The following is a 72,089-nucleotide window of genomic DNA, read 5'->3' as shown; positions in this document are numbered from 1 at the left end:
GAATGTCATTTATAAGGGGGAATAACATTGTCATAGGAGGCTGAGGGAAAAGGAGAACATGATGGGAGAGGGTTGGTGATGGGAATGAGGTGATAAGGATCAAGTGTGAGTATAGAAATAAGAGTGAGACAAGGTTTAGGCACCCATCATACTCTGGGGGTTTCCTTAGTGGAGATGCATAGATGTGGGTATATGGAAACTGAAGGGGCCACCTCCTGTAGACAGTCAGGGCCCCAGTGGAAGAACAAGGACAGCAACACATTCACAAATGTATCAACCCAAAATTTCTCTGTCTAAAAGAAATGTAGGGAAAAAGATGGAGCAGAGACTGAATGAATTACCAAACAATAACCCACCCAACTTATGACTCATTGCATTGGGAGGCATCAATCCATGACACCATCAATGATACTCTGATACATTTGCAGACAGGAGCCAAAGATAAATATCTTTGAGAGGCTCTATGCAGCACCTGACTGAAACAGATGCTAATAAGCCAGAGCCAAACATAGGAAGCAAGTAGGGGGGACTCTCATGGAGCAGTTGAGAAAATGCCAGAAGAAAATGAAAGGTCTAGAAACTCCAGAGGAAGACCAACAGTGTGAACTAACATGACTCGCTGAGAGCTCTCAGGGACTGAGTCACCAACCAAAGAACATACATAAGCTTGACTGAGGGCCTAGGCACATTTGTAGCAGATGCACAGCTCACTCTCCATGTGGTTCCCCAAACAACTGAACTGTAGGTTGTCCTGAAGCCTGCAGCCTGACTCTGAAGTCTGTTCTCCAACAGGACAGCCTTGTTTGGTATCGCTGAAAGAGAATGCACAGAGACTTGATACCCAGTGGGAGAGGATGAACCTAATCCAACAGAGACTTGATACCCAGGTGTATCCCCACTCTCACATGAGAAAATGTTGGGGAATGAGGGCAGGGACTCTGTGAGGGAAGGGACTCAGAGGGAGGGCAGCATTTGTGATGTAAATACATTTTAGCAGCCTTATTTATAATAGCCAGAAGCTGGAAAGAACCCAGATGCCACTCAACAGAGGAATGGATACAAAAACTGTCACACATTTACAAGATGGGGTACTACTCAGCTATTAAAAAGAATGAATTTATGAAATTCCTAGGCAAATGGTTCGACCTGGAGGGCATTATCCTGAGTGAGGTAACCCAATCACAAAAGAACTCACACAATATGTACTCACTGATAAGTGGATATTAGCCCAGAAACTTAGGTAAAATAAGATATAAGATACAATTTGCTAAACGCATGAAATTCAAAAACAAAGACCCAAGTGGGGACACTTTGCCCCTTCTTAGAATTGGGAACAAAACACCCATGGTGGGAGTTACAGAGACAAAGTTTGGAGCTGAAACAAAAGGATGGACCATCTAGAAATTTCCATATCCAGGGATCCACCCAAAATCAGATTCCAAACGCTGACACCATTGCATACACTAGCAAGATTTTGCTGAAAGGACCCAGATATAGCTGTCTCTTGTGAGACTATGCTGGGGCCTAGCAAACACAAAAGTGGATATTCACAGTCAGCTATTGGATGGATCGCAGGGCCCCAATGGAGGAGCTAGAGAAAATACCCAAGGAGCTAAAGGGATCTGCAACCCTATATGTGGAACAACATTATGAACTAACCAGTACCGCGGAGCTCTTGACTCTAGGTGCATATGTATCAAAAGATGGCCTAGTCGGCCATCACTGGAAAGAGAGGCCCATTGGACTTGCAAACTTTATATGCCCCAGTACAGGAGAATGCCATGGCCAAAAATTGGGGGTGGGTGGGTAGGGGAGTTGGGGGAAGGGTATGGGGGACTTTTGGGATAGCTATGGAAATGTAAATGAGGAAAATACCTAATAAAAAAAAAAGAAAAAATAGACTACCAATTTAAATTTGGTCACTGAATTATTTCCAATGTATTTGGACATATTTTATTCACTATTTATGTTTTCATATGTACTTCCATATATATATATTCTTATGGTGAAGGCATCAGTTTCAGAATGTTAAACACTCTTATAGTTTTTTTTTTTAAATTAAAATAAGGACACAAAAATTACCAGTTGATTCAGCAAAGTGGACCATTCCAGGTCCATGCCTCTGGTACAAAGAATGCAGTCAATGAAGCACACTATAGTGATACTCCTTGAGTTCTAATGTTAGAATGGAGGAGACTAATAAGACAGAGATGGTAAAGAAAGGCAGACATGGATTTCATGGGCGAAGGGTGACACCATCTGCCTAATGTCTTCCTGAAAAAAAATAGACTATAATGTGACCTAAGAAACTGCATTCACCTAGCTATGAATATCTTCATTTATTTTTCCCAGTAATTTAGAGAATGTTTAGTTTCTTCTGAATGCTGATCCTGGATACTTTATATCAGAATACAGAGATCCTGATAGTATCTCGTCACCAGAGGCACACATGTCTTCTCTTTTCCTACCATGTTGCAGGTTACTTTATCCTCAACCACACACTCTTTTCTGTCTCACTTTAGGGTCAAACATGGGTTGTCATACCTGGAAGAGAGTAGTAAGCAACCAAGAGAGAACAAAGTAGAAACCACACAAAACTTATAGACATTTTTGTTCACCCCAAGTTTTATGTCAATTTTACATCCTTTAGCCCATCTCCCAGGAGCCACAAAGAAAGATACCTACTAAAAAGGCCATCCATAGGTTTCTTCATTAATTTTTCTCCCAAATCACCCTCCTTAACAGGTAAGTAAACTGAGGTTATTTCATTGTCCTTTTTCTTTCCAAAAACTTTCTCTACCACAGCTCCATACCAGTGTCCAGCACTAGCAGGATTCTGGAAACTGAGGACAGAGAGGTCGAATCAGAATACAAAGAGACTGACCACCTGGTGACATTTCCACAAGTGTGTGCCCCCTCAAAGCTAAATCTGACTGTTTAAAATCACAATCTTGCTCAACTTACCAGTGACATTTTCTTGTTGTGTAGACAAGAAACACTAGACTGTATCTCACTCTAGAGAACCAGTTCTCCTTTTCAGCTACCCAAATTCTGAAACTCCTGATGTAAGCCACTGAGGCATCTTTGATCCATTTTTTGTTTATATATATATATATATATATATATATATATATATATATATATATATATATTTCTTTGTCTGCAACATGACCCTTGTAGATTAAGATGACTAGAACTCACTAAATAGCCTAGGAAGCCCCCACTCTTTCAAAATGTATGGCTTTAAAAGAGTGAAAACAAACTGTGATATGCTAACAGATTGGAGCTTGATATGGCTATCCTATCATAGGCTCTACAAGCAGCTGATTGACACATATATTGATACTGTCACCCAAACATTGGACTGAAATCACAGACACGTATATTTAAATCCTCTACCATTTACACTGGAAAATAGAGATTACACATATGTGTCAAAACTATCAGTATTTGACTATTCATACTTCATGCAGGTAAGACTAATAGGTTCCCTATCCTCAGTATGATCTTTATTTTGTGTCTAGAGTTTATTTTTCATTTTTAAAAATTGTGTGTGTGTGTGTGTGTGTGTGTGTGTGTGTGTGTGTGTGTGTGTGTCTGTGTCTTCTTTTGGTTTTACTTTTTGTACTTACTGATTTCCCATATTTGGGGGGGGGGTGTAATTAACCTTATTGGATGGAAGTTTTTCTTCTAGTATCTTTTGTAGGGCTGAGTTTGAGGATAGATACTGTATAACTTTGTTTTTTATAGTAATATCTCATGTCCTATATATGGTGATTCAAAGTGTTGCTACATATGGCAGTCTGGGCTGGTGCTTGTGGTCATTTAAGGACTGCAAGACATCTTCAGTCCTTTTTGTCTTTTAGAGTCTCTTTGGAGAATTAAGGAATAATTCTAATAGGTCTGCTGCAAGGATGAACCTTGGCTTTGAAAAGGAGTCTGAAAGAAGGGGTGTCTGGGAGAGGCATAAACAAATGATTTGAAATCAAATCATGAATCCAAGCTGGCTGCCTATGTTTTGTTGAAGTGGCTCTCTAGTGTGTGTATGTGTGTGTGTATGTGTATGTTCTCTGCTCTAGATGGTCATTTCTTATAAAAACTCTGGTTGAGATTGCTTATTTTTTTCCTCAAGACAGCTCTCTGTCCTTCTAAAAATTCTAAAAGCTTTCTTGTTAGCTCATTTGCTTTCTGTCAGAAAAGATGTTAAAAAAAAAATTCTTGGATCTCCCAGCCAAGACAGAAATCCTGTTAGAAAAATTCTAAAAGTAATTCTTGGATTTTCCCAATAAAGTCAGAAATCCAGGAAACATTCTAAAAGAGGTGTGCTTGCTTTTCAGACAGCCTTCTCTGTATAGTAGAAAATGTTCTAGAACAGCTGTGTTGGTTCTCAAATGATTCTTGGTGTTTCTCACCAATATCAGAAATCCTGTTAAAAAATTTAAAAGAACTCTGAACAATTCTAAAAAAGCTGTGTTTGCACTCTGGGGATATTTCAACTAAAATCAGTAATCCTGTTAGAATACATTCTTGGAGAGCTGTGTTTGCTATCCAAAGATCTCTTTTAAATTCCAATCTACGTTTTTTTTCCTTTTTTCTATTAGATAATTTCTTTATTTAAACTTCAAATGCTATAGCCTTTCCTTTTTATCCTCCTATCCCCACAACCTACCCATACAGACAAAAACAACAACAAACAAACAAACAAACAAACACAAAAACTCAATGAAATGATATTCTGCCATACTTATAGATTGGAGCCCAGTCCAATTGTGAGCAGACAGGCTTCACTCAAGTTATGTAATCATATGCAGAGACCCAAGGCTGAACATTAGGCAAAGCTGGGAGAATCCTGTGTAAGAGTGGGAGGAAATATTTTCAGAACCATAAGAGTCAAGAATATCACAAGAAAACCCTCAGATACTGATCTTTTGCACATTTGTTTAGCTTGGTCGTCTCCTGGAAAAACTAACAGTAGAACAGGGGCTGTTTCTAACTCTATTGCTTGCCTTTGGTATCCTTTCCTCCTATTGGATTGCCCTTTCTAGCTGTAATAGGACAGGGGGTGCCTAGTCTTACTGCAACTTGATATAGCATGACTGGTTGATATCAATGGTTGTCCTTGCCCTCTTCTCAAGAGACATTGAGGATGGGAGGAAGAGTGGATGGGGAACTAGAAGGAAGATGGTGAGAGACTGGGATGGGATGAGGAAGAGGAAATGGCAGTCAGGACATAAAAAATAAACAATTAACTTATTTATTATATCATTAATCACACAATACAGTGTACCATATTTTGTTTGTTTGTGAGACAAAATATTACTATGTCAGCAAGGCTAGGTAGAAAGTCACTATGTAGATTAGGCTGACCTCAAAAATAACTGTGACCTGCCTCATAAATGCTCGGGTTAAATGTATATACTATCATGCACTACCTACATTCCAGTTTTACAGTCATTATTTAAATTTATGCTTATTTAATATATTTACTTTCTAGTATGACAATTTCTGACAACATATAAGTGTTTAAACTTCACTACAGAATTGGAAATTATTGATGTGTATATCTTAAACATTTTTTTACAAATCAATTTTCCTGATCTTTCCCAAACTGAACATACCTGTTCATGCAGCTACCTCATGAAATTGCACTTCTGTCACTATCAGTGGTCTTTCTTCATGCCTTCCTTTTCTTATTGGATTTCTTTACTTACATTTCAAATGTGATCCCCTTTCCTTGCTTTCCATCTAAAAAACCCCTCCCCCTATACCCTCCTGCTTCCCCTGATCACTACCCCACCCACTCCCAATTACTGGTGATGGTATTCCCCCACACTGGGGCATAGAGCCTTAACAGGACCAAGGGCCTCTCCTCCCATTGATGACCTACTAGGCCATTCTCTGCTAGATGTGAGGCTGGAGCCGTGGGTCCTACCATGTGTACCCTTTGGTTGGTGGTTTAGTCTTGGGAGCTCTGGGGTATTGTTCATATTTTGTTCCTCCTATGGAGATGCAAACCCCTTCAGCTCCTTAGGTCCTTTCTCTAGCTCCTTCATTGGAGATCCTATTCTCCAATTAAGGGAGGGCTGTGATCATCCACTTCTGTATTTGTCAGGCAGTGGCAGAACCTCTCAGGAGGCAGCTATATCAGGCTCATATCAGCAAGCACTAGTTGGCATCCACTATAGTGTCTACGTTTGGTGATTGTATATGGGAGGGATCCCCAAGTGGGTCATTCTATGGCTGGTCATTTTGTCAGATAGTACTCCATGCTATATCTCTGTAACTACTTCCAGAGTGTTCTGTTCTCCCTTCTAAGAAGGATAGAAGTATCCACAATATGATCTTCCTTTTTCTTGAGTTTCATGTGGCTTGTGAATTGTATCTTGGATATTCTGAGTCTCTGATTAATATCTATTTATCAGTGAGTGCATTATGTGCATTATTTTGTGATTGGGTTACCTCACTCAGGGTGATATTCACTAGGTCCATCCATTTACCTATGAATTTCATAAATTCATTGTTTTTAATAGCTAAGTGGTACTCCATTGTGTAAATTACATTTCCTGTATCCATTCCTCTGTTGAGGAACATCTGAGTTCTTTCCAGCTTCTGGCTATTATAAATAAGGCTGCTGTGAATGTAGTGGATCATATGTCCATATTACATGTTGCCCAGAGAAACAAATAACCCTATTAAAAATGGGGTACAGAGCTATACAAAGAATTCTCAACTGATAAATACCAAAGGGCTGAGAAGCAACTAAACATTTTTCATCATCCTTAGTCATCAGGGAAATGCAAATCAAAACAACCCTGAGAGTCCACCTCACACCACTCAAAATGGCTAAGATGAAAAATTCATGTGATAGCAGATGCTTGCTTGAATGTGGAGAAAGAAGAACATTCCTCCATTGCTGGAGGGTTTGCAAGCTGCTACAACCACTCTGGAAATCAGTTTGGTGGTTCCTCAGAAAATTTGACATTGTATTACCCAAGGACCCAGCAATACCACTCCTGGAAATATACACAGAAGATTCTGCTCATGCCATCTATGACAGTACTAGGATATCCTCTACATGAATGCTCACCTACATTGCACCTTGGTATATGTTATCATCTTAGTCCTAAGTCTGAAAAACATTAAGTTAGATTTCTTCTTCTTTCTCCTCCTTCCTCCCCCTCCCCCTCCCCCTCCCCCTCCCCCTCCCCCTCCCCCTCCCCCTCCCCCTCCCCCTTCTTCTTCGTCGTCTTCTTCTTCTTCTTCTTCTTCTTCTTCTTCTTCTTCTTCTTCTTCTTCTTCTTCTTCTTCTTCTTCTTCTTCTTCTCTTCCTCCTCTTCCTTCTCGTTCTTCTCCTTCTCCTCCTTCTTCCTGCTTCTCCTTCTCTTATTCTTCATCATTACTAGCTCCTCCTCCTCCTCTTCCATCTCCTTCTTCTTCTGTTTATCATTTCTTTTATCATCCTTCTTTTATCCTTCTTTGCCTTTTATTTTGGCAAATATCAAAAATGCATATATACAAAGATATGGCGTTAATGTAGAATAGAGTTGCAATTTCCAATATAATGTAAGCACAACCCTACAAGTTACACCACATATTTTAAATTGTATAGAAATTTATATAATATGATATATATATGAACTTTTAATCACTAGGTTTTATATAAACCCCAGAAAATATTTCCAAATTGCCTTCTAAATAGAAGCAACAAAACATGGCTACTTTTAACCTAATATCAATTGTTCATAAGCTATCTTAATTTTATTTTATGATAATATCCACACTCTGAGAACTCCTACATCTCCTTCTTCAAATTCAACTAGGCCATTCATAGTTTACTCTCTAATTAAGTCAAATATTCATTCAAGAATCAGTTGTCATAAATGCTTGTAGCCATGTAAGATTTTATAGTAAAAATAGAATACTACTTCAATATATAATGTAAAGTTTAAATTGTGTATATTCATTTCAAATTAGAGATGAATATGTAAGGATAGTTTAGTAAACGATATTTATGCAAATGAATGAGTTACCTACAAGCTTCATAATTTTCTCTAAACCCTGTTCTATCACATTAAAGGGTTTGTTTTTTCCTAAGCAGTTTTCTCATCACATCAAGCTATGTGGTTTTGAGACTGTGTATTTGTGTATGTGTGCATGTGAGTGATATTTTATGTAAATGTACTAATTTTACTAAATCTTCATGAGAGGAATCCAATAGTATGTGTCTGTGGATTTATTTTCATAAATATCATTGTCTTCATTTACATTCACTATTTTTCAAATGGTCGCCTCTCTTTATTAATAAGAATAAATTACTAGCTGGGTGTGGTGGCACACACCTTTAATCCCAGCACTCAGGAGACAGAAGCAGGCAGATTTCTGAGTTGAGACCAGCCTGGTCTAAAAAGTGAGTTCTAGGACAGCTAAGGCTATACAGAGAAACCCTGTCTCAAAAAAACAAAACAAACAAAAGAATAAATTACTGTGTTTGTGTGAATCACATAATTTCACTCATTCGTACCTCTTATATATCTAAAAAGGTTTCATTACTTTGCTGTCATAATAAATAGTAAACATGAGTGTATAAGAATTTCAATTATATTGCTTTGGATTATTTTTCATGAAGATCCTAGAATGTTAAGCTGGGTCTCATAGTAGATATTTTGTTTGATTTTTGAGGAGCAGTCATGCTTATTTTCTTTGTGAACTGAATGTTTGACATTATCTCCTCCAGCAATATGTAACATTCACACTTCCTCTCCATATATAGTTCCTGTTTGTCCTCTTAGCTATATGCATTGGAATTTGGGAGGAGATGGAATATAAGTATAGTTAATTTGTACACTCTTGGATTGTAATGTTGAACAGTTTTCTGTATGTCCATTGACTGATGGCATATCATTGATTGAAAGATGGTTTCCTATTTCGTCATCATGTTTATGGTTAGGATTTGTTGATTTCTTAATTATACTAGATATTAATACTTTTAGTTTTGTAACAAAAACTTTCTGATGCTCTATATTCTGTCTCTTTAATTTGTTGCAGATTTTCCTTTAATTGAAATGTTTGCTTATTTATTTTTAAGTTAATAATTTGATTATTTCATATGTGCCCATGTGACATCCTTTTTACTCTCTCAACTTGTTCTATTTCCCTCCCAGCATTGTTAATCCTCATCCTACACATCTTTACTTTTCTCATATTTGTGACTCTTGGATTTGTTCAGTGACATCTTTATATTTACCAGCATAATCAATATAACTAGAATACTGGGACTGTACATTTCATCTAAGTGTAGTTAACAAATTCTAAACAACTGAAGACAGTGACTCACTCTTTTCCAAATCTATCCATAGTAAAGTCTTCAGCACTTAAGTACAGTTCTTATGTGTCCTTGCTTCTTTCTTTCTTTCTTGTATATTGGCCCATTTTTTGTGCAGAACAAGTACAAACATCCATAGGGGTTAATAGTAATACCAAGTATTGCCCAGAAGATGGCATAGTGCAGCTCTTATTCCTCTGTCCTCTTAACTTCTGGAGCTTACATTCTTTCTGGCACCTCCTTAAGAATGTTAAGAAGAATTTTGATGGGGATTGCATTGAATTTGTAGATTGCTTTTGGCAAGATAGCCATTTTTACAATGTTAATCCTGCCAATCCATGAGCATGGGAAATCTTTCCATCTTCTGAGATCTTCTTTAATTTCTTTCTTCAGAGACTTGAAGTTCTTATCATACAGATCTTTCACTTCCTTAGTTAGAGTCACGCCAAGATATTTTATATTATTTGTGACTATTGAGAAGGGTGTTGTTTCCCTAATTTCTTTCTCAGCCTGTTTATTCTTTGTGTAGAGAAAGGCCATTGACTTGTTTGAGTTAATTTTATATCCAGCTACTTCACTGAAGCTGTTTATCAGGTTTAGGAGTTCTCTGGTGGAATTTTTAGGGTCACTTATATATACTATCATATCATCTGCAAAAAGTGATATTTTTGGAATGGAATCGATACAGAAAATGTGATACATTTACACAATGGAGTACTACTCAGCTATTAAAAAGAATGAATTTATGAAATTCCTAGGCAAATGGATGGACCTGGAGGGCATCATCCTGAGTGAGGTAACACAATCACAAAGGCATTCACACAATATGTACTCACTGATAAGTGGATATTAGCCCAAAACTTAGGATACCCAATGTATTAGTCAGGGTTCTCTAGAGTCACAGAAGTTATGGATAGTCTCTATATAGTAAAAGAATTTATTGATGACTTACAGTCGGCAGCCCAATTCCCAACAATGGTTCAGTCGCAGCTGTGAATGGAAGTCCAAGGATCTAGCAGTTACTCAGTCTCACACAGCAAGCAGTCGAAGGAGCAAGAGCTAGACTCCCTTCTTCCAGTGTCCTTATATTGTCTCCAGCAGAAGGTGTAGCCCAGATTAAAGGTGTTTTCCACCACACCTTTAATCCCAGATGAAAGGTGTAGCCCAGATTAAATCTCCTTAAACTCGGAGATTTAATCTTCTGGAATCCATAGCCACTATGGCTCAAGATCTCCATTCCAAGATCCAGATAAGGATCTCCAAGCCTCCAGATAAGGGTCACTGGTGAGCCTTCCAATTCTGGATTGTAGTTCATTCCAAATATAGTCAAGTTGACAACCAAGAATAGCCACTACACCCAAGATATAAGATAAAATTTGCTAAATGCATGAAACTCAAGAAAAATGAAGACCAAAGTGTGGACACTGTGCCCCTTCTTAGAACTGGGAACAAAACACCCATGGAAGGAGTGACAGAGACAGAGTTTGGAGCTGTAACGAAAGGATGGACAATCTAGACACTGCCATATCCAGGGATCCACCCCATAATCAGATTCCAAACGCTGACACCATTGCATACACTAGCAAGATTTTGCTGAAAGGACCCAGATATAGCTGTCTCTTGTGAGACTATGCTGGGGCCTAGCAAACACAGAAGTGGATGCTCACAGTCAGCTAGTGGATGGATCACAGGGCTCCCAATGGAGGAGCTAGAGAAAGTACCCAAGTAGCTAAATGGATCTGCAACCCTATAGGTGGAACAACATTATGAACTAACCAGTACCCTGGAGCTCTTGACTCTAGCTGCATATGTATCAAAAGATGTCCTAGTCAGCCATCACTGGAAAGAGAGGCCCATTGGACTTGCAAACTTTATATGCCCCAGTACAGGGGAACGCCAGGGCCAAAAAAATGGGAATGGTTGGGTAGGGAAGTGGGGGGGAGGGTATGGGGGACTTTTGGGATAGCATTGGAAATGTAATTGAGGAAATTACATAATAAAAATATTAAAAATTAAAAGAAAGAAAGAAAGAAAGAAAGAAAGAAAGGAAGGAAGGAAGGAAGGAAGGAAGGAAGGAAGGAAGGAAGGAAGAAAGAAAGAAAGAAAGAAAGAAAGAAAGAAAGAAAGAAAGAAAGAAAGAAAGAAAGAAAGAAAGAAAGAAAGAAAGAAAGAAAGAAAGAAAGAATGTTAAGAAGAAGGGGAAGGCAAAAGGATGTATCTCAGGGATAAACACTCAGCTCTCATTTATTCTCAGCCCTTTGTGGAGTCATTCTCTTATGGCTTCACTGCAGTTCATCTCTAATTGTCTCTTGCCATTTTAACTATCATTGGAAATGAAGACCTATATGAGAAAGTGGTGCAGTGATGTGCCATTTTACATAAGACACAGTTTTAATTACCCCTTGTGACCTGCAACTTTTGTTGCTAGGTGCTTTGAATTTGTCTACAGTATAAAATATGGATTCCCACCAGGGATGCCTGCCTGGAATCCAATCAAATAGTTTTTGGTTACCCCATATCCCTTTGAAACTTTTGTACAAGTGGAAATATTTTAGCTTTCAGGCTGATATCAGTTATCAATGTCCATAGCTGAGTAAGTCATGTATGCCATTTCACACCCAGCAACCTGCATAAAATCTGACAGCAATATGGCCACTAGCCTGCATTAAGGGAGCTTCTAGTTCAATTCCTACTTTATTTCTCTATTCTGAAATTATGCTGTGCAGTGTCTTTTTTTTTTTCAAATTTTTGTGTTGTTTTGTCTTTAAAATCCATTGATCATCACAAAAACCCAGGAAATACAACTAAAGAGAAAACAAATATCTAACTGAAGTCTAAGAATCCAGAGCTACGGACGAGATGTGGCACTGGAAGTCTAGGTGTGTACGGGGTGGGAGGTAATTCCCATGGGCATGGCCGCAGTCATGGGAGACACATAGGGAGGTGAGGCAGCAGCTGGGCAGTTAAGTTTACCTCTGCAGGATGACAGCGTTGAGAAGGTTAGCTTCCTTCAGGGTTTGGTTCTCATCAGCCAGCTCTTTGTTAGGGAAGGTAGTCATAAGGACAAAACTGGTGGCAGTCATAGCTGGCCGGGCATCCAAAATGAAGAGCCGGATGTCGCTGATCCTGTGGCTGTGATTGCCATCTGCAAGCCGGATTTGGATGTTCATGGTAGGTTCTGCTTCATTGATTAAGATGGACGAGCTAGCTTTGGCTTCATTTTCTGCTTGTTGGCCTGGAGAACTGGTGTTTAATACCTGGGGAGGGGGGGGCGTGCTGCCCAATTTCTGGCCCTCACCAGTAAAGGCTTTGAAAGCTCCTTTGGGCTTCACGAAGTCCTCATCCGGATGATTCTCCATATCCAGGTTCAACTGCCCGCCGTGTTCTAACCTCTGAAGCTCTACGGGAACCTCCCCTCTATGGATAGACTCCAGATACTGGGCATTGGATGGGTCTTGGTAGCTTCTAAGGTAACCATTTTCTAGGCTAAATCCAGTTTTCCAGAGCTTTAGCACTACATGAACATCCTGGCCTGAATGCAGCCTCCTTTCTCCTGCCACATAGGCAGACACTTCCTCTGGTGCTGCTCCAAAGCTGTAGCCCCCTCCTGCAAATGGTCTTGTTTTACTGTTCTCTCCAGGGCTCTTGGTCACTCGTTCCACGGCTACAGCCCCATGCTCTTTGGCACTCTTAAACTGATCATCCACCAGCTCGTTGGGACTTTTCTTCCTGGGAGAACCAACAATCTGCTGTCCACTTCTCTCTGAGCCCCCAGCATAAAACCTCTGTCCCTCCTCTTCCTCCTCCTCTTCATCTTGGTCATGAATGAGGTCTCTGAAAGATGTTACTCTATTATCTCTAGGAGCTGTGCCTCTGGACACTGAACTTGGGGTTGCTTGTGAAATGGTCACAATGTCTTCATCCCCTCCATCCTCATAAAAGCTTGCAAATGAAATCTGCAGGTCCTAGCCAGCCGACTCCAGGAAAAAACGGGCCCTGTCCTCCTCAGTGCCTGTCACCACCACGGACTCCTTCAATGTGTCCTGCTGCTCCTCTGCCATCTTAGCCCTGTGCCGCTGCGCAGTATCTTAAGTATCAGGTATTTATAGTATAATTCTTCTAATTACTCAGGAGCAATATCAACCCTGTATTGATGTGGTACCTAGAGCTTCCCTAATAAACAATGCAGTTGTCCAACTCTTAGAAGTGGGTTTTTAGTAATAATAAATTAATTAATTGTGCTACATATACCCAAAAGTTTTAATTCAGAAAACATGAATAAAACTGTTATGGAATTAGTAGATAGATGAGTGGGACTGAAAAGTTTATATGTAATGTAGTAATACAAGGACATAATTAATAAAAACACACACATTCTCTCATAGAGTAGTCATATCTTCAATTATATAATGTGCTGAGTTGAACTTATAGTTCCCTTCAATGAAAAAATAAAAAAGAGAGCACTGGAGAAAAAGTGCCTTAAAGGAAGGTGAATAGTACCTCATAGGTTATCTGAAACCAAACATAGAGAAAAAATCTATGTGAAAAGAGGTAAAGAACGATAGAAGGGAAAATAGAGAGGACAAGTAGGCAGGAAGAAGAGTCTATTAAAATTAAATATTATATGAGCAGCTAATGAAATTCTAAAATAAAAATTGGAGAAAGAACAATCAGGAATGACTGCAGGAAGATTATATACTCATAAAACCCCACTCATAAATTTTGTAAAATGTTTACCATTCAAATAGAAGCATTAATAAAGTCCTCAGATATCTTTTATACCAACAACCCCATAGGAAGAAAAATAATATCAAGTTATGAAGACTCTTGGCCACACCCAAAGTATAAGCCACCAACCAAAGAGCATACATAAGGTGGTCCATGTCTCCTGGCACATATGTAGCAGAAGAATGCTTTATCAAGCCTCAATGGGAGAGAAGGAGCTTAATCCTGTAGAGATTTGATGCCTATAGAAGGGTATGCTTGGAGGAGTGCTTTGGGAACATGTCAGAGGCAAAGGGGCAGAGAATGAGTTAAGAACTCTGAGAGGGTATACCAGGAAGGGGACAACATTTGGGATGTAAATAAATAAAGTAATAAAAATTTAAAAATTTTTTAAAAACATAATAAAATTCTTGCAAACCAAGTGCAAGAATATATCAAAAACATCATGATCAATTAGGAATCAACTCTAGGATGCAGTGATGGTTCAATATATAAAAATTCATCAATATAACCCACTATATAAACAAACACAATGGAAACAAAATAATCATATGATCATCTGATTAGATACTGAAAAGGACTTTAACAAATTACAAATCCAAGACCCTTTCATGTTAAATGTCTTGGAGAGATTAGAAATGCATGGCACATACCTAAACATAATAAAAGCAAACCAATAACCAACATCAAATCAAATGGTGAGAAACTTAAAGCAAGCTCACTAAAATTAGAGACAATACAATCTCTCCCTATTTACTCAATATAGTGTTTGATGTTCTAGCCATAGCAAATAACAAAAGCATAAGATAAGATAATACAAATAATGCAGATCCAGTGTATTTGGATTGTAAAAGTATTACTATTTACAGATGATATGACAGTACATATAAGCAATTCCAAAAATTCTACCAGACAATTCCTACAACTGGAAAACCATTTCAGCAAAGTGGATGAATGTAAAATTAAAGAAATCAGTAGTTTGCTTTCATAAAATTGATGAAAGGACTGAGAAAGAAAGTATGAAAATGCTGGCATTGGTGGCACACGCCTTTAATCCCAGCACTCAGGAGGAACAGGCAGGAGGATTTCTTACTTTGAGGCCAGCCTGGTCTACAGAGTGAGTTCCAGGACAGCCAGGGCTACACAGAGAAACCCTGTCTCAAAAAAACCAAAATCAAAAACAAAAACAAAAAAAAAACAACAACAAAAACAAAAATCAAAAAACAACAACAACAAAAACAAAAACAAAAACAAAAAAATCATGGAAACAAAACTTTTCACAATAGTCACAAATAACATAAAATATCCTGGTGTAACTCTCACCAAGCAAGTAAAAGATCTAAATAACAAGAACTTCAAGTGTCTGAAGAAAGAAAATGAAAAAGACTTCAGAGAATGGAAAGATCTTCCATGCTCATGAATTGGCAGGATTAACATAGTGAAAATAGTAATCTTGACAAAAGCAGTTTACAGATTCAATGCAAAATTCCAACACAGTTCTTCATAGACATGTAAAAAACGATTTTCAACTTCATATAGGTGAAGAAAAAAAGGATGGCCAAAAGAATACTGAAGAATGGAAGAATTCCTGGGAATCGTCATTCCTGACCTCAAGATGTACTACAGGCAATAGTAATGAAACCTGAATGATGATATTGGTACAGAGACAGACAGATCAATCAATGGAATAGAATTGAAGACCCAGAAATAAACCCACATGCCTGTGGACACTTGATATTTGAAAAAGAAGCCAAAACCATACAGTGGACAAAAGAAAGCATCTTCAACAAATGGTGCAGCTCTAATTGGTGGGCTACAAGTAGAAGAATACTGTTTGACCCACATTAATCACCTATACAAACCTCATGTCCAAAAGGATCAAGGACCTCAAGATAAACCCAGATACACTAAATCTAATAGATATAAAAGTAGGAAATAGCCTTGAATGCACAGACACGGGGAAATTTTTCCTGAACAGAACACCAATGGATTAAGATCTAAGATCAGCAATTGAAAAATGGGACCTCTTGAAACTGAAAAAGTTCTGTAAGGAAAAGGACACTGTCAATAGAACAAAACAGCAACCTACATATTGGGGAAAAGGTTGTCACTAACTGTACATCTGGTAGAGTACTAATATCCAAAAGATATAATGAACTAAAAAAGATAGATTCCTAAAAAACAAATAACTCAAATTAAAAATGGGCTACAAAGATAAACAGTGAATACTCAACAAAAGAATCTCAAATGGCTGAGAAGCACTTAAAAACTGTTCAATATCCGTAGTCATTAGGGAAATGCAAATCAACCTAACTTGAAATTCCATCTTACACCAATCAGAATGGATAAGAACAAAAAGTCAAAGGACAGCACAGAATAGTGAGGATTTGGAGATTGCAGAAGATTCCTCGATTGCTGGTAGGATGGCAAACTGGTACAATAACTCTTGAAATCAATCTGACAGTTCCTCAGAAAATTGGAAATAGTTTTTCCTGAAGACCCAGCTTGATCCCTTCTTTGCATGTAATCCAGCACATAACAAGGGCACTTGCTCCACTGAGTTCACAGCACCCTTATTCATAATAGCTAGAAGCTGGAAGAAATAAGATATCCCTTAACCAGATTGTGGATATGTTGTTCATTTACACAGTGGAATGTTATCAAACTATTTTAAATGAGGACATCATGAATTTTGCAGGAAAATGGATAGAATTAGAAAATTTTATCCTGAGCAAGGTAAACCAGATGCAAAAGGATATGAATGATACATATTCATTGATCAGTGAATGTTACCCAAAAAGAATATAATTAATACTCATGAAACAAACCCAGAAACATTGTGAAGTTAAAGAACAGGAAAGTACCAGTGAAGATACGTGAATTCCAACTTGAAGGGAGGCAAATCCAATGAAACACCTTGGGTGAAGCAAGACTAGGGAATGTTGGGGTGATAAGGCAAGGGGAAAAACACAAGATAGTCCCATAGGGCCAAGAAAGTGAATGGAATTATGCAGTTGCCAGGGGTCAGGGATGGGATATTCCTTAAAAAGTCTCAGAGACTAGGGATGAGAGAACTTCCCAAGAATCAAGGCAGGTGACCTTAGCAGAAGTGCTGACCAGTGGAGATATGAAGCCTAAAGATACAATGTCTATTAGACACAACTCACAATGGAGAGATTGGACACCAACACCCGTACAAAATGTTTGGCCCAAAATTGATCCTGTCTAAAATTAATGCAAGGACCAAATGGAGCCAAAACTGAAAAAATGGCTGAGCAGTTACCAACCTGTTTTAGATCCATCCCATGGGCAGGTACTAATCCCTCACACTATTACTGATGCTAGCATGACTATCCTCTGAGAGGCTCTACTCAGCAGATGACTGAGACAGATGCAGATACTCACAGCCAAGCCTTGGTGGAGGTTAACTACACCTATAGAAGAATTAAGGGGCGAATTGAAGGGGATGCTATCCCATAATGAAGCCAACAGTGTCTACTAACCTGGACCCTGGGGAGCTCCCAGAGCCTGAACCAGGAAGCAAAGAGCATACACAGGCAGTACTGAAGATTGAGGCACATATGTAACACAGGACTGCCTCCTCTGGCCACAGTGGGTAAGGCAATACCTATGGGGGCATGGGAGGGGCACACTCTTAGAGGCAAAGGGTAGGGTCACTGGGGAAGAACTCAGCAAGGGGGAACAGAAATGGGTGGCAACATTTGGGATGTTAATATATAAAATAATTATTTTTTAAAAAGAGATCCAAAATGGCAAGTCATAGATCTCTCTCATTCATTCTACATCCTCAGCCTCCTGATTTATAAATCTGTAGTTAAGAACTTGGCAATCCTGCCTATGGTAGGAGAGCCATTAGACTATTAAAACACTGTGTGTCAAAGATCTAATGACTCTATTTTATTTTATTTCTAAATTTAGTTTTTCAGGTGTTCAAAAACAGACATTTGACCACTGGTACATATTTACCCACATAAACACAGCCATTCTGGTATCCTGTAAGATGTAAATGACCACTACCCATAAAATGGCTTTATACGTAGTTCTAAAGATCTAAATCATTAGAACTCCGATGTAGGTGTAAGCCTGAGAGCTCAGCAGGTAAAGGTGATTGATCCCAAGCCTGATGACTTTAATCCCCAAGACCTGATTTTCTTAGTTTGTCCTCTGATTTCAAGCATCTTATGACTCTTCTTTATGGTGGATGGTAAATCCTTGAACTGGATTTTCTTTTTTTTAATATTTTTTATTATGTATTTTCCTCAATTACATTTCCAATGCTATCCCAAAAGTCCCCCATACCCTCCCCCCACTCCCCTACCCACCCATTCCCACTTTTTGGCCCTGGCGTTCCCCTGTACTGGGGCATATAAAGTTTGCATGTCAAATAGGCCTCTCTTTCCAGTGATAGCTTACTAGGCCATCTTTTGATACATATACAGCTAGAGTCAAGAGCTCTGGGGTACTGGTTAGTTCATAATACTGTTGCACCTACAGGGTTGCAGATCTCTTTAGCTCCTTGGGTACTTTCCCTAGCTCCTCTACTTAGGGCCCTGTGATCCATCCAAAAGCTGAATGTGAGCATCCACTTCTGTGTTTGCTAGGCCCAGGCATAGTCTCACAAGAGACAGCTATATCTGGGTCCTTTCAGCAAAATCTTCCTAGTGTATGCAATGGTGTCATCCTTTGGAGGCTAATTATGGGATGGATCCCTGGATATGGCAGTCTCTACATGATCCATCCTTTTCTCTCAGCTCCAAACTTTGTCTTTGTCACTCCTTCCATGGGTGATTATTTCCAATTCTAAGAAGGGGCAAATTGTCCACACTTGGGTCTTGTCTTCGTTCTTGTTCAGTTTCATGTGTTTTACAAATTGACTCTTATATCTCGGGTATACTAAGTTTCCGGGCTAATATCCACTTATTGTGAGTACATATCATTTGAGTTCTTTTGTGATTGTGTTACCTCATTCAGGATGATGCCCTCCAGGTCCAACCATTTGCCTAGAAATTTCATAAATTTATTTTATTTCATAGTTGAATAGTACTCCATTGTGTAAATGTACCACATTTTTTGTATCCATTTCTCTGTTGAGGGGCATCTGGGTTCTTTCCAGCTTCTAGCTATTATAAATAAGACCTCTAAGAACATAGTGGTGCATGTGTCCTTCTTACTGGTTGGGACATCTTCTGGATATATGCCCAGGAGAGGTATTGCGGGATCCTCCAGTAGTACTACGTCCAATATTCTGAGGAATCACCAGACTGATTTCCAGAGTGGTTGTACAAGCTTGCAATACCACCAACAATGAAGGAGTATTCCTCTTTCTCCACATCATTGCCAGCATCTACTGTCACCTGAATTTTTGATCTTAGCCATTTTTACTGGTGTGAGATGGAAACTCCGGGTTGTTTTGATTTGCATTTCTCTGATGATTAAGGATGCTGAGCATTTTTTCAGGTGCTTCTCCGCCATTCGGTATTCCTCAGGTGAGAACACTTTGTTTAGTACTGAGCCCCATTTTTAATGGGGTTATTTGATTTTCTGGAGTCCACCTTCTTGAGTTCTTTATATATGTTGGATATTAGTCCCTTATCTAATTTAGGATTGGTAAAGATACTTTCCGAATCTGTTGGTGAGCTTTTTGTCTTATTAATGGTATCTTTTGCCTTGCAGAAGCTTTGCAGTTTCATGAAGTCCCATTTGTCAATTCTCAGTCTTACAGCACAAGCCATTGCTGTTCTATTCAGGAATTTTTCCCCTGTACCCATATCTTCGAGGGTCTTCCCCACTTTCTCCTTTATAAGTTTCAGTGTTTCTGGTTTTATGTGAAGTTCCTTGATCCACTTAGTATTGATGTTAGTACAAGGAGATAGGAATGGATCAATTCGCATTCTTCTACATGATAATCACCATCATGTTGGTGCCAGCATCATTTGTTGAAAATGCTGTTTCTTCAACTGGATGGTTTTAGCTCCCTTGTCGAAGATCAAGTAACCATCGATGTGTGGGTTCATTTCTGGGTCTTCAATTCTATTCCATTGGTCTTCTTGTCTGTCACTATACCAGTACCTCGCCGTTTTTATCACAATTGCTCTGTAGTAAACTTTAGGTCTGGCATGGTGATTCCACCAGAGGTTCCTTTATCCTTGAGAAGAGTTTTTGCTATCCTAGGTTTTTTGTTATTCCAGATGAATTTGCAGATTGCTCTTTCTAATTCGCTGAAGAATTGAGTTGGAATTTTGATGGGGATTGCATTGAATCTTTAGATTGCTTTTGGCAAGATAGCCATTTTTACAATGTTAATTCTGCCAATCATTGAGCGTGGGATATCTTTCCATCTTCTGAGATCTTCTTTAATTTCTTTCTTCAGAGACTTGAAGTTCTTATCATACAGATCTTTCACTTCCTTAGTTAGAGTCATGCAAAGATATTTTATATTATTTGTGATTATTGAGAAGGGTGTTGTTTCCCTAATTTCTTTCTCAGCCTGTTTATCCTTTGTGTAGAGAAAGGCCATTGACTTGTTTGAGTTAATTTTATATCCAGGGCTGGGCGTGGTGGCGCACGCCTTTAATCCCAGCACTCGGGAGGCAGAGGCAGGCGGATTTCTGAGTTCGAGGCCAGCCTGGTCTACAAAGTGAGTGCCAGGACAGCCAGGGCTACACAGAGAAACCCTGTCTCGAAAAAACCAAAAAAAAAAAAAAAAAAAAAATTTATATCCAGCTACTTCACTGAAGCTGTTTATCAGGTTTAGGAGTTCTTTGTTGGAATTTTTAGGGTCACTTATATATACTATCATATCATCTGCAAAAAGTGATATTTTGACTTCATCTTTTCCAATGTGTATCCCCTTTATCTCCTTTTGTTGTCGAATTGCTCTGACTAGGACTTCAAGTGCTATGTTAAAGATGTAGGGAGAAAGTGGTCAGCCTTGTCTAGTCCCTGATTTTAGTTGGATTTCTTCCAGCTTCTCACCGTTTACTTTGATGTTGGCTAGTAGTTTGCTGTAGATTGTTTTTATCATGGTTAGGTATGGGCCTTGAATACCTGACCTATCCAAGACTTTATCATGAATGGGTGTTTTATCTTGTCAAATGCTTTCTCCTCATCTAATGAGAGGATCATGTGATTTTTGTCTTTGAGTTTGTTTATATAATGGATTACGTTGATGGATTTCCATATATTTTTATTACATCTTTTCCTCAATTACATTTCCAATGCTATCCCAAAAGTCCCCCAGTGGAGACTCCACTGGCAAGGCACCCGAGTGCTTGAGTGGACCAGAAGGGACTTGTGACTCAGCAGAAGGGACTTCCGTATATTATACCATCCTTGCATCCCTAGAAAAAAACCTACTTGGTCAGGATGGATGATTGCTTTAATGTGTTCTTGGATTCAGTTAGCGAGAATTTTCTTGAGTATTTTTCATCGATATTCATAAGGGAAATTGTTCTGAAGCTCTCTATCTTTGTTGGATCTTTCTGTGGTTTAGGTATCAGATAATTGTGGCTTCATAGAATGAGTTGGGTAGAGTACCTTCTATTTCTATTTTGTGGAATAGTTTGTGCAGAACTGGAATTAGATCTTCTTTGAAGGTCTGATACAACTCTGCACTAAACCCATCTGGTCCTGGGCTTTTTATGGCTGGGAGACTATTAATGACTCCTTCTATTTCTTTAGGGGATATGGGATTGTTTAGATCGTTAACTTGATCCTGATTTAACTTTGGTACCTGGTATCTGTCTAGAAATTTGTCCATTTCATCCATGTTTTCCAGTTTTGTTGAGTATAGCTTTTTGTAGAAGGATCTGATGTTGTTTTGGATTTCTTCAGGATCTGTTGTTATGTCTCCCTTTTCATTTCTGATTTTGTTAATTAGGATGCTGTGGAGAGCCTTGACTCGAGCAATCGCCATTATAAGATGGCACTGGCCTCCACTGTACCTAACTAGTAAACAAACCTTGTACTCAGGTGCGAGAGTGAACTCACGCCTAGTCACTGCCCATCTCGGGGCTTAGTAATTGCGTGATGGGCAAGCAAAGAATCAGGAGTTGACATGCCACATCAGGTGCTAAAACGCCAAGCTGAGGGCTATATAAGCAACGCCATTTTCCGGGGTCTGGGTCTTCCCTCCTGAAGAAGCAATAAAGCTTTTTGCTGCAGAAGAATCTGTTTGTCTGAGTATGTTCTTGCTGGCGAGAATGATAGCTCGGGACAGGATGTTGTCCCTATGCCCTCTAGTGAGTCTAGCTAAGGGTTTATCTATCTTGTTGATTTTTTCAAAGAACCTGCTCCTCATTTGGTTAATTCTTTGAATATTTCTTCTTGTTTTCTCTTGGTTGATTTCGCCCCTGAGTTTGATTATTTCCTGCCGTCTACTCCTCTTGAGTGAATTTGCTTCCTTCTTTTTTCTAGAGCATTTAGATGTGTTGTCAAGCTGCTAGTGTCTGCTCTCTCTAGTTTCTTTTTGGAGGCACTCAGAGCTGTGAGTTTGCCTCTTAGAAATGCTTTCATTGTGTCCCATAGGGTTGGGTATGTTGTGGCTTCATTTTTATTAAACTCTAAAAAGTATATAATTTCTTTCTTTATTCCTTCCTTGACCAAGGTATCATTGAGAAGAGTGTTGTTCAGTTTCCACGTGAATGTTGGCTTTCTATTAATTATGTTGTTATTGAAGATCAGCCTTAGTCCATGGTGATCTGATAGGATGCATGGGACAATTTCAATGTTTTTGTATCTGTTGAGGCCTGTTTTGTGACCAATTATATGGTCTATTTTGTAGAAGGTCACATGAAGTGCTGAGAAGAAGGTATATCCTTTTGTTTTAGGATAAAATGTTCTGTAGATATCTGTTAAGTCCATTTGTTAAATAGCTTATGTTAGTTTCGCTGAGTCCTTGTTTAGTTTCTGTTTCCACAATCTGTCCATTGATGAAAGTGGTGTGTTGAAGTCTCACACTAATATTGTGTGAGATTCAATATGTGCTTTGACCTTTACTAAAGTGTCTTTAATGAATGTGACTGCCCTTGCATTTGGAGCATAAATATTCAGAATTGAGAGTTCCTCTTGGAGGATTTTACCTTTGGTGAGTATAAAGTGGCCCTCCTTGTCTTTTTTGATAACTTTGGGTTGGAAGTTGATTTTATTCGATATTAGAATGGCTACTCCAGCTTGTTTCGTCAGGACATTTGCTTGGAAAATTATTTTCCAGCCTTTCACTCTAAGGTAGTGTCTGTCTTTTTTCCTGAGATGGGTTTCCTGTAAGCAGCAGAATGTTGGGTCCTGTTTGTGTAGCCAGTCTGTTAGCTAGGTCTTTTTATTGGGGAATTGATTCCATTGATATTAAGAGATATTAAGGAAAAGTAATTGTTGTTTCCTTTTATTTTTGTTGGTAGAGTTGGCATTCTGTTCTTGTGGCTGTCTTCTTTTTGGTTTGTTGTGGGATTACTTTTTTGCATTTTCTAGGGTGTGATTCCCATCCTTGTATTGTTTTTGTTTTTGTTGTTGTTGTTGTTGTTGTTATCCTTTGAAGGGCTGGATTCGTGGAAATATATTGTGTGAATCTTGTTTTATTATAGAATACTTTGGTTTCTCCATCTATGGTAATTGAGAGTTTGGCCAGGTTTAGTAGCCTGGGATGGCATTTGTTTTCTCTTAGTGTCTTTATAATACCTGTCCAGGCTCTTCTGGCTTTCATATTCTCTGGTGAAAAGTCTGGTGTAGTTCTGATAGGCCTGCCTTTATATGTTACTTGACCTTTCTCCCTTACTGCTTTTAATATTTTCTCTTTATTTAGTGCAATTGTTGTTCTGATTATTATGTGTCGGGAGGAATTTCTTTTCTGGTCCAGTCTATTTGGAGTTCTGTAGGCTTCTTGTATGTTCATGGGCATGTCTTTTTTTAGGTTTTGGAAGTTTTCTTCTATAATTTTGTTGAAGATATTTTCTGGCCCTTTAAGTTGAAAATCTCCATTCTCATCAACTCCTATTATCTGTAGGTTTCTTCTTAAATTGTGTCCTGGATTTCCTGGATGTTTTGAGTTAGGATCTTTTTGCGTTTTGTATTTTCTTTGATTGTTGTGCTGATGTTCTCTATGGAATCTTCTGCACCTGAGATTCTCTCTTCCATCTCTTGCATTCTGTTGCTGATGCTCGAATCTATGGTTCCAGATTTCTTTCCTAGGGTTTCTATCTCCAGCATTGCCTCACTTCGGGTTTTCTTTATTGTGTCTACTTCTCTTTTTATGTCTTGGATGGTTTTATTCAATTCCATCACCTGTTTGGTCGTGTTTTCCAGCAATTCTTTATGGAATTTTTGTGTTTCCTCTTTAAGTTCTTCTACCTGTTTACCTGTGTTCTCCTGTATTTCTTCAAGTGAGATATTAAAGTCCTTCTTGGTGTCCTCTACCATCATCATGAGAAATGCTTTTAAATCCAGGTCTTCTTTTCAGGCATGTTGGGGCACCCAGGACTAGGTGGGGTGGGAGTGCTGGGATCTGATGATGGTGAGTGGTCTTGATTTCTCTTAGTAGGATTGATACATTTGCCTTTCGCCATCTGGTAATCTCTGAAGCTAGTTGTTATAGTTGTCTCTGGTTAGAGCTTGTTCCTCAGGTGACTCTGTTAGCCTCTATCAGCAAACCTGGGAGACTAGCTCTCTCCTTAGCATCTGTGGTCAGAGTATTCTCTACAAGCAAGCTCTCTTCTTGCAGGGAAGGTGCCCAGATAACTGGTGTTCGAACCTACCTCCTGGCAGAAGTTGTGTTCCATTCACCAGAGGTCTTAAGATCCCGTGGAGGGTCCTGTGAAGACCTTGGGGGTGTCCAAAAATTCTGCGTGCAAGGAACCCCAGTGCTGGAGTGGACCAGAAGTGAATTGTGCCCCTGATCAGGCCGGGTTATCTGCTTTCCTAGTTAATGCAGTCTCAGGTCCTGCGTGATTGTATTGGAGCAGACGCTGTGTTCCACTCACCAGAGGTCTAAGGATCCCGTAGGGATCCTGTGTGGGTCCTTGCAGGTGTCCAGAGACTCCGCGGACAAGGCACCCCAATCTTGGAGTGGACAGGAAGGGACTTGTACCATATTTTCTGTATCCATTCGCCTGTTGAGGGACATCTGGGTTCTTTCCAGCTTCTGGCTATTATAAGTAAGGCTGCTATGAACATAGTGGGGCATGTGTCCTTATTACCAGTTGGAACATCTTCTGGATATATGCCCAGGAGAGATATTGTGGGATCCTCCGGTAGTAATATGTACAATTTTCTGAGGAACCACAAGACTGATTTCCAGAGTGGTTGTACAAGCTTGCAATCCCACCAACAATTGAGGAGTGTTCCTCTTTCTCAACTTCCTCACCAGCATCTATTGTCACCTGAAATTTTGAATTTAGCCATTCTGACTGGTGTGAGGTGGAATCTCAGGGATGTTTTGATTAGCATTTCCCTGATGATTAAGGATGTTGAACATTTTTTTTCAGGTGCTTCTCTGTCATTTGGTATTCCTCAGGTGAGAATTCTTTGTTTAGCTCTGAGCCCAATTTCTTAATGGGTTTATTCGATTTCATGTAGTCTACCTTCTTGAGTTCTTTATATATATTGGATATTAGTCCCCTATCTGATTTAGGATTGGTAATGATCCTTTCCCACTATGTTGGTGTCCTTTTTGTCTTATTGACAGTGTCTTTTGCCTTACCGAAGCTTTACAATTTTATGAGGTCCCATTTGTCAATTCTCAATCTTACAGCACAAGCCATTGCTGTTCTATTCAGGAATTTTTCCCCTGTGCACATATCTTCGAGGCTTTTTCACACTTTTTCCTATATAAGTTTCAGTGTCTCTGGTTTTATGGGGAGTTTCTTGATCCACTTAGACTGGAACTTAGTACAAGGAGATAAGAATGGATCAATTTGTATTCTTCTACATGATAACTGCCAGTTGTGTCAGCACCATTTGTTGAAGATGCTGCCTTTTTTCCACTGGATGGTTTTAGCTCCCTTGTCAAAGATCAAATGACCATAGGTGTGTGGATTCATTTCTGGTTCTTCAATATTATTCTTCAGAAAAGGTGCTGGAATAATTGCCTGCCTGTATATAGAAAAATAAAAATAAAACAATAATTGTCACTTTGCACAAAGGTAAAATCCAGGTGGATCAAGGAACTCAACAGAAAACCAGATACACTGAATCTATTAGAAGATAAAGTGGTAAAGTGCCTGAACTCATTGGCACAGGGGGAAATTTCCTAAACAGAACTCCAGTTGATCAATCTCTAAAATCAAGAATTGATAAAAGGGACCCCAAAAAATGGGAAATTTTCTGCAAGTGAAAGGTCATATAGTCAGTAAGACAAATCAGCAATCCGCCGGTTGGGAAAAAGTCTTCACTAACATAACATCTGTTAATGGGCTAATATCCAAAATATATAGAGAACTAAAGAAATTAACCCACAAAATACAAACACCCCAATCAAAAAATGGAGTATAAAACTAAACAGAGAATTCAAAACAGAAGAATCTCAAATAACTGAGAAGCACCTAGTGAAATGTTAAAAGTTCTTAGTGGTCAGAGAAATGTAAATCAAAACAACCCTGATATTACAACTTAAACCAATCAGAATGACTAAGAACAAAATCCCAGGTGACAAAACCTGTTGATTGTTGAGGATGCCTAGAAAGAGGAACACTCTTCCATTGCTAGTGGGACTACAAATGGAATTTCTATCAAATATAATGATACCCACTAAAATAAGAAAGGTAAACTAAGATTTGTATGCAGAACATCTCAGACAACCATCAGCTTCATTGCACACATATAGCACAATTATAGCATCAGAGGGGCGATATTATCTCTTCAATTATTTTTTAAGATTTACTTATTATTACACCTAAGTACACTGTAGCTGACTTCAGATGCACCAGAAGACGGCGTCAGATCTCATGGTTGTGAACCACCATATGGTTGTGGGGATTTGAACTCAGGACTTTTAACCACTGAGCCATCTCTAGCACTCTCTTCAATACTAAAGGTGAGATCCCTCTGCCTCTAGAAAAGAGCTGATAACAACCTCTTTTTTTAATTAGATATTTTTTATTTGCATTTCAAGTTTTATTCAATTTCCTACTTTCCCCTCTGAAAATCCCCTATCCCCATGCGCCCCAACCCACCCAATCCCATTCATGCAACTTCCATTCCCCTATAATGAGGCATAGAACCTTCACAGGACCGAGGGCCTCTCCTCCCATTGATGACCAACTAGGCCATTCTCTGCTACATATACAGCTAGTGTCACAAGTTCAACCATGTGCTTTCTTTGATTGGTGGTATAGTTCCAAGGAGCTCTGGGGGTTACTGGTATGATGTTCCTCCTATGAGGCTTCAGACCCCTTTAGCTCCCTGGGGAATTTCTCAAGTTCTTTATTAGGGACCTTGTGCTTTGTCCAATGGATGACTGTGAGTATCCACTTCTGTATTTACCAGGCAGTGGCAGGGCCTCCCAGGAACCAGCTAAATCAGGCTCCTGTCAGCAGGCTTCTGTTGGCAATGCATACTATCTGGGTTTGGTGGATGTATATGAAATGGATCCCCAAGTGGGCAGTCTCTGGATGGTCATTACTTCCAGTTCTGCTTCGAACTTTGTCTCTGTAACTCCTTCCATGGATATTTTGTTCCCCTTTCTAAAGAGGATTCTGAGCTTCTGGGCTAATAACCACTTATCAGTGAGTACACATCATGAGTGAGCTTTTGTGACTGGGTTACCTCACTCAAGATGATATCCTCCAGATCCATCCATTTGTCTAAGAATTTCATAAAATCAATGTTTTTAATACCTGTGTAGTACTCTATTATGTAAATGCACTACATTTTCTGTATCCAATTCTTTGTTGAGGTGCATCTGGTTTGTTTCCAGCTTCTGACTATTATAAATAAGGGTGCTATTACCATAGTGGAGCATGTGTCCTTATTACATGGTGCAGCATCTTCTGGGTATATGCCCAGGAGTGGTATTGCTGGATCTTCCAGGAGAACTATATCTAATTTTCTGAGGAACCGCCAGACCGATTTCCAGAGCAGTTGTACCAGCTTGCTGTCCCACAAGCAATGGAGGAGTGTTTCTCTTTCTGCACATCCTCAACAGCATCTGCTGTCACCTGAGTTTTTGAACTTAGCAATTCTGACTGATGTGAGGTGGAATCTCAGGGTTGTTTGATAACAACCTCTTTTAACTTTAAAATACTCCCTTAAGAGCTAATAGGAAGATCTGTAGTTCATTATTGAGCTACATCATTGAACTATTAACAGGGGAGAAAAGTTCAGAGCTTATTTACTGCCTGGTCAAGTCTACTTAGAATATCTATTGCTACAACAAGTGAAATAGTAATTGTAAGTCTAAGGGGAGATGAGGTCACAGAATCATATATCCATATTCAGACCCCGGTACCTCCCTTCAAAGGACTCTTTGGGTTTTGTGTCAAGGGCACTAATATCAGCATCCCAGGAAGGGAAATGTTGCAGAAAGTGGAACAGACTGCAACCTGAAAGCAGAGAAGATTAAATAGTCCAGTCTTGGTAAGTGATCATAAGAGACATTCAGACATGGTATAGAAACTAGATGAAAAGAAAAGTTACATAAAACCCAGAGAACTTCCTCAGGAAGGGAATCAGATAGAAATGAATGCTGGGGTCCTGCAAGCACTGAATTCCACTTCTAACTTAGCCCATTCCTCACTGTCAGTGCCATCTGTGCTGTCACACTGGTTACAAATCTGGTGCTTATGAGCTCTTGCAATGTCTGTCTGAAAGATATCAGAGTTTCCCTTATGAAATATTTCACTAGGACACTAGGACATATTTGTGGTTAGTTTATAACTGTGAGTTTTAGTTTTATTTGTTTATTTATTTGAGGTCACAGAATCACATATCCATATTCAGACCCCATTACCTCCCTTCAAAGGACTCTTTGAATTTTTTGGCAAGGGCACTAATATCAGCATCACAGGAAGCGAAATGGTGCAGAAAGTGGAACAGACTGCAACCTGAGAGCAGAGAAGATTAAATATTCCAGTCTTGGTAAGTAATTATAAGAGTCATGGTACGTGAGTCCCTATTACATGGTACAGCATCTTCTGGGTATATGCCCAGGAGTGGTATTGCTGGATCTTCCAGTAGAACTATATCCAATTGGTACAGAAACTAGATAAAAGAAAAGCTGCATAGAACACAGAGAAATTCTTCAGGAAGGGAATTAGATAGAAATGAATGCTGGGGTCCTGCGAACACTGCATTCCACTTCTAACTTAGCCCATTCCTCACTGTCAGTGTCATCTGTGCTATCACACTGGTTACAGATATGGTGCTTGTGAGCTCTTGCAATGTCTATCTGAAAGATATCAGAGTTTCCCTTATGAAATATTTCACTAGGACACTAGAACATATTTCTGGTAAGTTTATAACTGTTTTGTTTTTATTTGTGCTGTTATGTACAGTGGTGAATCTGGACAACACTGAATTAGATCAAAAGCTCTGGATGCATGATTTATTTTCAGGGCATTTATGGCAGATATTCTTTTATTATGCAAGTGGATATTTAGATTTTATTATTAAATATTTGTAAATAATTATTATAAACAAAAAGAGACTAAAAATTAAGTTCTCCTGACAGTAAAGTGACAGTTTTAATTGCCTATGAGACCATGCAATATGCATAGTACATTTTCAGGACTTCTACTTGTACATGTACTATTACTTCAGGTTTGAAGGAAGAAGTGAACTATGTTCCAGAAACCAATCATTTCTACTGGGAATTGCACATAAATGATGGCCTCATTTGATCAAAAACTTTCCTCTGACTCAGAGTGAGGATGTGATTAATGAAAATATGTTTGATACCAGTTTGAAAATACAAAAATGTTTGATTATTAAATAATTCACCTGGGAGAATCATTTTTAATGGCTTCAGAATGCAAGAAAAACATTCACTGTGGAGAATCCAGATGAATTAGAACTTTATTGGCCACGTGTATGTTCTGTGGGCTATCAGTTCAGGTTATAAAGGGAGCTCTGGGTCAGTTGTCAAGTGTTTCCTAGATGCTTCACTGGAAAGCATTAGGATTTGTCTAGGAACATGTACAAGACATGTAAGAGAACAAGGAAAGATTTATGGGAAGATTTGAAGAGAGGACACTGAAGCAGGAAATGATATAGTTATGTTTCAAACTCAAAGATTTAAAGTAAAATAGATCTGCCTTGTGATGGTTTGCATAGAGGAAGAGGGATCAGTCAAAGGCAGCCTGTATAAGGCTATGTCAGGCACTGGGGACTTCCCCTCACTCTTTTCCACACTAGACTGTGTGACAAATGACAGCCATGTGACTGTCTGGTCTTTAATAAGTTGGTCTAAACTTGCCATGTCCCACCCCCCCCAGACATTTTCTCCCCAGTTAATCCTGTGCCAGAGAACTGGTCTTGAATAAAGATGAGACTGAAAATTCTTTGTTAATTCCACAACTGAATTATAGCATATTACCAGTATCCTTAGAGAACACCAAGTATTTTAGTTGATGAACCAACTCTTTTTTTTTAAATTAGGTATTTTCCTCAATTACGTTTCCAATGCTATCCAAAAAGTCCCCCAACCACCCACCCCCACCCCTTGGCCCTGGCATTCCCCTATACTGGGGCATATAAAGTTGGCAAGACCAATGGGCATCTCTTTCCAGTGATGGCCGACTAGGCCATCTTTTGATACAAATGCAGCTAGAGTCAAGAGCTCTGGGGTACTGGTTAGTTCATAATAATGTTCCACCTATAGGGTTGCAGTTCCCTTTAGCTCCTTGGGTACTTTCTCTAGCTCCTCCATTGGGGGCCCTGTGATCCATCCAATAGCTGACTGTGAGCATCCACTTCTGTGTTTGCTAGGCACCAGCATTGTCTCACAAGAGACAGCTATATCTGGGTCCTTTCAGCAAAATCTTGCTAGTGTATGCAATGGTGTCAGCGTTTGGAAGCTGATTATGGGATGGATCCCTGGATATGGCAGTCTTTAGATGGTCCTTCCTTTCTTCACAGCTCCAATCTTTATCTCTGTAACTCTTTCCATGGGTGTTTTGTTCCCAATTCCAAGAAGGGGCAGAGTGTCCAAACTTTGGTCTTCGTTCTTCTTGAATTTCATGCGTTTAACAAATTGTATCTTATATCTTGGCTATCCTAAGTTTTTAGGCTAATATCCACTTATCAGTGAGTACATATTGTGTGAGTTCCTTTGTGAATATGTTACCTCACTCAGGATGATGCCCTCCAGATCCATCCATTTGCCTAGGAATTTCATAAATTCATTCCTTTTAATGGCTGAGTGGTACTCCATTGGGTAAATGTACCACATTTTCTGTATCCATTCCTCTGTTGAGGGGCATCTGGGTTCTTTCCAGCTTCTGGCTATTATAAATAAGGCTGCTATGAACATAGTGGAGCATGTGTCCTTCTTACCGGTTGGACCATCTTCTGGATATATGCCCAGGAGTGGTATTGCTGGATCCTCTGGTAGTATTATGTCCAATTTTCTGAGGAACCACCAAACTGATTTCCAGAGTGGTTGTACCAGCATGCAATCCCACCAACAATGAAGGAGTGTTCCTCTTTCTCCACATCCTCGCCAGCATCTGCTGTCACCTGAATTTTTGACCTTAGTCATTCTGACTGGTGTGAGGTGGAATCTCAGGGTTGTTTTGAGTTGCATTTCCCTGATGATTAAGGATGTTGAACATTTCTTCAGGTTCTTCGTAGCCATTCGGTATTCCTCAGGTGAAAATTCTTTGTTCAGTTCTGAGCAACATTTTTTAATGGGGTTATTTGATTTTCTGGAGTCCACCTTCTTGAGTTCTTTATAAATATTGGATATTAGTCCCCTATCTGATTTAGGATAGGTAAAGATCCTTTCCCAATCTGTTGGTGGTCTTTTTGTCTTATTGACGGTGTCTTTTGCCTTGCAGAAGCTTTGCAACTTTATGAGGTCCCATTTACCGATTCTCGATCTTACAGCACAAGCCTTTGCTGTTCTATTCAGGAATTTTTCCCCTGTACCCATATCTTCGAGGCTTGTCCCTACTTTCTCCTCTATAAGTTTCAATGTCTCTGGTTTTATGTGGTGTTCCTTAATCCACTTAGATTTGACCTTAGTACAAGGAGATAGGAATGTATCAATTCACATTCTTCTACATGATAACCGCCAGTTGTGCCAGCACCATTTGTTGAAAATGCTGTCTTTTTTCCACTGGATGGTTTTTGCTCCCTTGTCCAAGATCAAGTGACCATAGGTATGTGGGTTGATCTCAGGGTCTTCAATTCTGTTCCATTGGTCTACTTGTCTGTCGTTATACCAGTACCATGCAGTTTTTATCACAATTGCTCTGTAGTACAGCTTTAGCTCAGGCATGGTGATTCCACCAGAGGTTCTTTTATCCTTGAGAAGAGTTTTTGCTATCCTAGGTTTTTTGTTATTCCAGATGAATTTGCAGATTGCCCTTTCTCATTCGTTGAAGAATTGAGTTGGAATTTTGATGGGGATTGCATTGAATCTTTAGATTGCTTTTGGTAAGATAGCCATTTTTACAATGTTGATCCTGCCAATCCATGAGCATGGGAGGTCTTTCCATCTTCTGAGATCTTCTTTAATTTCTTTCTTCAGGGACTTGAAGTTCTTGTCATACAGATCTTTCACTTCTTTAGTTAGAGTCACGCCAAGGTATTTTATATTGTTTGTGACTATTGAGAAGGGTAAGAATCAACCAATCGAGGAGCTGGTTCTTTGAGAAAATCAACAAGATAGATAAACCCTTAGCCAGACTCACTAGAGGGCATAGGGAAAGTATTCTAATTAACAAAATCAGAAATGAAAAGGGAGACATAACAACAGACCCTGAAGAAATCCAAAACACCATCAGATCCTTCTACAAAAGGCTATACTCAACAAAACTTGAGAACCTGGATGAAATGGACAAGTTTCTAGACAGATACCAGGTACCAAAGTTAAATCAAGATCAGGTTAATGATATAAACAGTCCCATATCCCCTAAATAAATAGAAGCAGTCATTAATAGTCTCCCAACCAAAAATAGCCCAGGACCAGATGGGTTTAGTGCAGAGTTCTATCAAACCTTCAAAGAAGATCTAATCCCAGTTCTTCACAAACTATTCCACAAAATAGAATCAGAAGGTACTCTACCCAACTGATTCTATAAAGCCACAATTACTCTGATACCTAAACCACATAAAGACCCAACAAAGATATAGAACTTCAGACCAATTTCCCTTATGAATATTAATGCAAAAATCCTCAATAAAGTTCTCGCTAACCGAATTCAAGAACACATCAAAACAATCATCCATCCTGACCAAGTAGGTTTCATCCCAGGGATGCAAGGATGGTTCAATATATGAAAATCCATCAATGTAATCCATTATATAAACAAACTCAAAGACAAAAACCACATGATCATCTCGTTAGATGCTGAAAAAGCATTTGACAAAATCCAACACCCATTCATGATAAAAGACTTGGAAAGATCAGGAATTCAAGGCCCATACCTAACCATGATAAAAGCAATATACAGCAAACCAGTAGCCAACATCAAAGTAAATGGTGAGAAGCTGGAAGAAATCCCACTAAAATCAGGGACTAGACAAGGCTGCCCACTCTCTCCCTACCTATTCAACATTGTACTTGAAGTCCTAGCCAGAGCAATTAGACAACAAAAGGAGATCAAAGGGATACAAATTGGAAAAGAAGAAGTCAAAATATCGCTTTTTGCAGATGATATGATAGTATACATAAGTGACCCTAAAAATCCCAACAGAGAACTCCTAAGCCTGATAAATAGCTTCGGTGAAGTAGCTGGATATAAAATTAACTCAAGCAAGTCAATGAATGGCCTTTCTGTACACAAAAGATAACAGGCAGAAAAGGAAATTAGGGATTAACCAACTCTTATTGATACACAAGTATCAATATTTATAATGACTTAATAAAATGCTAGTTAGAAATCTCTATGGTTTCTTCTTAGAATAGGGAACAAATATACATGTAAGGAGTTACAGAGACAAAGTTCAGAGCTGAGATGGAAGGAAAGACCATTCAGAGATTGGATTCCCCACCCAGGAATCCATCCCATGAACAACCACCAAACATAGACACTATTGCACATGCCAGCAAGATTTTACTGACAGGACTCTGATATAGCTGTCTCTTGTGAGGTGATGCCAGTGCCTAGAAAATCAGAAGTAGATGCTCACAGTCATCTATTGGAATGAACACAGGGCCCACAATGAAGGAGCTAGAGAAAGTATCCAAGGACCTAAAAGGGTCTGCAACCCTATAGGAGGAACAACAATATGAACTAACAAGTACCCCCACACACACACAGCTTGTGTCTCTACTTGCATATGTAGCAGAGGATGGCCTAATTGGCCATCAATGGGAGGAGAGGTCCTTGATTTTGCGAAGATTATATGCCCAAGTACAGGGGAATGCCAGAGCCAGGAAGCAGGTGTAGATGGGTTGGAGAGCAGGGAGCAGGAGAGGTGGGGTATAGGGGACTTTCGGGATAAAATTTGAAATGTAAATGAAAAATATATCTAATAAACCTTTTTAAAAATTGTTTTGAAGAAAAAAGAAATTTAGAAGGTAGATCTTAGAGAGCAACCCAGTGATTCCTAGATGTAAGCCTTTGAATATAATGTGTTAAAATATTTAATTAAGGAAAATAAAAATTTTAACTTATTTAAAATTAACAAAAAAGAAATCTCTATGGTTAACATATATAAAGAGTGTACAGCTTGGTCCTCACGTTGGACCTCTAACAGCAGGATCAGGGGCTATCTCTGACTCTGTTGCCTGCCTTTGGCAAGAGATCCAATTCCCCTAACTAGAGTTTGTCTAGCCTTAATAGAAGAAGATGTGATATGAAATTAAATTATATATATAAGAAATGAACAAATTCCAGAATTATTTTCTGTTTATATAGCAAGGGCCTTTTAACTTTCATAAAACTTTTATAAAAGGTCCGTTATAACTTTTATGTCTTTCTGATTTCAACTATTAGAATTAAATATTTTGACAGGTATTTGAAAACAGTGACATCAAATATAGCTTTACTTATAACTTATACAGGAAATTGAAAGTAGAAAAACTGACCTCACAGATGAGTCCTATGGGATATTTTTTTCTACTACAAATTTCCCTCTGAACCTAAAATATTTTAAACATTAATGTCAATTGTGATCGTAATCTTTTTCCTAGAGTGTTAATGTTTGAAACTATCCCTTGACACAATGCATGCTGGAATTATAGCCTGAATTTATAAAACTCAACTCTTATATCCTTAATCATACATGACTTCTTTTGGTGATACAAAAATAATATGTGTTGTTCCCATATTAATAATGTTGTAGTGATATCACTATATTTTACATGGATTTGTGTTTAACTCCCAGAGTTAAATATAAGCCATATGACTATTGGCTAGTTGTGAGGATGAAATCATTGCTTTCTTTCAAACATGAGTCACCCTTTACAGATATTGTTGTGCTTCTCCTGTTAATGAGACAGTGCAAGTTTTTACACATTTCACAAAGTATGAACTTAGAGATATCTGATTGCTTTGTGGCCCAATACAATCACTTTTATGGATAAAAAGTATGCAAACGTGTAAGATGTCCTACATGTTGAATATATCTTATGGATTCATTTAGGATAGAGAATGGTGACTGTGTCTCTACCTTCACCTTTCAGTGCAGGATCCTCAGATTGAAAACACGGACTGACAGCACGGAAGCCAGTGAGTTGTCTATAGCAATGATATTCATCTGTCTGACTATAATTGGAATTCTAGGGAATTTCACTCTTCTATACCACTATATATATTTTTACCTAACAAGGTACAGGTTAAGGTCTACAGACTGGATTCTAATTCACTTGATTGTAGCCAATATCTTAACTGTACTGGGTAAAGGAGTGCCCCAGACAATATCCTCATTTGGGTTTACAGATTTTCTCAATGATATTGGATGCAAATTGGTTTCTTCTTTACACAGAGTAGGAAGGGGTGCAAGTATTGGCAGCACCTCACTTCTTAGTGTGTTTCAGGCCATCATCATCAGCCCCAGGAACTCCAGGAATTCAGAACTTAAAGTAAGAACACAGAAGTGCATTTGTTGTTCTGTGTATCTCAACTGGGTGATTTATTTACTTATAAGCAGCGTGAATCTTGTGCATATGAGGGCAAGATATGGCAATGAAAGCACAACCAATCTGAAGTCTTTCATATACTGTTATTCTGTCCATCATGATCCAACCAGTGACATCCTTTATGCCACATTACTGTCAGGTCCTGAAGTGATTTTGCTGGGGCTCATGCTATGGGCCAGTGGCTCCATGGTTCTCACACTTTACAGGCACAAGCAGATGATGCAATACATATCCAGGACCAGTCTTTCTTCTAGATCCTCCCCTGAGTCCAGAGCCACTAAAACCATCCTTCTCTTGGTCTGTACTTTTGTCTCCTTTTACACAATTTCTTCTGCTTGTCAATCCTTTGGAGCTCTCCTTTATAATCCCAAGTGGTCTCTGGTGAATATGACTGCAATGACTTCTCTGCTTTTCCCCACTGTGTGTCCCTTTCTTCACATGAGCCAAGACTCTCGGATTTCCAGTTACTTGAAAAGGAATATACATTTCCCCTAAGGCGCTGACCAGAAAGGATTTGAGAGATTCTGGACAGATTTCATAGTTATTCAGTCATTCTGACAGAACTGTGAGCATAATTTCAGTAATACCATGTCATGGTGGAGGTAAGCATGATATCACTATGCATGCAAATGAATGTGTTCACACACACACACACAGAGAGAGAGAGAGAGAGCGAGAGAGAGAGCGAGAGAGAGAGAGAGAGAGAGAGAGAGAGAGAGAGAGAGAGAGAGAGAGAGAGAGAGAAATGCAATTTGTCATACCTTGTGTGAGCAAGTGTAACTCAAATTAGGAAGACCAATGAAAAACTAGGTATATTTTAGGTTTCATGCCCATTATGCACTTTGTGTTCTGCTGTCTGGTTTTTTTGTGTGACACACCGAGAAATAAGCAACATAACCATTTAGTGGAAATCTATGCTTATATTTTGTTTCCTTGCATTGTTGCATTTTATGTCCTACAACTTTTTTTAAATGGAATGTAAAATTACACCCTGCATTACTGTTCCCCTTGTGAATATGTGACATTGTATCTTCCTTCCTTTGTTATACTCATACTTTAAATGCAGACATATATGTATAACACATTTCAATATACAAGAGGCCCACTCATGGCTCCAATAAATTTTCTACATTGGATATAGATCTGCAAGTGTTTTCAAAATAGAATGTAAAATAATGAGGCCCAAACTTGCCTTCTGGATTCTCTCCTGTATCAAATAAAAACATGGAGGTAAGTTTGACCTTAATGTTCAGATCATTTTAAACGATTTCACTTTCCAAATAAAATAATTTCAGTGTATAAGTTATATTTGACTTTTACAATTTCTCATGCTTCTTATAATGTATTTCTATATTCTACATATTGCTGATGGAATTCTCCTCTATGCTTATGAAAGAATCAACATGGACACTGATCTTTTCAGTGCTGGGAAGATGGATCAGTAGTTAGGAATGTGAACTCCTCTCATAGAGCCAAGAGTTGAAGTGCAAACACCTCCACACATTAGCTAACCTCTGCATATAACTCTAGATTCCAGGGTGCCATGTCCTCTCCTGGAATCCCCAGGCACTGAACACATGAGTACAAAGTTCTTCGCTTTCTTTATCAACATGCTCTGTGATATGGGAACTTTCTCAGTATCTCCCCAGAAACCATATATTGGACACTTGGTGCCATCTGGCATGTTATCCTGGAGGAAACATTACATGTTCCAGTTCTATCTAACTACATGTCTTTCCATGTGAGATCTCATGAACCATGTTCCCACTAACTTTGATCTCATCTGCTCTGCTCTCCTCACTGTACCTATGCAGATTTATCAACATACTCACACAACTTCAAATCTATGAGATAATTTCTTTTACTTTCTTTGGGAATTATTCAGGCTTATGCAGTATTTTCTGGAGGGAAAGGTTGATAAAATCAATATTTGTATTATTCAGTATAAAGTATCAGAGATGGGAAGTGATATATGGGTTTTCAAATATGTTTTAGTAGTAGCTAAATAAACACTTTCTATATATAAATGAATATGAATACATTTTGGTTCACACATACAGTAATAATTTTCCCAATGGTTCTGTTAATGTCTATTCAGTAGGTATTCTTTTCTTTAAAAAAAATCTATCATTCATACATTTTGTTTTTTCTTAATACATTCATGTTATAATACCTCTGTCTTGTTTTTCTACAGTTTCTTCAAAACAATTAACAGAGAGAGAATGAGAATTGAGATTTCCCAAAGGAAAAGCACTTAATTGGTTTTATAATACAAATTTGTAAACCTTGAAATTACCTACACACTGGTAATACAAAATTGGCTTACTAGGTTTTATTTTTATAATTTTATGCAAATGTATGTGGAAAGAATGTAATAATAATGAAATGAGATCATGATTTTGAGATGGTCTGAGTCAGTGGGACATTGAATGGATTGAAGGAAGAAAGAAGAGAGATATTCTTATATTCTAATTCAAATAAAAATATCATCTTATACATAAATGGCAGAATAGTGTTCACAGTCAGTACACTGAATCTGTCAGTAACAATTTAATCCTTTCTTTAAAAGAAATTTTACAGTTCAATATATTACAAAAGAGTAGTTTTGATCTTGGTACTGAAACTTTTCCTTGACTCTCTCAAGTTGTCAACCCTCACACTCTAAGATATGTTTCTACTCTCCTGCTATTTCTATAACTTATTGCCTCACATTCACGACATAGCCCATAACACTGAAGATTAATCATAGGATCAAAAGTCTCAACTAAGAGAGCAACTTGACAAGAGTGTGCAGTCAAAAATAGCAGTGATCTGTCATTCACTAAACATGAGCATTCCCAAAATCTGATGCAATGATTCTGGTGGTGTAGAGTGCATGGAAAACATGATAGCTTTCATTACAATCCTGTATTGCATGTACTAATTCCATATGTAATGTTTGAAACAACTATGTCAATCTATAATCCAATGAAAATTTATATCATGTCCCTACATTCATATATTTCTAAGTCCCTCATACCCAAGTCATAAAAGTAATGATGAGATATATGAAATCTATATGAAATTGCAAGAGACTTAAATGCGAATTGATGTTTCTGTTGTAGATGCCTTAACAGAGACATAGGAAACCCATGACTACAAATTGTGCTACACATTTGAAAATTCTTTCCTCTGCTTCTCCCATAGTTAGAGTACTAACAAAACCTATATCCTTATGATCATCCAGTTATTTTCCACTGACTTGTTCATATTTGAGCAACTTAAGTAGTGTATTGAAGTCATTAAAGATGTGGAAATGTTATGGAAGAACAGTGGGAAAAGTTATGAAAGAAAAACACTAATATCAGGATAATAATAGTAATAGTAATAATAATAATAGTAATAATAATAAATACCTCAGCAGTCTATTTACAGAATTAAAGTGTTTGCAGTGAAAACTAGAGAGCACCAAAGAAAGATGCTGTCTGCTCTAATACATGTCCCTGATCCTCTTTTTTTACTCTCATGAATAATCTATGCCGGTTCATGTTGATCAGATTGGCAATCACCTGTGAGATGTTTCCAATAGTAATTGTCTAACTGTTCATGTGTTATGAATCAAGATCGTCCAACCAGAATGTTTTCTCAACAAGGACTGTGCACAATCCTTTTTACCAACATATAAATTGAAAGCTTCTGAACAATATGTACTTCTGTATTCAATCAACCCTAGCAAATAACAAATAAATGGAAAACTGTCTTGTGTCATGAAAAGATGGTTTTTATAGAGAAACTTTGTATCATCAGTGGTTTTGAACACATAAGTCTGGAAATGCACATGATTATCCCAGAGACTAGACAATCAACCAAGGAATTTATCTAGAGGGATCTTTGGCTACAAATACATATGTAGCAGAAGATGTCTTTGCATGACAGCAATGGGAGGGGAAGGGAGGCCCTTGGTCCTATGGAAGTTTGAGGCTCCAGAGTAGGGGATTCTTGAGCGTTGGGTGGGAGAATGTGGGTGGGTGGAGGACCACTCTTATACAGACAAAAGGAAAGGGGAATGGCAGAGTTAGGATGGAGGGTGGCTGAAGCATAACCAGGAAGTTGGATATCATTTGAGATAAAATGGAATGATTAATAATAATAATAATAATAATAATAATAATAATAATAATAATAATAAGTGAAAAGGAAGATAATAAAGAATGCAAAAAAGATCATAAAGTGATTAATGAAAAATCTTCTGTAAGGTAATGGATATGATCAACAGGACAAAATATCAGCTTAGGTAGTGGTAAACTATCCTCACCCTCCCTATATCTCACAGAGGGCTAATATCCAAAACATATAAAGATCTCATGAACTTAGATTTAAAACAAACAAACAAACAAAAAATCAAACACAAAAACAAAAAAATAAAAATGTAGAATTCTCAAGAGAGGAATCTCTAATGGCCAAGAACTTAAAGAAGCATTAGATATGCTTAGTCATCAGGGAAATGCAATACAAAATGAACCTGATATTATATCTTATAGCAATAAGAATGGCTAAGTTCATAAATGTATATGCTGGTAAGGGCAGGGAGAAACAATCTTTCATTTCTGGTGGGATTACAAACTGGTACAACCACTCTGGAAATCAATCTTGCCATTTTTCAGAATATTGAAAATAGTTCTATTGGAAGGCCCAGCTTTACCACTTCTGGGTAAATACTGAAAGCATTCTCCACCATACCTCAGGGACCTGTGTTCCACTACAATAATAATAGCATTATTGTAATAGCCATAAACTGGAAACAACCCAGATATCTGACGACTGAAGAACAAATACAGAAAGTTTGGTTAATTAAAAAAAATGCAATGCTATTCAGCTATGAAAAATGAAGGAATCATGAATTTTGTAGGCAGATAGATGGAACCAGAAAATATCTACCTGATTGAGGTAGCATAGTTATAAGTGATTTGGTGGTTCAAATATGCTTGGCCCAGGGACTGGCAATAGTAGGAAGAGTGCCATTGTTGGAGGTTGTGTGTCCTTGTTGGAAGAAGTATATCACTGTAGGCTTGGGTTTTAAGACTGTCCTCCTAGGAGAGATGCCCTTGGTCCTGTGAAGGTTCTACGCCCAGTATAGGGGAATGACTGGGTCGGGAAGCAGGAGTTGGTGGGTTGGGAAGCAGGGAGATGGGAAGAAGATAGGGGATTTTCAGAGGGGAAAATAGGAAAGGGCATAACATTTAAATTTATTTAATATAAATTAATATTAATATAATATTTATATTATATTTATATTAATATATTTAATATTAATATGAATTTAATATTTAATATAATTAATTATAAATTAATAAAATATTTTATAAGAATGGCAAAGTATAAAATAAAATGGCATAAAACAAATAAAAACAGACAACAAAACAAAACAAAACAAAACAAAACAAAACAAAACAAAGATTCTCCTCCTAGCTCTCTGGAAGCCAGTCTTCTCCTCTTTGACTTCAAAACAAGGCGTTGAACTCACAATTCCTCCTGCACCATGGTTGGATGGGTGATGGCATGTTCCTACCTTGATGGTAAGAAATTAAACTTCTAAATCTGTATGCCAGCATCAATGAAATGTTGTCCTCCTAAGGGATGCCTTGGTCATGGTGTCTGTTCGCAGCACAAAATCCCTAAGACTAGTGAGTATTAACCATAAAGTAGGTAACTAGTGGGTATCAGCCCTGAGATTCCATCTCCCACCAGTAAAAATGGCTAAGATCAAAAATTCAGGTCACAGTAGATTCTGGCGATGATGTGCAGAAAGAGGAATACTCCTTCATTGTTGGTAGTATTGCAAGCTTGTACAACCACTCTGGAAATCAGTCTGGTGGTTCCACAGAAAATTGGACATAGTACTACTGGAGGATCCCACAATACCTCTCCTCGGCATATATCCAGAAGATGTCCCAACTGATAAGAAGGACACATGCTCCACTATGTTCTTAGCAGCCTTATTTATAATAGCCAGAAGCTGGAAAGAACCCAAATGCCCCTCAACAGAGGAATGGATACAAAAAATGTGAATGGGAAACTTTGTATACCCGAGATATAAGAGATAATTTGTAAAACACATGAAACTGAACAAGAACGAAGACCCAAGTGTGGACACTTTGCCCCTTCTTAGAATTGGAAATAATCACCCATGGAAGGAGTGACAGAGACAAAGTTTGGAGCTGAGAGAAAAGGATGGATCATATAGAGACTGCCATATCCAGGGATAATAAGCCTCCAAACAATGACACCATTGCATACACTATCAAGTGTTTGCTGAAAGGACCCTGATATAGCTGTCTCTTGTGAGACTAGGCCAGGGCCTAGGAAACACAGAAGTGGATGCTCATAGTCAGCTATTGGATGGATCACAGGGCCCCCAATAGAGGAGCTAGGGAAAGTATCCAAGGAGCTAAAGAGATCTGCAACCCTGTAGGTGCAACAGTATTATTAACTAACCAGTAGCCCGGAGCTCTTGACTCCAGCTGCATATGTATCAAGAGATGGCCTAGTCGGCCATCACTGGAAAGAGAGGCCCATTTGACATGCAATCTTTATATGCCCCAGTACATTGGAACGCCAGGGCCAAAAAGTGGGAATGAGTGGGTAGGGGAGTGGGGGGAGGCTATGGGGAACTTTTGGGATAGCATTGGAAATGTAATTGAGGAAAATACATAATAAAAAATATTAAAATAAAAAGAAAATCCAGTTGGATGGATTTACCATCCACCATGATGAAGAGTCATAAGATGCTTGAAGTCAGAGGACAAATAAGAAAATCAGGTCTTGGGGATTAAAGTCATCAGGCTTGGGATCAATCACCTTTACCTGCTGAGCTCTCAGGCTAACACCTACATCGGAGTTCTAATGATTTAGATCTTTAGAACTATGTATAAAGCCATTTTATGGGTAGTGGTCATTTACATCTTACAGGATACCAGAATGGCTGTGTTTACGTGGGTAAATATGTACCAGTGGCCAATGTCTGTTTTTGAACACCTGAAATCTAAATTTAGAAATAAAATAAAATAGAGTCATTAGATCTTTGACACACAGTGTTTTAATAGTCTAATGGCTCTCCTACCATAGGCAGGATTGCCAAGTTCTTAACCACAGATTTATAAATCAGGAGGCTGAGGATGTAGAATGAATGAGAGAGATCTATGACTTGCCATTTTGGATCTCTTTTTTAAAAATAATTATTTTATATATTAACATCCCAAATGTTGCCACCCATTTCTGTTCCCCCTTGCCGAGTTCTTCCGCTGTGACCCTACCTTTGCCTTTAAGACTGTGCCCCTCCCTTGCCCCCATAGGTATTGCCTTACCCACTGAGGCCAGAGGAGGCAGCCCTGTGTTACATATGTGCCTCAATCTTCAGTACTGCCTGTGTATGCTCTTTGTTTCCTGGTTCAGACTCTGGGAGCTCCCCAGGGTCCAGGTTAGTAGACACTGTTGGCTTCATTATGGGATAGCATCCCCTTCAATTCACCCCTTAATTCTTCTATAGGTGTAGCTAACCTACACGAAAGCTTGGCTGTGAGTATCTGCATCTGTCTCAGTCATCTGCTGAGTAGAGCCTCTTAGAGGATAGTTATGCTAGCAGTAATAGTGTGAGGGATTAGTACCTGCCCATGGGATGGATCTAAAACAGGCTGGTAACTACTCAGCCATTTTTTCAGTTTTGGCTCCATTTGGTCCTTGCATTAATTTTAGACAGGATCAATTTTGGGCCAAACATTGTGTACGGGTGTTGGTGTCCAATCTCTCCATTGTGGGTTGTGTCTAATAGACATTGTATCTTCAGGCTTCATATCTCCACAGGTCAGCATTTCTGCTAAGGTCACCTGCATTGATTCTTGGGAAGTTCTCTCATCCCTCGTCTCTGGGAGTTTTTAAGGAATATCCCATCCCAGATCCCTGGCAACTGCATAATTCCATTCACTTTCTTGGCCCTATGGGACTATCTTGTGTCTTTCCCCTTGCCTTATCACCCCAACATTTGTTGGGCTCACCTTGTACAGCAAGAAAAGACACAACACGGTCAGATTCTTCTCAACAGCTCTCTTTATTTCTGGAACACCTCCATGCTACTCGGGAACACCCGAAAACCCCCAGGAGGACTCCTATCTCCACCACAGCACTGGGGAGAGCTACGTGTCCTCCTGGGATTTGTCAGTCTGTCGACCCATTTGATATGTAACACCTGCTCGGGAGGGGTTGGCGCCAGATTCGGGCTGGCGCCTGCCCAATGGCATTGTTTACGGCGCTGGTGTACCGGAGGTCGGCGCCATCTTTGGGCGTGCGGCTGCCTACATCACCCCCTTTTTTATTTAATAATAAGATGCTGGACTAGGTCTGGGCAAGTCTGTCCATAGGCTAAGGCTCCTGTCTTAGGTCGATCCTTTCATGTCACAGCCTTACCTGTCCTAGGGTTACCCTATCGCCACTGGGCCCCGTGTCTTAGGTTTGTCTGTGCATAAGGAAAGTTGCCAGTCTCTGGATACCGCAGTGCTGTGTGACAGTAACTGCTAAATGACCTAAGGCGAACTCTACAAAAGAGGAACTAAACTTCAGGTGAGACGCCCTCTTTAATCGCCATCAATGCTTGGTACACCACTGCCTTATACTGAGCGTGCTCTCGTTTGCCAGACACAAAAGACACAACCCAGGAGGACCACTGCTCCCTAGGGCAAAATTCCCGCCCACTCCTTAAACTATGAGAATGCATTGGTGATCCAGGAGGTGAAATCCCCAAGGTGACAGGGTCAAGTTGAGTGCTGTTGAGTTTGGCAATCTGGAGGAGCAGCTTTCTGGACAACTGCTCCGCTTTAGCTGACCAATTTCCTACTCAGATAAGAGGTGAATCTGTTCAAGAGACTGAGAGAAATTAGCTTATACAACTTTATACAAGGGGCACCTAATGGGCATAGGTGGCAAACATTTCAAAATCTACTATAGGCCCAAAGGTAAGAAATTTCTAAACCACAGCAGTATACCCTGCCAACACTCTGCTAACAAACATGTCCTTCCGGAACTACTACAATCTATATCTCTGACGGGGGGAGTAATTTTCGCGTCAGCCTTTCTGGTACCCAAATCGGGTGTTCTTGACTTTGTGGAAAAACACAAACAGCTCCCCTGGTTCTCGAAATAATGGGATCTGGGCCATACCATTTTCCAGTTAGGACATCTTTCCATTTGACATCCTGTTTAAGGATAGGCGAGGTCATGGCATGCCTATCTGCAGCCGAACGACCATGTTCATCCAGAATTTAAAAATTTAAAGTAAAGAGGGCTAAAGATAATTGTTCTTTGGGTGGCTGGCCATGGGCGATTCCCCCTTTTTGTTTTTGTAAGAGTTCTTTTAAGGTTCGATGTGCTCTTTCCACAATGCCTTGGCCCTGTAGATTGTAGGGAAGGCCAGTAGAGTGACTAACCTGCATTATTTTGCAAAAGGTTTGGAATGATTTTGATGTATATGCGGGGCCATTATCAGTTTTTAAACTATCAGGCCTTCCCCAAGCTGCCCAGGCTTCTAGGCAATGGCCAACCACATTGCGGGATTTCTCACCAGACATGGGGGAGGTGAAAATGACACCTGAACAGGTGTCAATTGAAACATGAACATATTTTAATCTTCCAAATGCTGAGACATGAGTAACATCCATTTGCCAGTTTTAGAGGAAGCAATCCTCAAGGGTTAATACCAACATGAGGAGGGTGGTGAAATTGTACACACTGTGGACATTGTAACACCACATCTCGTGCTGAGGCTCGAGAGATATCAAATTTCTGCTGAAGTGTAGCAGCAGGAACATGATACAATCGATGAAAATCTTTTGCAAGCTCCAGTGGGGTGGCATGAAAAATAAATTCCATGCGAGTGCTAGCATCCACTAAGGCATTTCTTTCTGCCATAGGGCCTGGTAAGGTAGAGTGAAATCGTATATGTTGAATAAAGAATTTATGTGTTCTTTTCCAAATCAATTTTTGTAACTCTAATAAGATGGTGAACACAGCTCTGGTAGGTCTAATGGGTCCTGCAATTTCTAATGCACGCACTGCATTTACTACATAAGCCGAATCAGAGACTAGATTAAAAGATTCCTTAAAACTTTGAATACTTCCAACACAATTTTACATTCAGTAAGTTGTGGGGTGCCAGGATTGTATTGAAAAAGAACGGGTTTATGAGAATTAACTACATAGGCACCAACACCTGTTTTAGAACCATCTGTATAAATATCCAATGCACCTGATATGGGTTTAGATGCTGTGACTTTGGGGAAAATCACTGGATGTTCACTAAAAAATTGTAGCAAAGGATCTTTGGGATAATGATTACTTAATTCCCCATCAAACCTACAGTGCAATAGAGCCCAATCATCTATCAAAGAACTTAGAATCTGTATTTGACTAGCATTATAAGGTGTAATGATTTTCTGAGGTGGTGCACCAAAATGTTGAATACACGATTTAATGCCCAAAATCGCTAATTGAGCTACAGCAATGGGATAATATTCAAGGGTTTTATTGGGAGATACATGAGGATAAATCCACAATAGAGGACCTGACTGCCACAACACTCCTGTTGGTTGATGGAATGTCTTCAAAATGCATAAGAGGATGTTCTCTCCCTCTTTCCATCTATACAGTTTGGCCTTTTCTAAACACCTTTCTATCTTTTCTAATGCTACTCGGGCCTCAGGGGTGAGAGCACGAGGTGACAGAAGTTGTGGATCGCCCTTCAATATATCAAAAAGAGGGATTAATTCAAAATTTGATAGCCTCATATATGGATGAATCCAATTTATATCACCTAGCAATTTCTGGAAATCATTTAATGTTTTTAAATGATCTTTACGTAATTCTATCTTTTGAGGTGTAATACAATGTGGAGTAATTCGAGCACCCAAGAACTCTCCTAAATTTCCCATTTGAACTTTATCAGGAGCTATAAATAATTGTTTCATTTCTAATTCTTTTACTAGCTTAATATAGGCTTCATCTAAACTTTCTTTATTCTTTGAGGCAAGAAGGACATCATCTACATAATGTACTATCCTTAACTTTGGGAATGCATCACGGACAGGTTGCAGGGCTTCTCCTACAAAAAGTTGACACATAGTAGGACTGTTTGCCATCCCTTGAGGTAAAACTATCCATTGATACCGTTTATCAGGCTCTTCATTATTTACAGAAGGAAGAGTAAAGGCAAAGCGCTCACTATCACACAATGCAAGGGGAATAGAGAAAAAACAATCATTAATATCAATGATTATAATAGGCCACTCTTTGGGCAAACTAGAATGTAGGGGCAGACCCCTCTGTATGGGGCCCATAATCTGCATTTGATTATTAATGGCTCGAAGATCCTGCAGGAGCCTCCATTTGCCTGATTTTTTCTTAATCACGAATATGGGTGTATTCCAAGGTGACTGGGAAGGTTGAATATGTCCTAATTTCAATTGTTCCTCTACTAATTCTCTGGCAGCTTTCCTTTTTCAGAGGAAAGAGGCCATTGAGGAACCCATACAGGCTCCTCTGTTTTCCAAGTAATGGGTATACCACCCTCAACGGCCCCTAGGAAAAACCCAATCCCTTTCTATCTTGTTTGAACTTTGTGGGCAATAACCTAGTCCTGCCTTGTAACGACTTTCCTAACCCTTTTCCTGGGATGTAGCCCATATTAGACATAATTTCTCGGGCCTGTGGGGAATACTCATTAGTTAGTATAAGATCCATTTGGGTTAAGACATCCCTACCCCATAGGGTCACAGGAATATCCACAATATAAGGAAAAAATTTCCCTGACTTGCCTTCCTCATGTTTCCAAGTTAATTCCTTAGCACTTATAAGGGGAGCAGTCTTATAACCTAGACCGTGGAGGCTTTGAGATGATGTTTGTGAAGGCCATTTTGGCGGCCAATCATGATCAGAGATAATACTGCGATCTGCACCTGTGTCTAGCAACCCCAGAAAGGATCGTCCTTCAACCTCCAAAGTTAACATGGGGCGATCTCCTAATTCCATTGATAAGAAAGTGAACTGAGAACCTGTAGAACCTAGCCCACTGTCTCCTCTTATTTTATTATTTGCTGGAAAATGTTTATGCAAACTTGACAATAGTAATAATTGAGCAATTCTATCTCCTGGAGAGATAGATGAAATACCACTGGGGGAGGCCACTAAGATTTTCACAACCCCCGTATAATCTGGATCAATCACTCCAGGGGTAATTTGTAATCCTTTTAAAGCAGAAGATGAACGGCCAAGCAATAGTCCTACAGAATCTTTGGGAAGGGGGCCTTTAAAATCTGTATCTATGGGTTGTACCCCCATCTGTGGGGTTAATACGAGTCTGGTGGTGGAGTGGAGGTCCAATCCTGCGGAGCCAGTAGTGGCTCTCCGCGGTCTCTCGGATGACGGAGAGACGGCCAAAGTCTCGTCTGGTCTTTCTGAAGAGCCCCATATATTTGAGGGCCCTGGGGACGTGGGCCCCACTGTCCATTTTTTGGCCTAGTGCCATTATATCCTGCTTGTAATGGTCGGCCTTCTATGTCCTTAGTATATCCTGCTTGTAATGGTTGGCCTTCTATATCCTTTATTGATCTGCACTCATTAGCCCAATGTTTTCCTTTTCTACATTTATGGCATATTCCTGGCTGTCTAGGTTTATCTAATGGAGTCCTTTTCTCATTTTCGGGGCATTGTCTTCTAAAATGTCCTCTCTGGCCACATTTATAACAAGTATCATTATTAGATCTACCCAACTGTACTACAGCTGCCACCAGGCCTGCATTGGTTAACGGGCCCCCTAGTTCTCTGCAAACCTTCAACCAAACTTCTAAACCTTTATGTTTATAGGGTGTAATAGCTGCTCTACACTCCTTAGTGCATTGCTCATACACTAGCTGTTTTACTAAAGGCATAGCTATATCAGGATCTCCAAAAATTCTAGCGGCTGCTTCAATGAGGCATGCTGCAAAGTCTGAAAATGATTCTGTGGGACCATGCAAGATTTTCGTAAGATTGCCTGAGACTGCGCCATTGTTCGGCAATGCCTTCCATGCTTTGGTAGCTACCTCATTTATTTGAGCATATACTGCTTCAGGATAATTTGATCTAAAGCAAAACGTCCTAAACCTAGAAGCATGTCTGCATCCCAATGTCTCTGAGGATCTTGTCCTGTGGCTAAATTTGCTGCTGCCTGACTGTTTGCATATTCATAGGACAAGGACTTCCAATCTAAACACTGTCCGGACGACAAACAAGCCCGAGCAATATTATTCCAGTCCCCCGGGTGAGGCAATATCTAGCAAGCGCCTCGACCTGTGCAACTACAAAAGCTGCACTCACCCCATAGGTACGGACTGACTCAGCCAGCTGCTTAATAGTTTTAAAATCTATTGGCTCATGATACCATTGTCCCTGGCCATCTAAGAATACAGGGAAAGTCAGTTCAGCTTCCTTCCAAACCTCTGGGCACAATGATGTACCTTGTTTACTAGCTTTTTTGGATTCCTTTTTTACTGTATACTCAGGGTTAAGAGGTGGAGTGGTCGGCACTTTACTCCTTTGCCAGCCGACCCCCCTTTTTTCGTACCTATCCCTCTCATACTGAGCTGCCTCTTCTTCTAGGTCAGCTTCCTCATCTTTATCAAGCTCTGAGTCACTGGAGTCAGAACTTGCTGAACTTATTGTTAAGTCTTTTAATGAGGGATATCCTTTTTCTATTTCCTTTCCTTTCTCATTAATTCCTTTTCCCTTTGAATTTTCCTTTCCTCCCTTTTCCTTTTCTCTCTCTTTTTCGCCCCTTTTCTTTCTTTTACTTATATGTTTCCTATCTTCCTCTGACATACTTTCTTGTTCCATAAAAATTTTCTGACCTGCCTTAACTGCTCCTATCACCCAAAAGCAGAGGCCAGAAATTACAAAAAACAAAACAAAAACACTAATAGCTACCTACACTGGGTCTACAGCAAGAGAATCATATCCCTCCTTTTAACCAGGGATCAATTTTGGGAGACTTACCTGCACTGCCATTCCTCAGCTGAAGAGTTCTGAATCCTGCAATCCTCCGTTCCCCATACGGGCCACCACTTTGTTGCGCTCACCTTGTACAACAAGAAAAGACGCAACTTGGTCGGATTCTTCTCAACAGATCTCTTTATTTCTGGAACATCTCCATGCTACTCGGGAACTCCCGAAAACCCCTGGGAGGACTCCTATCTCCACCCCAGCACTGGGGAGAGCTACGTGTCCTCCTGGGATTTGTCAGTCTGTCGGCCCCTTTGATATGTAACACCTGCTCCGGAGGGGTTGGCGCCAGATTCGGGCTGGCGCCTGCACAATGGCGTTGTTTACAGTGCTGGTGTACCTGAGGTCCGCGCCATCTTTGGGCGTGCAGCTGCCTACAAACATTCCCTAGCCTTTCCTCACCGAAGGTCTTTCATTGGATTTGCCACCCTTCAAGTTGGAATTCACGTATCTTCACTGGTACTTTACTGTTCTTTAACTTCACAATGTTTCTGGGTTTGTTTCATGAGTATTGATTATATTCTTTTTGGGTAATATCTACTGATCAATGAATATGTATCATGCATATCCTTTTGCATCTGGTTTACCTTGCTCAGGATAAAAAAAAATCTAATTCTATCCATTTTCCTGCAAAATTCATGATGTCCTCATTTAAAATAGTTTGATAATATTCCACTGTGTAAATGGAAAACATATCCACAATCTGGTTAAGGGACATCTTGTTTCTTCTAGCTTCTAGCTATTATGAATAAGGGTGCTGTGAACTCAGTGGAGCAAGTGCCCTTGTAGTATGGTAGATTACATGCAAAGAAAGGATCAAGCTGGGTCTTCAGGTAGAACTATTTCCAATTCTCTGAGGAACTGTCAGATTGATTTCAAGAGTAATTGTACCAGTTTGCCATCCTACCAGCAATCGAGGAATCTTCTGCAATCTCCACATCCTCACCATTCTGTGCTGTCATTTGACTTTTTGTCCTTAGCCATTCTGATTGGTATAAGATGGAATCTCAAGGTTGTTTGATTTGCATTTCCCTGATGACTATGGATGTTGAATGTTTTTTTAAGTGCTTCTTGGACATTTGAGACTCTTTTGTTGAGTATTCACTGTTTAGCTTTGTACCTATTTTGAATTTGGGTTATTTGTTTTTTGGGAATCTATCTTTTTGAGTACATTATATCTTTTGGATATTAGTACTCTACATGATGTACAGTTAGTGACAACCTCTTCCCCAATATGTGGGTTGCGGTTTTGTTTTATTGACAGTGTCCTTTTCCTTACAGAACTTTTTCAGTTTCAAGAGGTCCCTTTATCAATTGCTGATCTTACATCTTAAGCCATTGGTGTTTTGTTCAGGAAAAATTTCCCTGTGTCTGTGCATTCAAGGCTATTTCCTACTTTTATCTCTATTAGATTTAGTGTATCTAGGTTTATCTTGAGGTCCTTGATCCTTTTGGACATGAGGTTTGTATAGGTGATTAATGTGGGTCAAACAGTATTCTTCTACTTGTAGCCCACCAATTAGAGCTGCACCATTTGTTGAAGATGCTTTCTTTTGTCCACTGTATGGTTTTGGCTTCTTTTTCAAATATCAAGTGTCCACAGGCATGTGGGTTTATTTCTGGGTCTTCAATTCTATTCCATTGATTGATCTGTCTGTCTCTGTACCAATATCATCATGCAGGTTTCATCACAATTGCCTGTAGTACAGCTTGAGGTCAGGAATGACGATTCCCCAGGAATTCTTCCATTCTTCAGTATACTTTTGGCCATACATTTTTTCACCTATATGAAGTTGAAAATCATTTTTTTACATGTCTATGAAGAACTGTGTTGGAATTTTGCATTGAATCTGTAGATTGCTTTTGTTAAGATTACTATTTTCACTATGTTAATCCTGCCAATTCATGAGCATGGAAGATCTTTCCATTTTCTGAAGTCTTTTTCATTTGTTTTCTTCAGGAACTTGAAGTTCTTGTCATGTGGATCTTTTACTTGCTTGGTGAGAGTTACACCAAGATATTTTATGTTATTTGTGACTATTGTGAAAAGTTTTGTTTTCATAATTTTTTGTTTTTGTTTTTTTTTTGTTTGTTTGTTAGTTTTGTTTTGATATAGAGTTTCTCTGTGTAGCCCTGGCTGTCCTGGAACTCACTCTGTAGACCAGGCTGGCCTCGAACTCAGAAATCCCCCTTCCTCTTCCTCCTGAGTGCTGGGATTAAAGGCCTGAGCCACCAATGCCCGGCATTTTCACACTTTCTTTCTCAGCCCTTTCATCATTTTTATGAAAGAAAGCTACTAAGTTCTTTAATTTTATATCCATCCACTTTGCTGAAACGGTTTTACAGTTGTAGGAATTGTCTGGTAGAATTTTTGGAATTGCTTATATGTACTGTCATATCATCTGTAAATAGTGATACCTTTGCATTTCAAATCCACTGGATCTGCATTATTTGTATTATCTTATCTTATGCTTTCGTTATTTGCTATGGCTAGAACATCAAACACTATATTGAGTAATTAGGGAGAGATTGTATTGTCTCTAATTTTAGTGAGCTTTCTTTAAGTTACTCAACATTTGATTTGATGTTGGTTGTTGGTTTGCTTTTATTATATATAGGTATGTGCCATGCATTCCTAATCTCTCCAAGGTACTTAACATTAAAGAATCTTGGATTTGGAATTTGTCAAAGTCCTTTTCAGTATCTAATCAGATGATCATATGATTATTTTCCCATTGTCTTTGTTTATATATTGAATTACATTGATGAATTTTCATATATTGAAACATCACTGCATCCTAGAGTTGATTCATACGTGATCATGATGAATGATGTTTTTGATAAATTCTTGCATTTGGTTTGCAAGAATTTTATTTCTTTTTAATTTTCAAACTTTTATTATTTTATTTATTTATATCTCAAATGTTGCCCCCTTCTTGGTACACCCACTCAGAGATTTTTAACTTATTCTCTGCCCCTTTGCCTCTGACTTATCCCCAAGGCACTCCTCCAAGCATACACTTCTATAGGCATCAAATCTCTACAGGATTAAGCTCCTTCTCTCCCAATGAGGCTTGATAAAGCATTCTTCTGCTACATATGTGCCAGGAGACATGGACCAGCATATGTATACTCTTTGGTTGGTGGCTTATAATTTGGGTGTGGCCAAGAGTCCCCATGACCAGCTAGTAATTTATTCTTAATAATAAAGAGAGACGATCATTTGAAAAATAGTGAATGTAAATGAAGACAATGACATTTATGAAAATAAATCCACAGACACATTTATTTAAAGTAAATCTACTTTAGGATTACGCTCTTGACTATTTTGTAAAATTAGTACATTTATATAAGGTATCACTCACATGCACACATATACAAATACACACTCTAAAAACCACGTAGCTTGCTGTAATGAGAAAACTGCTTAGGAAAAAAACAAACCCTACCTAATGTGATAGGACAGGGTGTAAAGACAATTATGAAGCTTGTAGGTAACTTGTTCATTTGCACAGATATCATTTACTAAACTATTCTTACATATTCATCTCGAATTTCAAATGAATATACACAACTTAAGCTTTACATTATATATGGAAGTAGTTTTCTATTTTTACTATAAAATCTTACATGGCTACTAGCATGTATGACAACTGATTCTTGAATGAATATTTGACTTAATTAGAGAGTAAACTATGAATAACTTATTTGAATTAGAATAAGGAGATGTAGGAGTTCTCAGAGTGTGGATATTATCATGAAATAAAATTAAGATAGCTTATGAATCATTGATATTAGATTAAAAGAAACCATATTTGGTTTCTTCTATTTACAAGGCAATCTGGAAATATTTTCTGAATTTTATATAAAACCTAGTGATTAAAAGTTCATATATATATATACATACATATATATATATCATATTACATAAATTTCTATACAAATTAAAATATGTGGTGTAACTTTTAGGGTTGTGCTTACATTATATTGCAAATTTCAGCTCTATTCTACATTAACACCATATCTTTGTGTATATGCATTTTTTTTGTTTGTCAATGTAAAAGGCAAGGAAGGATAAAAGAAGGATGATAAAAGAAATGATAAACAGAAGAAGAAGGAGATGGAAGAGGAGGAGGAAGAGCTGGTAATGATGAAGAAGAAGAGGAGGAAAAGCAGGTCGAAGGAGGTGAAGGAGGAGGAGGTGAAGGAGGAGGAGGAGAAGGAGAAGGAAGAAATCTAACTTAATGTTTTTCAGACTTAAGACTAAGATGCTAACATATACCAAGAAGAAGATGCTATGTACAATGTAGGTGATCATGCATGGAGAATATATCTTAGTACTGTCATAGATGGCATGAGCAGAATCCTCTGGGTATAGATCTGGAAATGATATTGCTGGGTCGTCGGATAGTACTAAGTCAAATTTTCTGAGGAAACACCAAACTGATTTCCAGAGTGGTTGTAGCAGCTTGCAATCCCTCCAGGAAAGGAGGAATGTTCCTCTTTCTCCACATCCAAGCAAGCATCTGCTGTACCATGAATTTTTGATTTTAGCTATTTTGACTGGTGTGAGGTGGACTCTCAGGGTTGTTTTGATTTGCATTTCCCTGATGACTAAGGGTGATGAAAAATATTTAATTGCTTCTCAGCCATTTGGTATTTATCAGTTGAGAATTCTTTGTATAGCTCTGTACCCCATTTTTAATAGGGTTATTTGTTTCTCTGGGCAACATGTAATATGGACATATGATCCACTATATTCACAGCAGCCTTATTTATAATAGCCAGAAGCTGGAGAGAACCCAGATGTTCCTCAACAGAGGAATGGATACAGAAAAAGTGGCAATTTACACAATGGAGCACTTCTTAGCTATTAAAAACAATGAATTTATGAAATTAGTAGGTAAATAGATGGACCTAGTGAATATCACCCAGAGGGAGGTAACCCAATCACAAAAGAACGCACATAATATGCACTCACTGATAAGTAGATATTAACTCAGAGGCTCAGAATACCCAAGATACAATTCACAAGCCACATGAAACTCAAGAAAAAGGAAGTGATCTTGTGGATACTTCTATCCTTCTTAGAAGGGAGAACAGAACACTCTGGAAGTATTTACAGAGACAAAGCATGGAGCACAGTCTGACAAAATGACCATCCAGAGAATGACCTAGTTGCGGATACCTCCCATATACAATCACCAAGTGTAGCCACTGTGTTGGATGCCAACTAGTGCTTGCTGATATGAGCTTGCTATTGCTGCCTCCTGAGAGGTTCTGCCAGTGCCTGATCAATACAAAAGTGGATGATCACAGTAATCCATTGATCAGAGCATAGGATCCCCAATGAAGGAGCAAGAGAAAGGACCTAAGGAGATGAAGGGGTTTGCATCCCCATAGGAGGAACAATAATATGAACTGAACAGTACCCCAGAGCTCTCACGGACTAAACCACCAACCAAAGAGTACACATGGTAGGACCCACGGCTCCAGCCTCACATGTAGCAGAGGATGGCCTAGTAGGTCATCAATGGGAGAAGAGGCCCTTGGTCCTGTTAAGGCTCTGGGCCCCAGTGTCGGGGAGTACCATCACCAGTAATTGGGAGTGGGTAGGGTAGTGATCAGGGGAAGCAGGAGGGTATAGTGGGAGGGGAATTTTAGATGGAAAGCAAGGAAAGGGGATAACATTTGAAATGTAAGTAAAGAAAATATCCAATAAAAAAAAGGAAGGCATGAGGAAAGATCACTGATAGTGACAGAAGTGCAATTTCATGAGGTAGCTGCATGAACAGGTATGTTCAGTTTGGGAAAGATCAGGAAAATTGATTTGTAAAAAAATGTTTAAGATATACACATCAGTAATTTCCAATTCTGTAGTGAAATTTAAACACTTATATGTTATCAGGAATTGTCATACTAGAAAGTAAATATAATAAATAAGCATAAATTTAAATAATGACTGTAAAGCTGGAATGTAAGGTAGTGCATGGTAGTATACACATTTAACCCCAGCATTGATGAGGCAGGTCACAATTATTTTTGAGGTTAGCCTAATCTACATAGTGACTTTCTACCTAGCCTTGCTGACATAGTAATATTTTGTATCACAAACAAACAAAATACAGTACACTGTATTGTGTGATTAATGATATAATAAATAAATTAATTGTTTATTTTTTATGTCCTGACTGCCATTTCCTCTTCCTCGTCTCATCCCAGTCTCTCACCACCTTCCTTGTAGTTCCCCATCCACTCTTCCTCCCATCCTCAATGTCTCTTGAGAAGAGGACAAGGACAACCATTGATATCAACCAGTCATGCTATATCAAGTTGCAGTAAGACTAGGCACCCCCTGTCCTATTACAGCTAGAAAGGGCAATCCAATAGGAGGAAAGGATACCAAAGGCAAGCAATAGAGTTAGAAACAGCCCCTGTTCTACTGTTAGTTTTTCCAGGAGACGACCAAGCTAAACAAATGTGCAAAAGGTCAGTATCTGACTTATGCAGGCTTTCTGGTTGATGGTTCAGTCTCTGTGAGCCCCTATGAGCCTAGATTTGTTGACTCTGAGGGTTTTCTTGTGATATTCTTGACTCTTATGATTCTGAAAATATTTCCTCCCACTCTTACACAGGATTCTCCCAGCTTTGCCTAATGTTCAGCTTTGGGTCTCTGCATATGACTACATAACTTGAGTGAAGCCTGTCTGCTCACAATTGGACCGGGCTCCAATCTATAAGTATGGCAGAATATCATTTCATTGAGTTTTTGTGTTTGTTTGTTTGTTGGTTGGTTGTTGTTTTTGTCTGTATGGGTAGGGGGTGAGGATAGGAGGATAAAAAGGAAAGGCTATAACATTTGAAGTTTAAATAAAGAAATTATCTAATAGAAAAAAGGAAAAAAACGTAGATTGGAGTTTTACAGAGATCTCTGGATAGCAAACACAGCTCTTCAAGAATGTATTCTAACATGATTACTGATTTTAGTTGAAATATCCCCAGAGGGCAAACCCAGCTTTTTTAGAATTGTTCAGAGCTCTTTTAAAATTTTTTATCAGGATTTCTGATATTGGTGAGAAACACCAAGAATCATTTGAGAGCCAACACAGCTGTTCTAGAATATTTTCTACTATACAGATAAGGCTGTCTGAAAAGCAAGCACACCTCTTTTAGAGTGTTTCCTGGATTTCTGACTTTATTGGGAAAATCCAAGAATTACTTTTAGAATTTTTCTAACAGGATTTCTGCCTTGGCTGGGAGATCCAAGAATTTTTTTTAACATCTTTTCTGACAGAAAGCAAATGAGCTAACAAGAAAGCTTTTAGAATTTTTAGAAGGACAGAGAGCTGTCTTGAGGAAAAAAAATAAGCAATCTCAACCAGACTTCTTTTGGTGATACAAAAATAATATGTGTTGTTCCCTTATTAATAATGTTGTAGTGATATCACTATATTTTACATGGATTTGTGTTTAACTCCCAGAGTTAAATATAAGCCATATGACTATTGGCTAGTTGTGAGGATGAAATCATTGCTTTCTTTCAAACATGAGTCACTCCTTACAGATATTGTTGTGCTTCTCCTGTTAATGAGACAGTGCAAGTTTTTACACATTTCACAAAGTATGAACTTAGAGATATCTGATTGTTTTGTGGCCCAATACAATCACTTTTATGGGTAAAAAGTATGCAAACGTGTAAGATGTCCTACATGTTGAATATATCTTATGGATTCATTTAGGATAGAGAATGGTGACTGTGTCTCCACCTTCACCTTTCAGTGCAGGATCCTCAGTTTGAAAACAAGAACTGACAGCATGGTAGCCAGTGAGTTGTCTATAGCAATGATATTCATCTCTCTGACTATAATTGGAATTCTAGGGAATTTCACTCTTCTATACCACTATATATATTTTTACCTAACAAGGTACAGGTTAAGGTCTACAGACTGGATTCTAATTCACTTGATTGTAGCCAATATCTTAACTGTACTGTGTAAAGGAGTGCCCCAGACAATATCCTCATTTGGGTTTACAGATTTTCTCAATGATATTGGATGCAAATTGGTTTCTTCTTTACACAGAGTAGGAAGGGGTGCAGGTATTGGCAGCACCTCATTTCTTAGTGTGTTTCAGGCCATCAACATCAGCCCCAGGAACTCCAGGGATTCAGAACTTAAAGTAAGAACACAGAAGTGCATTTGTTGTTCTGTGTATCTCAACTGGGTGATTTATTTACTTATAAGCAGCGTGAATCTTGTGCATATGAGGGCAAGATATGGCAATGAAAGCACAACAAACCTGAAGTCTTACTTTTTCTGTTATTCTGTCCATCATGATCCAACCAGTGACATCCTTTATGCCACATTACTGTCAGGTCCTGAAGTGATTTTGCTGGGGCTCATGCTATGGGCCAATGGCTTCATGGTTCTCACACTGTACAGGCACAAGCAGATGATGCAATACATGTCCAGGACCAGTCTTTCTTCTAGATCCTCCCCTGAGTCCAGAGCCACTAAAACCATCCTTCTCTTGGTCTGTACTTTTGTCTCCTTTTACACAATTTCTTCTGCTTGTCAATCCTTTGGAGCTCTCCTTTATAATCCCAAGTGGTCTCTGGTGAATATGACTGCAATGACTTCTCTGCTTTTCCCCACTGTTTGTCCCTTTCTTCTCATGAGCCAAGACTCTCGGATTTCCAGTTACTTGAAAAGGAATATACATTTCCCATAAGGCACTGACCAGAAAGGATTTGAAAGCTTCTGGACAGACTTGATAGTTATTCAGTCATTCTGACAGAACTGTGAGCATAATTGCAGTAATACTATGGCATGGTTGAGGTAATCATGATATCACTGTGCATGCAGATGAATGTGTTCACACAGAGAGAGAGAGAGAGAGAGAAAGAGAGAGAGAGAGAGAGAGAAAGAGAGAGAGAGAGAGAGAGAGAGAAATGCAATTTGTCATACCTTGTGTGAGCAAGTATAACTCAAATTAGGAAGACGAATGAAAAACTAGGTATATTTTAGGTTTCATGCCCATTATGCCCTTTGTGTTGTGCTCTTTGGTTTTTTGTGTGACACACCCAGAAATAAGCAACATAACCATTTAGTGGAAATCTATGCTTATATTTTGTTTCCTTGCATTGTTGCATTATATGTCCTACAACTTTTTTTAAATGGAATGTAAAATTACACCCTGCATTACTGTTCCCCTTGTGAATGTGTGATATTGTATCTTCCTTCCTTTGTTATACTCATACTTTAAATGCAGACATATATGTATAACACATTTCAATATACAAGAGGCCCACTCATGGCTCCAATAAATTTTCTACATTTGATATAGATCTGCATATGTTTTCCAAATAGAATGTAAAATAATGAAGCCCAAACTTGCCATCTGGATTCCCTCCTGTATCAAATAAAAACATGGAGGTAAGTTTGACCTTAATGTTCAGATCATTTTAAACGATTTCACTTCCCAAATAAAATAATTTCAGTGTATAATTTATATTTGACTTTTACAATTTCTCATGCTTCATATAATGTATTTCTATATTCTACATATTGCTGATGGAATTCTCCTCTATGCTTATGAAAGAATCAACATGGACACTGATCTCTTCAGTGCTGGGAAGATGGATCAGCAGTTAGGAATGTGAACTCCTCTCATAGAGCCAAGAGTTGAAGTGCAAACACTTCCACACATTAGCTAACCTCTGCATATAACTCTAGATTCCAGGGTGCCATGTCCTCTTCTGGAATCCCCAGGCACTGAACACATTAGTACAAAGTTCTTCGCTTTCTTAATCAACATGCTCTGTGATATGGGAACTTTCTCAGTGTCTCCCCAGAAACCATATATTGGACACTTGGTGCCATCTGGCATGTTATCCTGGAGGAAACATTACATGTTCCAGTTCTATCTAACTACATATCTTTCCAAGTGAGATCTCATGAACCATGTTCCCACTAACTTTGATCACATCTGCTCTGCTGTCCTCACTGTATCTATGCAGATTTATTAACATACTCCTACAACTTCAAATCTATGAGATAATTTCTTTTACTTTCTTTGGGAATTATTCAGGCTTATGCAGTATTTTCTGGAGGGAAAGGTTGATAAAATCAATATGTGTATTTTTCAGTATAAAGTATCAGAGTTGGGAAGTGACATATGGGTTTTCAAATATGTTTTAGTGGTAGCTAAATAAACACTTTCTATATATAAATGAATATGAATACATTTTGGTTCACACATATAGTAATAATTTTCCCAATTGTTCTGTTAATGTCTATTCAGTAGATATTCTTTTCTTTAAAAAATATCTGTCATTCATAGATTTTGTTTTTTTTCTTAATACATTCTTGTTATAATAGCTCTGCCTTGTTTTTCTATAGTTTCTTCAAAACAATTAACAGAGAAAGAATGAGAATTTAGATTTCCCAAAGAAAAAGCACTTAATTGGTTTTATAATACAAATTTCTAAAACTTGAAATTACCAACATGCTGGTAATACAAAATTGGCTTACTAGGTTTTATTTTTATACTTTTATGCAAATGTACATGGAAAGAGTGTAGTAATAATGAAATGAGATGATGAATTTGAGATGGAGTGAGTCAGTGGGACATTGAATGGATTGAAGGAAGAAAGAAGAGAGATATATTCTAATTAAAATAAAAATATCATCTTATACATAAAATAAATGGCAGAATAATGCTCACAGTCAGTACACTGAATCTGTCAGTAGTAATTTTATCCTTTCTTTAAAAGAAATTTTACAGTTCAATATATTACAAAAGAGTAGTTTTCATCTTGGTACTGAAACCTTTCATTGATTCCCTCAAGTTGTCATCCCTCACACTCTAAGATATATTTCAACTCTCCTGGTATTTCTATTTCTTGTTACATCACATTCATGACATAGCCGATAACACTGAAGATTAATCATAGAATCAAAAGTCTCAACTAAGAGAGCAACTTGACAAGAGTGTGCAGTCAAAAATATTAGTGATCTGTCATCCCCTATACATGAGCATTCCCAAAATTTGATGCAATGATTCTGGTGGTGTAGAGTGCACAGAACACTTGGCACCTTTCATTAAAACCCTGTATCACATGTACTAATTCCATACTATAATGCTTGACACAACTATGTCAATCTATATTCCAACTAATACTCATATAAATTAACTACATTCATTTATTTCTGAAGTATCCCATACCCATGTCATAAAAGTAATGGTGAGACATATTAAAACTATATGTAATTGCAAGAGACCTAAATGCTAATTGATAGTTTAGCTGTGGATGTGTTAACAGAGACACAGGAAACCCATGACTACAAATTGTGCTACACATTTTTAAATGCCTTCTTCTACTCCCAGATTTAAAGGACTAACATCATCTATATCCTTATGATCACCCACTTATTTTACACTGACTTGTTCATATTTGAGCAAGTCAAGTAGTGTGTTGAATTCATTAAAAGCATAGACATGTTATGGATGGACAGTGGGAAAGAACTATGAAAGAAAAAACACTCCTATTGGGATGATGATGATGATAATAATAATAATAATAATAATAATAATAATAATAACAACAACAACAACAACTTAGCAGTCTATTTACAAAGTAAATGTGTTTGCAGTGAAAACTAGAGGGCACCAAAGAAAGAAGTTCTCTGATCTAATACGTGCACCTGCATCCTTTTATTTACTCCCATGAATAATCTCTGCTGGTTCATGGCGAATAGATTGGCAATCATCTGTGAGATGTTTCCAACTGTGAGTGTCTTACCGTTCATGAGTTATGAATCAAGATTTCTCAACAAGGACTGTACACTATACTCTTACCAATATATAAATAGAAAGCTTCTGAACAACCCTTACTTTTATATTCAATCAAGCCTAGCAAATTACAAACATATTGTAAACTGTCTCATTTCATGGAAAAAATGGTTTATATGGAGAAACTTTGTATCATCAGATGAACACATACCTCTGGAAGTGGGCAAATGCACATGACTATTTTGCATCAAGTCATTTCTAGAAGATTATTTGTGACACATGCAAATTGCAAGGGATAAAAAAGAAAATACATACAAATTTTGCATTTCAAAACACTACAAAGTGCAACAGCAATGAAGTGATTTAATAGAAGCTACTTCATTCATAGTTTCTTGTGATTTGTATTTGTGTTATTAACTTATTATCTCCAATTTCAAATTCATTGTTTTACTTTTCTATTTACTGTTGCTGAAGCCAAAAGTGTCTACTCAAATCATCCTGATACCAGCACTCCTTGATACCCACCCTAATGCTCTGGGTTCCTGAAAGAAAGACACAAACACAGCCTTTATATTCAATATGCTTTAAACAACTCAAGGGCTGAGCCACTTCCTAACCTCAACATGTCTGATGTACTTTCCAATAACCCCAACACATCACTTAACTAAAACCCATATTCCATTGTCGCTGCCCAGGATCGAGAACTGCAGCTCACTTAGACTGATTGTCCCTGCACCCACATTCTCTTCTAGGCACCTCTCAGGCATAGCATCTACTCTCTTTCACCACACAACAGCTGTCCACTACCTGTTCTACCTCAATCTCTTACATGGGAATCCCAAAGTAACACCTCTGTCTTCCTGCCCTACCATTGGCCACTGGCAACTTTATTTACCAATCAAAATCAACTGGGAACTGAATCACTCAGCATCTTGTGCTCCATCCTGTGGGGACTCCTGTAAGTTGGGGGAACCAAATTAAAATAATGAAAGCAGCATTACACCAAATCCACAACAATTTAGGGGCATAGCTATATTCTCAAAATTAATGTACAAGTGAATATAGTCAGAGCATTTTGGATAGGAACAGCTGGCAAGGATCGTATTTCATAAAACAGTGGACAGATCTAGAAAGCTGACCAAATGATGACAGTTTTGCTGTACTAGTTCTTTTTACAATGTTTGTTTCTTATTTATTATTGCATTTCTCTAATTTCATAATTCAGCTCATCAAAAACATACATTGAAAACAAGAAGAAAAATATACTGGCCTGACTTTACTGTGTACCTTTACATTGTGATCATTTCCTGATGTTTTCCTTTTCTGGGAAACTGTGGTGTAAATTGAAGATCTATAAATCTAACACAATGTTTTTGTACATGATAGACAATCTCTATTTTAAAAAATCTCACAAAAAAGACAAAGGTGTACACATAGATACTGTACAGGAATATAGCATCTTCTGCCTCAAGCATGACTTCTGGGGGGCCTCAGGTAAAATATTATATTGACGCTGCTGACTGTAGGAATGCATCAATACACATAATAATGCATAGTAACGGAACCAAAGTTTTCAATTAAAGAGGTATTGATCGTGATAATAGCAAAACTGAACCATGCATAAAAGGGTTCCATAAAAACATGAGAAAATACTTTTCAATCCCTGGCACATGTGAAAAATTTGGGAGTGTGAGAACCACAAAGCATAAGATTTCAGAATTAGCAACAGGTGAATATCTAAAGCTCACTGTCTTGCAACTCTAAAACCCAGAAAAATATTCTAATCTTAAATTTGGGTATGGAGATTTAGGTTGGCTAGGGGAAATGAGGAAATGAAAGTCCTGGACAGTTCTTATCATACAGATATTTCACTTCCTTAGTTAGAGCACACCAAGATATTTTCTATTATTTGTGAATATTGTGAAGGGTGTTGTTACCCTAATTTTTTTTCATCCTGTTTATCCTTTGTGTAGAGAAAGTACACTGATTTGTTTGAGGTAATTTTATATCTAGATACTGCGCCGAAGGTATTTATCAGGTTTGGGAGTTCTCTGGTGGAATTTTTAGAGTCACTTATATATACTAACATATCGTCTGCAAATACTGATATTTTGACTTCTTCCTTTCCAATTTATATCCTCTTGATCTCCTTTTGTTGTCGAATTGCTCTGACTAGGACTGCAAGTACTATGTTGAATATATGTGTGTGTGGAGGGGTGGGGGGAATGAGCAGCCTTGTCTAGTCCCTGATTTTAGTGGAATTGCTTCCAGCTTCTCTCCATTTAGTTTGATGTTGACTACTGGTTTGCAGTATATTACTTTTATTATGTTTAGATATGGACCTTGAATTCCTGATCTCTCCAAGAATTTTATCATGAAGGTGATTTGGATTTTGTCAAATGCTTTCCCAGCATCTAACGAGAGGATCATGTGGTTTTTGTTTTGAGTTTGTTTATATACTGGATTACGTTGATGGATTTCCTTATATTGAACCATCCCTGCATCCCTGGGATGAAGCCTACTTGGTCATGGTGGATGAAAGTTTCAATGTGTTCTTAGATTCGGGTTGTGAGGATTTTATTGAGTATTTTTGCATCGATATTCATGAGGGAAATTGGTCTGAAGTTCTCTTTCTTTGCTGAATCTTTGTGTGGATTAGGTATCAGAGCAATTGTGGCTTCATAGAATGAATTAGGTAGAGAAACTTCTGTTTCTATTTTGTTGAATATTTTGAGAAGAGTTGGAATTAGGTCTTCTTTGAAGGTCTGATAGAACTCTCCACTAAACGCATCTGGTCCTGGGCTATTTATGGTTGGGAGACTATTGATGACTGATTCTACTTCTTTAGGGGAAATGGGACTGTTTAGATTATTAATCTGATCCTAATTTAACTTTGGTACCTGGTGTCTGTCTAGGAAGTTGTCCATTTCATCCAGGTTTTCGAGTTTTGTTGAGTATAGGCTTTTGGATTTCCTCAGGTGCTGTTATTATGTCTCCTTTTTCATTTTTGCTTTTGTTAATTAGGATACTGTTCCTGTGCCCTCTATTTAGTCTGGCTAAGGATTTATCTATCTTGTTGATTTTCTTAAAGAACCAGCTCCTAGTTTGGTTGATTCTTTAAATCGTTCTTTTTGTTTCCACTTGGTTGATTTCAGCACTGATTTTGATTATTTCCTGCCTTCTACTCCTCTTGGGTGAATTTGCTTCCTTTAGTTCTACAGCTTCTAGGTGTGCTGTCAGGCTGCTAGTGTATGCGCTCTCTAGTTTCTGCTTGGAGGCACTCACAGCTAGGAGTTTTCCTCTCAGGGCAGCCTTCATTGTGTCCCATAAGTTTGAGTATGTTATGATTTCATTTTCAGTAAACTCTAAAAAGTCTTTAATTTCTTTCTTTATTTCACCCTTGACCAAGGAATCATCGAGTAGAGTTTTGACAGTTTGCACATGAATGTTGGATTTCTATTATTTATGTTGTTATTGAAGATCAGCCTTAGTCGATGGTGATCAGATAGGATGGATGGGATTATTTAAATATTTTTGTATCTGTGGAGGCCTGTTTTGTGATCAATTATTTGGTCAATTTTAAAGGACGTACCATGTGGCCCTGTAAAGAAGGTATATCCTTTGGTTTTAGGATGAAATATTCTGTAGATATCTATTAAATTCATTTGATTCATAAGTTTTGTTAGTGTCCATGTGTCTCTATTTAGTTTCTGTTTCCAGGATCTGTCTATTGGTGAGAGTGGGGTGTTGAAGTCTCCCACTATTATTGTGTGAGGTGCAATGTGCACCTTGAGCTTTACTAAAGTTTCTTTAATGAATGTGGCTGCCCTTGTATTTGGAGCATAGATATTCAAAAATGAGAGTTCATCTTGGTAGATTATACCTTTGATGAAGTGCCCCTCCTTGTCTTTTTTGATAACTTTGGGTTGAAAGTCGATTTTATTCGATATTAGAATGGCTACTCCAGCTTATTGCTTCAGACCATTTGCTTGGAAAATTGTTTTCCAGCCTTTCACTCTGAGGTAGTGTCTGTCTTTGTCCCTGAGGTGGGTTTCCTGCAAGCAGCAAAATGTTGGATCCTCTTTGTGTAGCCAGTCTGTTAGTCTATATCTTTTTAAAAACATTTTTATTAGGTATTTTCCTCATTCACATTTCCAATGCTATCCCAAAAGTCACCCATACCTTCTCCCCCACTCCCCTACCCACCAACTCCCACTTTTTGGCCCTGGCATTCCCCTGTACTGGGGCATATAAAGTTTGCAAGTCCAATGGATCTCTCTTTCCAGTGATGGCTGACTAGGCCATCTTTTGATACATATGCAGCTAGAGTCAAGAGCTCCGGGGTACTGGTTAGTTCATAATGTTGTTCCATCTATAGGGTTGCAGATCCCTTTACCTCCTTGGGTAATTTCTCTAGCCTCTCCATTGAGGGCCCTGTGATCCATCCAATAGCTGACTGTCAGCATCCATTTCTGTGTTTGCTAGGCCCTGGCATAGTCTCACAAGAGACAGATATATCTGGGTCGGGGAATTGATTCCATGGATGGTAAGAGAAATTAAAGAATAGTAATTGTTGGTTCCTATTACTTTTGTTGTTAACGTTGGGATTTTGTTCTTGCAGCTGTCTTCTTTTTGGTTTGTTGAAGGATTACTTTCTTGCTTTTTCAAGGGTGTAGTTTCCATCTTTGTGTTGGTGTTTCCCTTTATTATCCTTTAGAGGGCTGGATTCATGGAAAGATAGTGTTTGAATTTGGTTTTATCATGGAATACATTGCTTTCTCCATCTATGGTAATTGAGAGTTTTGCTGGGTATAGTAGCCTGTGCTGGCATTTGTATTCTCTTAGGGTCTGCATAATATCAGTCCAGGATCTTCTGGCTTTCATGGTCTCTAGTGAGAAGTTTGGTGTAATTCTAATAGGTCTGTCTTTATATGTTACTTTACCTTTTCCACTTACTGCTTTTAGTATCCTGTCTTTATTTAGTGCATTTGTTGTTCTGATTATTATGTGTTGGGATGAATTTCTTTTCTGGTCCAGTCTATTTGGAGTTCTGTAGGCTTCTTTTATGTTCGTGGGCAACTCTTTCTTTGGTTTGGGAAGTTTTCTTCTATAATTTTGTTGAAGATATTTGCTGGCCCTTTAAGTTGAAAATCTTCATTCTCATCTACTACTATTATCCATAGGTTTGGTCTTCTCATTGTGTCCTGGATTTCCTGGATGTTTTGAGTTAGATCTTTTTACATTTTGCATTTTCTTTGATTGTTGTGTCTATGTTCTCTATGGAATCTTCTGCACCTGATATTCTCTCTTCCTTCTCTTGTATTCCTTTGCTGATGCTAGCATCTATAGTTCCTGATTTCTTTTCTAGGGTTTCTATCTCCAGAGTTGTCTCGCTTTAGGGTTATATATAATATATTATATATATGTAATATATATGTAATATATATATATATATATATATATATATATATATATATATATATATAATTGTTTCTGTTTCCCTTATTAGGTCTTGGATGGTTTTGTTCAATTCCATCACCTGTTTGGTTGTGTTTTCCTGTAGCTCTTTAAGAGACTTTTGTGTTTCCTCTTTAAGGTCTTCTACCTCTTTAGCTCTGTTCTCCTGTATTTCTTTAAGTGCATTATTAATGCCCTTCTTGATGTCCTCTACCAGCATCATAAGATATGATTTTAAATCTGAGTCTTGCTTTTCGGGTGTGTTGGGTTATCCAGGACTGGCTGAGACTGGAGTGCTGGGTTCTGATGATGGTGTGTGGTCTTGATTTCTGTTAGTAAGATATTTATGTTTGCCTTTCACCATCTGGTAATCTCTGGAGTTATTTGTTACAGTTGTCTCTAGTTGGAGCTTGTTCTTCCTCTGATTCTGTTAGCCTCTGTCAGCAGTCCTGGGAGTCAGCTCTTTCCTGAGTCTCAGTTGTCAGAGTACTCTCTGCAGGCAAGCTCTCCACTTACAGGGAAGGTTCATAGAGGTCTGGCTTTCAGACCTGCCTCATGGCTAAAAATGAAGGTCTGAAACAGGGCATGTCCAAGAAGATGTGTTGCCTCTGAAGTCTGCACTCTTACCTGCATAGACTCGTCTCCAAGGGACTTGGGACATAAGATGGCTCTCTCACCTGCTCTGGGAGTCAGAGCCCTTTCAGGCAGACACCTCTCCTCTGGCAGGGAAAGTGCCCAGATGTCTGGATCCCGAAACGGTGTCTGTCCCAAAAGCTGTGTTGCTTCTGCATTCTGCTCGATCACCCTTTGCAGTCCACAAGCTGACCTGTGCAGACTGGTCTCCTAGGGACCCAGGACCCAAGATGGCTCCCTCACCTGCTCTGGCAGTCAGAACCACCAGCAAGATTTTGCTGAAAGGACCCTGATATAGCTGTCTCTTGTGAGGCTAGGCCAGTGCCTGGCAAATACAGAAGTGGATGCTCACAGTCTTCTATTGGATGGAACACAGGGCCCCCAATGGAAGAGCTAAAGAAAGTACCCAAGGAGCTGACTGGGTCTGCAACCCTATAGGTGGAACAATATGAACTAACCAGTACCCCCGAGAGCTTGTGTCTCTAGCTGCATATGTAGCAGAAGATGGCCTAGTTGGCCATCTTTGGGAAGAGAGGCCCCTCTGGATCACTAAACAGACAGAATAAGAAAAGAATATCGAAAGCTGAATAGGAAAAATACCAAGTTGTATATGATGGTAGACCAATTAAAATAATACCCAACTTCTCAGTGAAGACTCTAGAAACCAGAAGTACCCAAAAATTGTTGTACATATTCTGAGGTACCAGAGTTGCCAGTCCAGCATAAATCCAACCAATGGACAGAATCTGCTGACCACTGTTGTTGAATTAGGGAAGGCTGTAAGAAATGAAGGAGAAGGGCAATCCTGTAGGAGGACCAGCAGCCTCAATTAATCTGGACCCCCAAGATATCTCAAACACTGGACCACCAAACAGATAGATAGCATATACCAGCTGAAAAGAGACCCCTAACACACATACAGTAGAGGGCTTCCAGTCTGTGTTCATTCAGAGATGATGCACCTAACCCTCAAGAGACTGGAGGCCCCAGTGAGCTTAGAAGTCAGGGGGTGGAGGGGTGGGGGTCTCCACATGAAGATAGTGAGTGGGGAGGAGGTGTGAGATGTAGAGCATTCAGATGGAGGGACAGGGAATGAAATATGGAGTGTAAAAAATAAATTAATTTTAAAAGTAGAAAAGAAAAGCATGGCATATAAAAAATAAAAACATGGGAAAAAAATGTCAACATCTTTAGTCATCATGGGAATGCAAATCTCTATCCAGTTGTTTGTTTGTTTGTTTGTTTGTTTGTTTTTCAGATTTTTCAGTTAATGTTATTCCCGTTTGGACTTGGGAGCCTCTTGCTTTCCTGGCATCTAGGACTTTCTGTTGGCTACCCCAGTACTCCATCCCCTATTGCTATACACCTCTGTTCAATTTCCTGAATTTCTGTATATTTCCCATGTCACCTACTACACCTGATTCTGCCCCCTTTTTCCACTTCCCAATTCCCTTGCAAATTCCATCTACCAATTCAATTATACAGAATATGTTAGGAACAAATTTTACAGTACTAAACAGGTTATCACACTCAAGAAGACTAAATAAATAAATAAATACATACATAATCATGGAACAGTAAAGAAGAGGGGGATAAAAGCATAAATTAAAAAAATAAGAGCAATCAATAATCAATGATCATTAATAACTCAATATTTATGTTCTTATTTCTCCAAATAAAAGAACAGATTCACAGATTTGACTAGAAAACAGGATACATTAGTTTTTTGGTTTTTTTTTTTTTTTTTTTTTTTTTTTTTTTTTTTGCTGAATCCATTCTTATCACCTGACTTTTAAGGGTAGGCATAAGAGGATAAGAATGAAAATATATAAAGAACTAAAAATGTAACATGAAAATACAAGTAACACAATTAAAAGTAGGGTATAGAACTAAGCAAATACTTCTCAAAAGATGAAAAGCTGATGGCTGTGAGACACGAAGAAATGTTCAACATCATTAGTCATCACTGAAATTAAACTTAGAACAAGTATTATATATTATCTTATACAACTTAGTATGCCCAGGGTCACAAAAACAATTGATAGCTCATCCTAGCAGAGATGTAAGGAAAAGGAGAACTCAGAGCATCTGCGGGAGACATCTTGGATCCCAAACTCCACCGAGACTACTCTGAACAGGTGAGAGTGTGGATTACAGAAGCTAACAGCTTCTGGGACAGGCAGGAACCACAGAGCTTCTGAGGCAGCCCCCTTTTGGGGCTCCAGACATCCAGGAAACTTCCCTGCCAGAGGATAGGTGTCCACCCAGCCCGGGAGGGTTTTGCTTGAGTATGTGTGGGAGACATCTTGGTTCCCGGACTCTGCCGACACTACTCTGCACAGGTGAGAATGTGGACTACAGAAGATAACAGCTTCTGTGACAGGTGGGAGCCACAGACCTTCTGAGACAGCCCCCTTTTCAGGCTCCAGACATCTGGGCACCTTCCCTGCCAGAGGATAGGTGTTGCTGGGACCGGGAGGGCTTTACCTGAGCATCTGCAGGAGACATCTTGGATTCCGAACTCCACCAAGACTAGTCTACACAGGTGAGAGTGTGGACAACAGAAGCTAACAGCTTCTGGAACAGGTCCTGTTTTGGGCCTTCATCTTCTGCCAGGTGGCAAGTCTGAACGCCAGATATCAGTGAACCTTCCCTGAAAGAGGAGAACCTGCCTGCAGAGAGTGCTCTGACTACTGAAACTCAGGAGACTGCTAATTTTCCCGGTCTGCTGGTAGAGAATAACAGAATGACGAGAGGAACAAGCTCTAACCAGACACAACTATAACAACTGACTCCAGAGTTTACAAGATGGTCAAAGGCAAACTTAAGAATCTTACTAAAAAAACCAAGACCACTCACCATCATCAGAACACGGTACTCCCACCTCAGCCAGTCCAGGGCACTCCAACACACTCGAAAACCTAGAACCAAATTTAAAGGCATATCTCATGATGATGGTAAAATACATCAAGAAGGTCTTTAATAACTCACTTAAAGAAATACAGGGGAAAAGTGCTAACAGTTGCAAGTCCTTATGGAAAACACATCCAAACAGATGATGTAAATGAACAAAACCATACTAGACCTAAAAAGGGAAGTAGACACAATAAAGAAAACCCAAAGTGAGGAAACGCTGGAGATAGAAACTCTAGGCAAGTAATCTGGAACCATAGATGCGAGCATCAGCAACAGAATGCAAGAGATAGAAGAGAGAATCTCAGGTACAGAAGATTCCATAGAGAACATCGCACAACAATCAAAGAAAATACAAAATGCAAAAAGGCCCTAACTCAAAATATCCAGGAAATCCAGGACACAATGAGAAGCCCAAACCTACAGATAATAGGAGGTGATGAGAATGAAGATTTTCAACTCAAAGGGCCAGCACATATCTTCAACAAAATTATACAAGTAAACTTCCCAAACCTAAAGAAAGAGATGCCCATGAACATACAAGAAGCCTACAGAACTCCAAATACACTGGACCAGAAAAAAAATTTCTCCCTACACATAATAATCAGAACAACAAATGCACTAAATAAAGATAGAATATTGAAAGCAGTAAGGGAAAAAGGTCAAGTAACATATAAAGGCAAGCCTATCAGAATTACACCAGATTTTTCACGAGAGACTGAGAAAGCCAGAAGATTCTAGACAGATGTTATACAGACACTAAGAGAACACAAATGCCAGCCCAGGATACTATACCCAGCCAAACTTTCAATTACTGTAGATGGAGAAACCAAAGTATTCCACGACAAAAACAAATTCACACATTATCTTTCCATGAATCCAGCCCTTCAAAGGATGATAATAGAAAAAAACAATACAATGACACAAAACAAG

The 72,089-nt window shown here is 38.7% G+C and overlaps 2 protein-coding genes and 1 pseudogene across 5 annotated transcripts; 2 read left to right on the top strand and 1 right to left on the bottom strand.

Moving 5' to 3' along the window:
* Nucleotides 1-12,291: 12,291 nt before the first annotated feature.
* LOC110288458 (NSFL1 cofactor p47 pseudogene) lies at nt 12,292-13,383 on the bottom strand (annotated as a pseudogene).
* A 15,147-nt stretch (nt 13,384-28,530) lies between these two features.
* Nucleotides 28,531-59,090, top strand: LOC110283945 (vomeronasal type-1 receptor 4-like). The gene is made up of 2 exons (XM_085833017.1): nt 28,531-29,131; nt 58,140-59,090. The coding sequence occupies exon 2, from the start codon at nt 58,176-58,178 to the stop codon at nt 59,088-59,090; it is 915 nt and encodes a 304-aa protein (XP_085689143.1). The 5' UTR covers nt 28,531-29,131; nt 58,140-58,175.
* LOC147000494 (vomeronasal type-1 receptor 4-like) lies at nt 35,793-40,185 on the top strand. Of its 4 annotated transcripts, XM_085833016.1 has the most exons (3): nt 35,793-36,904; nt 37,369-37,532; nt 38,497-40,182. In XM_085833016.1, the coding sequence occupies exon 1, from the start codon at nt 35,793-35,795 to the stop codon at nt 36,795-36,797; it is 1,005 nt and encodes a 334-aa protein (XP_085689142.1). In that variant the 3' UTR covers nt 36,798-36,904; nt 37,369-37,532; nt 38,497-40,182. The 4 variants fall into 4 exon arrangements, with proteins under 4 accessions (XP_085689142.1, XP_085689140.1, XP_085689141.1 ...); XM_085833014.1 differs by having other exon boundaries at nt 35,793-37,532; nt 37,699-40,185; XM_085833015.1 differs by having other exon boundaries at nt 35,793-37,532; nt 38,497-40,184.
* Nucleotides 59,091-72,089: the final 12,999 nt, after the last annotated feature.

Source organism: Mus caroli, unplaced genomic scaffold (genome assembly GCF_978045245.1).
Source record: "Mus caroli unplaced genomic scaffold, Mus_caroli_1 scaffold_18, whole genome shotgun sequence".
Lineage (NCBI taxonomy): Eukaryota > Metazoa > Chordata > Mammalia > Rodentia > Muridae > Mus > Mus caroli.
The sequence above is the reverse complement of the archived record's forward strand: the minus strand, read 5'-3'. Positions and strand labels throughout refer to the sequence as shown.

Excerpts from the sequence above, each read along its gene's own strand:
- LOC110283945 (XM_085833017.1), top strand. The coding sequence starts at position 58,176 with ATGGTAGCCAGTGAGTTGTCTATAGCAATGATATTCATCTCTCTGACT.
- LOC147000494 (XM_085833014.1), top strand. The coding sequence starts at position 35,793 with ATGGATTCATTTAGGATAGAGAATGGTGACTGTGTCTCTACCTTCACC.